Source organism: Benincasa hispida, chromosome 1 (genome assembly GCF_009727055.1).
Source record: "Benincasa hispida cultivar B227 chromosome 1, ASM972705v1, whole genome shotgun sequence".
Lineage (NCBI taxonomy): Eukaryota > Viridiplantae > Streptophyta > Magnoliopsida > Cucurbitales > Cucurbitaceae > Benincasa > Benincasa hispida.
In genome coordinates, this window is record NC_052349.1 from 64,905,807 (window position 1) to 64,977,895 (window position 72,089).

The 72,089-nt window shown below is 32.6% G+C and overlaps 2 protein-coding genes across 4 annotated transcripts; one reads left to right on the forward strand and one right to left on the reverse strand.

Annotated features, from left to right (window-relative positions):
- The first annotated feature begins 20,660 nt into the window (after positions 1-20,660).
- On the forward strand, positions 20,661-37,688 carry LOC120086911 (ATP-dependent DNA helicase 2 subunit KU70). Of its 3 annotated transcripts, XM_039043723.1 has the most exons (20): positions 20,661-20,880; positions 20,976-21,053; positions 22,232-22,348; positions 24,004-24,118; positions 25,340-25,445; positions 25,623-25,740; positions 25,829-25,912; positions 26,002-26,060; positions 29,918-30,051; positions 30,146-30,189; positions 32,259-32,335; positions 32,712-32,859; positions 33,188-33,249; positions 34,794-34,854; positions 35,568-35,660; positions 35,737-35,854; positions 36,287-36,389; positions 36,785-36,962; positions 37,072-37,198; positions 37,297-37,688. In XM_039043723.1, exons 1-20 carry the CDS (start codon positions 20,815-20,817, stop codon positions 37,344-37,346), a joined length of 1,938 nt encoding a protein of 645 aa, XP_038899651.1. In that variant the 5' UTR covers positions 20,661-20,814; the 3' UTR covers positions 37,347-37,688. The 3 variants fall into 3 exon arrangements, with proteins under 3 accessions (XP_038899651.1, XP_038899663.1, XP_038899658.1); XM_039043730.1 differs by lacking the exon at positions 37,072-37,198 and having other exon boundaries at positions 20,664-20,880; XM_039043735.1 differs by lacking the exons at positions 36,785-36,962; positions 37,072-37,198 and having other exon boundaries at positions 20,662-20,880.
- A 2,947-nt stretch (positions 37,689-40,635) lies between these two features.
- Positions 40,636-45,333, reverse strand: LOC120068706 (protein FAR1-RELATED SEQUENCE 6-like). Its single transcript, XM_039020427.1, has 3 exons — positions 45,166-45,333; positions 44,007-44,563; positions 40,636-41,104 (listed from the first exon to the last, which is right to left on the reverse strand). The coding sequence occupies exons 1-3, from the start codon at positions 45,194-45,196 to the stop codon at positions 40,910-40,912; spliced, it is 783 nt and encodes a 260-aa protein (XP_038876355.1). The 5' UTR covers positions 45,197-45,333; the 3' UTR covers positions 40,636-40,909.
- Between the last annotated feature and the right edge of the window lie 26,756 nt (positions 45,334-72,089).

Here is a 72,089-nt window from a genome sequence, read left to right on the forward strand (position 1 = left end):
GTGCACACCTTACTAGTGCGTACAAGTTCTCTTAAGCTAGATCCAAGTATAAATCTAACCTAAGTGTCCTGATAAGCCCAAGTCGAACGTAGGGACTTTAAAGTATACTAACGCAGGGTTGACCTTTGAATTTATTTCAGAGGTTTCCTAATTATTTGATAGGCATTTGGATATTTACACTAACTACTGGTACACATGCAAGACGATATAGGAGTTCAGAGAGGGAAAAAGGGTTCGTGGATGAATGCCTTAAGTGTGGATGGTATAGTGTTGATTTCCTAGTGAAGGAACCATTAAAGATCCTCGAACGGAAAACGGGATCGGACCCAAACCCAAAAACTTACATAATTAAATTTTACAACAAACAAAACATACGTATTATGCATTTAAAATTAATTTATAGCATGCTTGAGAAGATTGCAGAAGAATAAAAGTGGGTTTTGAAACCCTTACCTTTGAAGACCGATTTTTCAAGAAGAAAACCCTTGAATCAAACGAATGCCATCATAATGGAAACCTCTGTATTCTTTGAGTGAGAGTCTAGGAGGTGTGGGCGCTGATTATTTTGGAAGAGATGGAAAAATAGAAAGATGGGAGAAAGAAATTGGGGAAGCTTGAGAGACTTACAGAATCTTTTTGTAATTTTTCTTCCGGAAGAAGAAGATGAATAACCAGCAAAACAAAACTGAAAACCCACTCTCACATTCTAGAGAGAAAAAAATGGAGGGAGTTACAATTCCCTCCCAAAAATTATTGTTGTTTTTTTTTAAAAAAAAAATTATAATTAATCAAACAAATTAATTTTAATAAAAACTTTAATATATATTTATATGATAAAAACTTTATCATATATAATATATATTAAACTATATGTTATATCAAATATAACATATAACCTATAGTTTAATATTATATCTAATACAATATAACCTATAGTTTAATTCTCTCAACAACAATATTTAATAAATCCCATTTATATTAAATTTAATTATATAAATCCAATTCACATAACTAATATTTGAATCATATTCAAATATTTAATTTCTCTCAAATAAACTTTATATTATATGTATCAAATACATTATAGTAATTATATCATATATAATTAAATTAAAATAATTATATCACATATAATTAATTCCCTTAATCAATTTGAACAATTCAAATTAATGCAAAATTTGATTCTCACTACTTCTCATTGAGCTACAAAGGGGACCTTTTGGATCTATAGCTTGAAGCTCCAACAATACGTGAATGATTAATTAAACTCTTTTAATTAAAGTATTCACTATCTATTAATTGTCGGACACTCCACTAAAGACCGACAGCTGCACTCTTTGCACTATATATATTTTTCTGTGTCCATTGGATATAACGAGTCAATAGTACAATAACCCTTCACAAATTGCTCGTAAGTACAGCTGGGCCAAAATTACCGTTTTGCCCCTGTAGTTACATCTAACTCCTTGAGTACCAATGATCCCTCTAATGAAAAATAAACCATAGTCCAACTATGCTAAAACTCTCTTGAACCAGGAGAAGGTGTGGTGCCATATTGTTCAAGCCCCAGAATAGTCCTTAAGGGAACAATTTATTTACTTACCCCAACGTCGGGGAATGAATGAATTCCTTCTTGTGTAGTTGTGTTCCCAGCTCCCTAATAAGACGAATCCCCAAAATGGTAGGCTTGTTGAGTAGGTGATCTGGTCATTCTCACCCATACAAACCAAAAGATCACCTTCATAGGTAGGAGTTCACAACTCATTCAAGATTCAGGTCATGTTACCTATGGTCATCCTGGTGAAATGTAAGTCTCTATTATGAACTGTGTTATATAATAAGACTAAACATTTCATGGTCCGGTCTTATACAAACTCCTTTATATATAATATCTTCACTCACATGTGTCCACATGAATGATCAGGATTATATAATTTATAGTAGCACTTTACAACAATTGTAACATTTACAAAGCGGGTCATACTCGAAATGTCACCAAGATAAGATATCCAACCTTATCCATCTACTACAGACCATTTAGATTATCACTTAAACATGATTCACCCGTATGTCTCTACATACATGTTTAAGTTACAAGATAACCTTGGATGTTAGTTTATTGGTTTGTGGGTTTGACGCAACTAAATATCAAATAAAACATCACATATTTTATTAAATAAATAAGATGTTTGTACAATACAATTATAAACTATAGGACCCTACGAGATTTAGGGCTTCAACCCCAACACCTAGTAGAAACAACAAGCCTATATGAGCACAATGATAATGAATATGGAGATGGTACAGATGTCTGCTAAGATCTAAGTGTATGTGTGATGCGTTGGAAATTTGTTCTTTAATTCATGTTCAACATCTCTCGATACAAATGGCACACTTAATCCTATCTCTAGGGTGCATGTGTTAGTAACAAAGAACAGACAAAAGACCTGAACAATTTTATCTCTATACTTCACACCCTAGCTTGATGCGTTCAACAATTAACTATTCTCTCGAGTGACTTAACTGCTTTTTCACTTCAACCAACTGATCAGGTGGATTCAAACACAAACTTTATGCATTCATCGAGCTGTAAAGTTTATAAACATAAATAACTTAGAAAATAAACAGATGGAGATGAGAAGAATAGTCGAAAATGAGATTGAATTAAAGATACAAGTTTTGATACAAACAATCTTAGTTTAATCAGTGGAGTGGTAAATGAGAATGCAAAGAGAAAATAAGAAGTCAAGCCGCAAAGTCCAATTTCTTGTCCTCTTTGGTTTGTTTTTAATGCTTGTTGTGACCAACTCGGTGGAGGAGTTAAAGAAGATGTCTCTTTCGAGCTTCTCTCCGGCAGCACCTCATTATCAACAGTGGAAAATGGAGTTTGTCCCTCCTATTCTTTGCTTGCAGACAGTAGAGGTGAAGAATGACTAACTACTTACTAACTGTCTACTGTCTAACTCTTTGTTTTCCAGGTAGCTTCTTCTTATATAGGCATTCGCTTAGCCACATTGGTGATGTGATTGCATTAAATTACATACCCTGAGACAGCCGATTGCTACTCTGCTTCGATCAGACGTTGTCATTAGTCAGATGCCCATGCCTGTAAGTTGTGATTTGACGTGGATTGCACGAGCCAAATGTATCTTCCATGCATCGAGTAGTTTGGATGCATACCCCTTGCATTGGCCTTGTCTGCAACACTTAGTAGATTTTTTTTCTGATTTCTGCATTGAAGTGCATCAGTGAAGTAGTTTTAACTTAAGAGGATACTTTTGTATGAATTTATCGCATATATAGATTTCATGTGTTTTCCTTTATTAAGAATGTGTTTACATCACTTATAATCCTGATGATTCCAATTTTTAGAGAACAATAACTTGTATTTCTACAAGTTATCATAAGATTCCTACATCTGTATGGGGTCATGCTATTTTGCATGCAACGTCACTTGTACGCATTAGGCCAGTAGCTTATAATAAATACTCACCATTACAATTAGCTCATGGCCACGAGACAAATATTTCCCATCTAAGAATTTTTGGATGTGTAGTTTATGTTTCAATTACTCCACCACAACGCACTAAGATGGGTCCTTAAAGGAGGTTAGGAATATATATATGTTGGATATGATTCCCCATCAATTATTAAATATTTTGAACCCCTGACGAATGATGTATTTACTACACGATTTGTTGATTTTCATTTTAATGAGATAAATTTTCCAACATTAGGGGGGGAATTCAGAAGTTGGAAAAAGAAATTACATAGATTGCATCGTTATTGTCTTATTTAGATCTCCATACAGGTCAATGTGAATGTTGCCATGCTAGATTAATGCGATAAAATGTCTTATGTTGTGCTTTTCAATATGAATATTTCTTAATCTAGATACAATGTTTTCTCTAATTAAATCCATGTGTAAATCTAAGTGTCAAACTTAGGGACATGTGATTAAAATTTGCGATAATGTTTTGCTTGATCTTGACGCAGTGCTTTTATTATAAAGTAGACGAAAGAAATGTATGCATCTAACTATCCTATTTAATCTAGGTGATAGGATGGAAGAAATGGATGCGATGATAATACAATTCAAATTAAAGCAGTATATGACGAGAACGGATGAAATAACAATAGATGAATAGGGTTGAGAAAGATTCACCAACATTTTTTTTCTAAGCAATGCATAAGTTATGTGTTCATGCCAAAAACTCATAATTAACAAACTTCACCTCTTAGTTTTTGATGCCACACTATCTTGTCTCTAGGATGCATGCGATGAGTTTTGATTGCGAAATACTATCTTTATCTCTAAAGTTATTTCTTTCTTTGTTAAACTGGTTCCACAATCTCTTCCTATTTCAAGGCATTGAATGTTTTGTACTTAAATCAATATCTTGATTTAATCTCAGCAATTCAAAAGGCACATGTTAGAATAATTTGAATGCCTACTTATGCATGACTTAGTGAAAAATGTTAACTACTATCCCTCAACTCATAGATAATTTAGCTACCCATGCTTGTGGAAGAAGAAAGAGATGTATGAAACATGTAGGGAATTACATTCATATTAAAAATAGTATTCTTCAATCTCTTTACTTAATAAAAATAAAAAGGAAACAAAAGATGCAATAAATAAAGGAGTAGTCAAGAAGTCAAGTTGTAGGTGACAATCTCTTGCTTCCTAAGGCTATTAGTGGTGATTGTTTTATGCTGACTATAATGATATGGAGGAACTCCCTTTTCACTAAATCAAAAGAAAAAAAGAGTATAAATTTTGAAGTCAAAAAACAACATATGAATAAACAAACTAGTATTTAAAGCCACATGAAATATTAGGTAATCAAAGACAAATAATAAATACTTGATAAATAATGATAAGGATAAAATACCACTTTAATCTCTATATTTGGGAGTTATATATATATATATATATATATATATATATATATTGGTCCATAGAATTTCAAATGTCCAATTTTAATAAAAAAATTAACTTTCATGACTAAATTTATGATTAATTGTATTATATTTAAGATTTTTTGAAAGTAAATGTACTTTATTTGGACAATTGAAAGTACAAAAAAAAAAAAAAATACTAAAGTGGAATGGAATCTAAAATATAGTGATCAAAATGATAATTTTTTTAACTTATGTAGATTACAAAATATTTGTAAGTAAACACAACATGTGCAACCAAAGCGAATATTGTTATTATTTTGAGTAGTTGCAAAACAATGACTTATTTTCAAAATTAAACACTTAAAAAATTAATTCAAACATACCCTAATTCATTTATTAGTTTGTCAACTACTAATAATAACGATAAAATGATCATTACTTATCTTTCAAAAAACAAGGATTTTTGTTTTGAAGTGAAAAATACAAAGATTAAAGGCTTCCCCAGATGGATGACCAAAATATTGGGATTTGTGCCCTAAAGCCTCGTAATTTATTAGTTGACTTATCTAATTTTTAATTATGCAATATTAATTTATCTATTAACTAAAAAAATCCAAGGATGTTACATGAAGTCTTGAACATGTATGTAGTTGATATACGAATGGATCGTGTTCAAAAAATAACCTAAAGGTCTATAGTATATAGATGAGATTAGGTGCTTTATCCTTGTGACACTATGGATATGACCCATTTTGTAATAGTTACAAATGGTTTGATCCAAATCGTTTATATGGAAACATGTGAGTGGGGTATCCTATACAAAGAATTTGTATTGTTGGGTTTTTGTACCCTAAAACTCGTAAATAATAAATTTAAATAATTGATTGTCATCAACAAAGAATTATCAATAAGTGTTATTGGTTGTGGTGTATCCATTTTGTCTTAATAATTCTAAATCCAATAAACTAATATCCTAGGCTGTCTTATGAGTCTTGAATTGTATGTGGAGACATACAGAGTTCAATATTCAACATACAACTTAAAGAGTTTATATTATAGGGATAGAGCTAGATACATTATCCTAGTGACACTATAGATACGACCCACTTTGTATTTGATACAAATTCAATGATCCAACATATTTGTGTAGGTAACATGCAAGTGAAAGTATCCTATGCAATGAGTTTGCAAGGCCGCGAAATAGTAACTAACCACTAGATGTAACATCGTTAACTAGTTAGGTTTCTATTTCAATAGGATAATCTAGGCAACTTAGTCTTAATCATGAGTGTATTATGAACTTTTGTTCACGAGAGATTGTCCTTTGATTTGTATGGATGAGAGTGGCAAGTTTTTCGACTCAATAAGCCTATCATTTTGGAGACAAAATCGGGTGGTGAGCTAAGAACATAATAATACAAGATGGATTTCACTCTTTCCCGAATTTATAGTAAGTAGATGAGGTTCCCTTAAGTAGTGTCTCCGAACTTGAACAAAGAATCCTACCCTCTCACTGGTCCAAGAGGGATTTCTATTTAATGGTTGGACTATAAGCATGTTGTTCATTAGAGGAGCACCGGTACTTAAGGATACAGAGGTAACCTAGGTGTAAAACAATAATTTGACCCCAGTTGGTGTTACAAACATTTATGAAGGACTAACTTACTATCATTAGTCTATATCCGTGGACACAGAAATATATCTGTAGTGAGAAGAGTGCAATTGTGGATCTTTAGTGGAGTGTACCCACAGTTAACGAATGTCGATTAATTTGGCTCATGAGTTTAGCCAATTAATCTTATAACGTTGGAGCTTTCTGATCTGTAGGTTCATGAGGCCTCCTTCCTAGCTCGTAACTAGAGTTGAGGTAACTATGTCTTGAATTGAATTTGAAATATTCAAATTCACTTGGGGAAATAATATAATGTATAATGATGCATTATAATATAAAGTTTATATTTTAATTAAACTTTATAATATTAACTTTTGGATATGATTCAAAATTAATTTATGGGAGAATTAAATATTTGAAGGAGTTCAAATATTAATTTAATGTGAATTGGATTCATATTAAAACTATATGTTAAAATTGATGTATATTTGATGCACATTAAAACTCTAGGTTATGAAAGAAATCCAATTGAATATGATTTAGATGTAGACTATGATATTTAATTTAGTAATTATTTAATTGGAGAATTAAACAACTATTTAATTAAATTTAAATTAACTTAATTTAATTTTATTAAATTAAATTAATTGAATTAAAACTATAGGTTATGTGAAAGATGTTTCATTTAATATGATTTAAATGAAATCATTAATTAAAATTTAATTAATTTAATTAGTTAATCAATTAATTCCCACTAGGGGAGTTATCTGAAATGTGGGTGATCCCACGCTTCTTTCTCTATCTCTCCCTCTACGTTGCTTAAAAGCATTGTCTTTTGATCACAGAGATGTGAGATTCTATAAAAGAGTTTTGGACTTTTGGTTTTCTCTAAAAAAATTCCTCATTTTATTTTTCCTAATTGGTTCCCACAAGTCAAAAGCCCTCAAAGTACCCCTCGAGGATAGGGAGGTAATACTTGTGATGGTATTGATTTCGTTAAATCAATTGGAGAATTGATTTTGTTGGATTATACAAAGGTAAAGGTTTCCTCTCCCTTTCTTTGTAGAATTATTTTTAAACATGCTTAACCTAGGTTCTTATTATACACTAGGCTAATTTTTCGTTTAATTTGGTTTCTTTATTATTTATGACTTGCTCATTGTATGGGTATTTCAGAAATCCCAAGTTATTAACATGTTTGGTTCTATGATTTCTGCTGCGTTAGGACTTTCATCCTTACAATTTGTATCAGAGCCATCTCGTTATATTAATTTAGCTTTTTGAAATTTACACTGGGTTTTTGGTGGGATTAAATTGCATTGTGAATGTTAATTTTTGCGAATGAATATTTACGGTAATCTTTATGGCCATAGATTTTCATGTTTTGATTTAATAAAAAATTGTAAAGGCACCTGCTTTTTTGGACATTTATCATGGAATTCGATATATTTTGTAAGTCTGCATCTAGAATTAGAGTTGTGATTAATGAAGATCGAGAACATTTTTGGTCGAAACGAAGAATAGTCGCAAATTTTGCCCAAAAATGCAACCTGGAGCCGCAGTGTTGCAAAAATGCTAGGGTTGCGTTATGCGCAGTTCAACAACGGTCTAGGGTGTTCGATTCCGTTTTTTCGGTTCAAAGTGATTTGGTCTTGTTTAGCACTGGAATGACTTGGTTCGTGGTTTTGGAGTCCGGTTCGAAGCGATTTAGGTTGGTTCGTGTTGGTTTGGTCCGATTCTGGAGTGACAGAAACTTATTTTAGGATAAAATTAACATTATTTTTGTAATTTATTGCTTTATTTTATCCTAGAGCCCAAAATTACCAGTTCATTTTCTATTTAAATGCTTTATGAATGTCATTTAGATAAATTTTCCATAGGTTAAGCATGATCATGCGTTTTTAATATGTTATAAGTATTATAATGTACGGTTTTAATACATGATTTGGATGTGATTTCATGAGTTATCTAATGTATTATGATATGTTAAATATATGGAATTGTGAAAACATGATGCATGGCATTACTTAGGTAAATATAAAGAGTTATATTTATAATGTCTTGTATATTTTTGGTAGATTTTCATGATTTATTTAATATAAGTGTTATATTAATAAAATTGAAAATCAATTTGCATTAAGCATGACGTATCCATAGTTTAATATAATTGTTATATTAAAGTCATGAAATGCATGTCATATAGTTTCTTGTTAATTAGTTTTTTATTATTACTCAAGTAAACTATAGAGAACATATTTATAGGGCTAGTAATTAATTTTGTAGTTGTTATAAAATTAATATTTATAATCATCAACCTATAATAAAGAGTTGCATACAAACTTAGGATCTTAGGAAATTGGATCTATTTTCAAATTGTTTAAAATTAATATAGACCTTAAATCACATTAATTCTAATAAGATTAAAATTACGTCCTATTTGTCTTAATAGATTTAAAATGTGATTAATAGGACAAACATGACTTTAAGTTATAAGGAAACTAAACCGATGAAGTTTTGTCTAGGTTGGGGATTATTAAGATGACGGTTTACAGAACACCTCCTACCTGGGAATTAGCCCGAAACTTGAGTTGAATTAATCCTGTTAGCATGCAATGTCACTAAGTTAACTAAATGGTTTAATTCACCTAGAACATTAGAGTAAATACCTTATCATAAGAGTTATAATAGGCATAGACTTAGATAGCTTCATTACCCGAAATTTAACTAAGTATAAAAAAAACCCTAAAATAGTATAATACTTTAGTGGGAGAAAAATGGTATATAGAACATATCAATTTTTAGCTCCTATGTCTCTAAGAGTTCACACCTGAGATCCATGTTTGGCTTTGCGTTGTCCTGGGTGCGGCCTCCCTTCAAAAATTGTTTGGATGGGTCAATACTAAGGTGAATAGGGAAAGTGTTCATAGTATGTGGGGAAAAGGACGCATGTCAACGTATCCTATGGTTTCCTCCATTAGGTTGCACCATGAGATTTCTATGGTCCGCTTGCGTGTCGTCTTGGAGCAACCATCCCTTTAGAGGGTCTGATCATAGGATTCAGAACAACGCAAACGTCAGTAATGGATAAGGTTACTTAGGTTAATCTTCAACAATTGTTTTTCCTTACGATAGCCTGTTGAAGCGTACCTTTGAGATCCGAAAATGGGAAGGTCACACTTACAGGATGAATTAAACTAGTTAATAAATCCTTGACCGAAAAAAGGTAGCTAAGAGCTATAGCAAGAGTTATTCTGGTATTAGCAACTAGTTGATATTGTCTCAATTCAGGGGAAGGGTAGCTAATCGCCTTTCGGTGGTTGTTTCTCTAAACCTCTGAAGTATCGTTGCAAAAACTTAATCACTAGTTTAATTAGGGTTCTATGATTGCTTGCTTTTGCTAAATTGACTGGATATTTTTTTTTTTTTTTTTTGTGTGTAATGGGTTAAAACAAATAAATTAATACGATCAATTGTTTGTTATTCATTTCAGCATGTCTTCCACAATAACTTCCTTGCTTAAGAACGAAAAACTAACCAGTGAAAATTATGCGGCCTGAAAATCTAACTTGAATAGATTCTAGTTATAAATTATGTACGGTTCGTCTTAATGGAGAAATGTCCTCCAATTCCTGCTCATAATGCATCCCAAGCAGTTAGGGATGCTTATGACTGTTAGACGAAGGTCAATGATAAGACCTGAGTATATATCTTGGCAAGTTTTTCTGACGTTCTTACCAAGAAACACGAGGCTATGATTACTGTACGTCAGATCATGGAGTCCCTCCAGGAGATGTTTGGACAACTGTCCTCTCAGATCTGGCACGAGGTTCTCAAGTACATTTATAACGCGTGCATGAAGGAAGGCAAATTAGTGAGAAAACATGTTATTGACCCGATGGTCCACTTTAATGTTGCCAAGCTGAACGGTGCGGTCATCGATGAGCAGAGTCAGATGTCTTTTATTCTGGAATCTCTTCTGAAGAGTTTCCTCCAATTTCGTAGCAATGCGATTATGAATAAAATAGAGTGCACCATAACTACCCTCTTGAATGAGTTACAGACTTATTAGTCTCTTATGAAATGTAAAGGACCGATAGAAGAAAAGAAAAATGTTGCCCATTCCAAGAAGTTTCACAAGGGTTCATCCTCTGGAACTAAGTTTGTTCCCTCATCTTCTATTTATAAGAAGATCCAGAAATAGAAAAGAGGGAAGGGAAAGTCTCCCGTTGCTGGGAAAGGCAAGGCCAAGGCCAAAGCCAAAGTGGCCGACCAGGACAAATACTTCCACTGCAATGTGGATGATCACTAGAAACGCAATTGCCCCAAGTACCTAGCCGAGAAGAAGAAAGAGAATGAAGGTAAATATGATTTACTAGTTCTAGAAACTTATTTAGTGGAAAATGACCATAATGCCTGGTTACTCGATTCAGGAGTCACTAATCATGTCTGTACTTTTTTTTACAGGGAATTAATTCCTTCCAGCAAATCGAGGAGGATGAAATTGTTGGGATTGATGTCCTAATTCTCCCCGAGTCTCGTTGTTTTATAAAGATACACATTGTTCAATGAATAAAATAAGTGTTATTTAATTATGACATTTACTCATATCTAATAAACAAAACTCCTTGGTTATCTTATGTGAACTTAAGCATGTATATGTGATATACAAGTGGATCATGCCTTAAGTGATAATCTAAATCGGTCTGTAGTATAAGGATTAAGGTGGGATATCCGATCTTGGTGACACTACGGATACGGCCCGCTTTGTAGAGGTTTGCAAGTATTGTAAACTACTACAGATGGTAGATCCTGACCATTCGTGTGGAGACGTGGAGCGGGGGTGTCCTATACAAAAAGTTTGTATAAGACCTGGACCACGAGATGACTAGACTCTGTATATAACATCGTTGATACTAGAGACTTGCATCTCACCTAAATGACCATAGGTGACACGACTTCAATCCTAAGTGTTTTGTGAACTCCTGCCTTTGAGGGCGGTCCTTTGATTAGTATGAGTGAGAGTGGTCAGATTTCCAACTCAACATGCCTACCTTTTTGGGGACTTGTCTGATCTGGGAATTGAGAACTCAATTCACAATATGGAATTCACTCATTTCTCAAATCAGGGATAGGTGGAGAGATTGCTCCTTTAAGGGCTAATTCTGGGGATTGAACATAGTGGCCACAACTTCTTTTTGGAAGAAAATACTCAGTCATAGTAGGACTATGATTTATGTTCATTAGAGAAATCAGTGGTACTTAAGGAGACAGATGTAACTACAGAGGCATAACTGTTATTGGCCTAGCTGTACTTACGAGCAATCTGGGAAGGGTTGTCGCACTGCTGATTGGTTAAGATGGACACATAATATATCTGTAGTGAGGAGAGTTCAGCTGTCGGTCTTTAGTGGAGTGCCTGACAGTTAACGAACAGTGGATCCCGTGACTAAAGAGTTTAGTCAATTATTCACGTACCGTTGGAGCTTGGGATCTACAGGTCCATGAAATCCCCTTGGTAGCTTAGATTCAGCTGAGGATCAGTTCTTGGTGTTGATTTGAAATGTTCAAATTGACAAGAAGTATTTTGATTATATATGATATAATTGATATGATGTATAAGATACATCTAGTAGAGGATTGATGTAAATGAGATTTACATTAAGTACCATGGAATAAAAAAAGAACTATGGTTTATATGTTTCATGAGATGAAATATTAAAACTATAGGTTATAAATATAGTATGATAAGTTGGTTATCATTTATGTTTATAATAATATTAATTATTAGATAATTAACACGTTTTCTTTTAAATAACCAAAGTAGTGGGTGGTTATTGGATCATGGTAACCGTGAGTTTAAAAGGAAAGTGGTTTTCTATTTTTGAAAAGATGTTTTTACAAACGTTTGAAAAGGTTTTGAGTTTTATCTCGGTGTATAGAAACTCACGGAAGTCGTCAAGTAAATACAGATTTACTAAATGACAGTTGGGCGAGCTAAACAATCATGCAGGTGCGAGCTAAACGATCGTGCAGTATTTACTAAACGATCGCATAGCTTTGCTAGACGATCGTTGGCCCAAAGTAAATGATCGTGTCTGTATGAAATAGACCGAGCTAAACAATAGAGCTAAACGATCGCATAGATTTTGTTAGACGATCGCATAGCTTTATCTAAACGATTGGGCATCGACTTATACGATAGGTCTCTGCCTTCTCCCACTTGCCCAGTCGTGTACGAGATCGTTCTTTCCTCCATTCGTCTACCTCATACCAAGTCCGAACAGAGCCCACCCTCTAGATTCTCACACTGAGAATACCAAAGTCGCTTGTTGGTGGTGTCAGACTTAACTCGACATCGTCGAGGTTTTTTGGAGGCCGTTCGTGGTGCTGTGGAGGCCGTTCGTGTTGCGGAGGAGTTCGTGACCGAGGAGATCGTTGAGGACGAGCGCAAAGTGTTCGTGTGGTGTTGCAGTCGTGTAGATCGAGCGCTCGTGGTTCTGTTGTTCGATCAGAGTTGCGCATCGGAGCGTGGAGACACTTCTGTCGATGTTCGTATAGGGTTTGATCTATGTTCTTCTGTATTGTTCATGTATAATTTCTCTGTATAACTATATAACCGTTTGTTTTGAAGTCGATTGTAAATGTATTGTTGATTTATGATTGTAATTTGGAATAGTCTTGTTCCGTTGCTCATGGAAATCTTGAGTTCTGATTTCCTTCAGAATGACACTCAAGGTTGGAACGGGAGACAATTTCAGTTCGTGCAGTGGGAGTTGCTAAGTTGTTTTTTAGGAATAGATACTTAATTTCAGATAATTTGTGTTCCCAAAATTAAGAGAAATCTTGTATCTACTTCTTATTTAATTGAACAATCATATTTTGTTTCTTTTTCGTTGAATGAAGTGTTCATTATGTAAAAGGTGTGACTATTTGTTCAGCTAAACTATAAAATAATTTATTTGTGTTAAGACCTATTGAATCAAAAGCACTTTTAAATCATGAGATGTCTAAAACTGTGAATACTCAAACAAAAAGGCAAAGAATTTCTCAACGTAACAATAATACATATCTTTGGCATTTGAGATTAGGTCACATAAATCTCGATAGGATCGGGATATTGGTAAAGAATGGACTTCTAAGTGAGTTAGAAGATGATTCATTACCTCTAAAAGATCTTTTAGTGGAAAAGGTTATCGAGTCAAAGAGCCCTTAGAGCTCATACATTTAGATCTTTGTGGTCCAATGAATATAAAAGCTCGAGGAGGATACAAATACTTCATCTCTTTCATAGATGATTATTTGAGGTATGGTTACTTATACCTAATGGAACTTAAGTTTGAAGCCCTTGAAAAGTTCAAGAAGTATAAGGTTGAAGTTGAAAACTTGTTAGGTATAACGATTAAAACACTTCGATTATATCCATGGACACTACTTGTCCTATAGTGCTAAGAATTTAACTATGGGTCTACAGTGATTTGCCCAGTAGTAATGAATGAAAATCAATTTAATTAATTAATCTTGGATCATTGGAGCTTATAATCCGCATGTCCATAAGATCCCCTTGCTAGCTCACCACGGACTAACAAGGATCAAATATGTTCAAAGAAAATTTGGAATGTTCAAATTTATGAGGGAAAATATTAGTCGTATTAGATACAATTAATTGCATGATTTATTATAAAGCTTATTTGAATAAGATTCAAATTATAAATTTATAATATGAAGAATTAATTTAATTGAATATGATTCAAATAATTAATTATTTATTTGGATGAGATACATATAAATAAATAAATTATTTAATCTAAATAAGATTCAAATTAAATAGATATTTAGAAAACTAATTTATGGTTGTTTTTAATATAGAAAAATGAATCAAAATATTTACAAAGTATAACAAAATTTTAGAACTATCAATGATAGACGCTGATAGACACTGATAGACTTCTATCAGTGTCTATCAGTGACATTGATAGACATTGTCACGAATAGACACTGATAGAAGTATATTAATGTCTATCAATGTCTATCATTGATAGTTTTAAAATTTTGTTATATCTTGTAAATATTTTCAACAATTTTATCATTTAAAATAATTTTCCATTAATGTATTTGAATATGATTCAAATAATTATTTATTTAATTTGAATGAGATTTAAACTAAAGATAATATGCGAAAGATAAATATTTAAATATGATTTAAATATTTTAAAATTTTTAATATGTGATATTAAATGAAAAGATATGTTTTTTATTGACTATTTAATTTAAAATATCTCCTAAGAATTCTCCTAATAGGATTAGAAGTGACCCTATAGATATTTATAAATAGGATCCTAGGGAGTTCTCATGGAACACACTTGTACTCTCTACACTCTAGATCATAATCTCTACAACCATTATGCAAAGATTTCTCTCCCAAGAAAATTCTCCCATTTTTTAGAGAAAGACTCCCCAAAAATTCTTCTTCCCCATTCCCTCTCATATTTCAAGAGTGATTCCCACAAGTCAGATTCTTGCCAGAGTCATAGCAACGAAGATCTCGTGTAGTAGGAAGACTTCAAGGAGAAGACTACCAGTTTGAGGCGAAGATTTTGCTGTTGTTGTTGATCAACAAAGGTATGGTGTTGTTCTAGTTTTTGTATTTTTAATTCTTTCAAGAAATCAAAGAACGTGACCATACACTTCCATTGAGATTCAATTCCCTTCTAAAGTAGCATGAGAAGAATGGAGAAGGAGAAAGAAGAAAGGATCGGGGTGATTTTGGTAATTTTGTCCATATTTGACCTAAGCAAAAGACAAAAAAAAAAAATATATATATAATATATATATATATATTTGTTATGGGTATCTTGTGCAAATTTTTTAAACTGTGCATTTTATTTATTTAATTTTTGTTAACTTTTTGTTCCACCATTCAACTACACACCCGTAGACATCCTATTTGCTTTGGCTCAATTTAAACTATGTTTTATTTTATTATTATTATTATTTTGTTTTGTTAATGTTTTTTTAAAGAGGAAATTAAAAGTTAAAAGAAAAAAAAATTCCTTTATTTTTTTCTTCAAAAGATTTTATTATTATTATTAAATTAAAGATAAAAAATGTATTAAAAAGTAGGGGTGGAATCGATTCGGTTCGGTTCGGTTTGATGGCCAAACCGAACCGAACCGTTTTGTATATACATGAAACCAAACCGAACTAGTTCAATTCGTTTTGATTCGGTTTCAAGAATCGGTTTGACCTTTTTTTCTTAGTTATTTACCTCTCTTCGATGAAGAAAGAACAGCGGCAGAAGTGAACTCTAGTGACTGGTTCTACGAAAGAAGAAATGAATGTCGAACGTCGACGAAGAAGAACCAAACGCCCAGATGGTCTGGTCGAGTCGTCAATGAACTGGAAGAAGAACGGCAACGACGAAAAACTAGAAGAAGAACGACGACACGACAGAAACCCTTGTTGCGAAATGGAAATGCCAAATGTTAAAGGTGGAGGGCAGCGCTCGACAGTGCTGAAGAAAGTAAAGTGATTTAAAATAGGTTATTTATTTATTATTAAATAATATTAATTATATAATATATATATTATATAATAAACGGTTCGGTTTGGTAGAAATCGATTTTCAAGTTTTGACCGAACCGAACCATTTAAATTCGGTTTCACCAGCCCAATGAACCCCAACGAACCGAAAAATTCGATTTTACTTATAAATCGGTTCGGTTTTGCAATTCGATTCGGTTTGAGTAGTTTTTTTGTCTACCCCTATTAAAAGTAAAAATAAAAAAATAAAAAAAATAATTTTAGTCTTCCTCATTCTCCTCCTTTGTTCTTCTTCAAACCCTTCCCCATTTTTTTCAACTCGCTTCCCATATTTTCAACAACCTAAATTAATTTGAGCTTTACTAAGGGCTTATAAAAGGAACGAAACACATATATGATGGAAGAAGAAAAAAAGGTGAAGAAGAAGTTGTGAGGTTGAAGAAGAAGATAAAAGAAGGGGGAAATTAAGAAAGAAGAAACGAAAGAGAAAAGAGAAAAGGGTAGTGGAATTTGTAAAGATAAGTTGTGGTTCCACTTAATTTTTTTTTTTTTATTAATTTGTCTATTTTCTTGATTTGTCTATTCTCTATTATTTCTTTTGTTATTTTTTCTTAATTCATTTATTCTCCAAAATCTTGTTTTCAATTCAATTTGAAAATTTTCATATAACTTTATTTGAATTTTTTAACTTTCATATAAGTTCTAAATAAAAATTTCCAATTGATTTTAATTACAAATTGTAAGTGGAATTTCGATTTAGTTTTAATTGAATTTTTTAAACAAATATTAATTTAATTTTTAATTCAGATTTTTTAAATAAAACTTAATTCAATTTTTAATTTTGAAATTTTCAATTAATTTCAACTTTCAATACAAGTTTTTCAAGGGTCATTTTAATTTCAATTTGGAGTTTACTTGTTACTCCAATATCAATTGTGTCAAGCCCTCCACTTTGTTTTAATGAATTTTTTCAAATTTGTTTTAATTTAAAGTTTTAAAAAAAATGAACCTTCTAACATCAACTTTAATTTTATATTTTCATAAATAATTTTTAATCATAATTCAAAATTGTCTATCGAATTTCGATGTTAGTTCAAGTTTAATTTCTAATATATTTTAAATCTGTTTTAATTTGAAGTTTTCTAAATAAAATTCAATTTTGATTTAAATGAATTTTGAATCATTACAATTTAGAAACTTAAAAGCAATAACAATTTGAATTTGATTTTGAATTTTTAATTTGGTTTTAATTCAAAGTTTTCAAATGAATTTCAATTTCATTTATATTTGAATGCTTTTAAGTATAATTTCAATTTGGTTTTCACTCTGACTTATAAAATGAATTACAATCTTCCTTTGAAGGGATTAATAAGTATTAATTCACATGTTCACTTCTCAAATGTGAATTGATTCACATGAGACATTTTCTTAAATATCATGAGTTGGGAACATCAAACTTTCAACAGGATAATAAAGTGACCGATGTTTGTCCACTCACATAATGCAACCCTACTTTATTCTTAAAGTTAGAATGTGATTTAGTGAGATACTATTCAAATTAAGTTTTGATATTTATGTGTTAATCAAATGCTATCTTCTAATTTAGATTATTAAAATAATACAAAGTTTGACAATGAATTTTAAATAAAACCGACTATATGCAATGAGTTCTGTTTAGGCTGAGGTACTTAACTTGGCCGTAAGGGAATACCTCTACCTGGAAACTATTCCTTAGTTGTATTTTGTTTAATTTCATTAATTTTTTTTTTAATGTGTGACTAATTACATCTTAAAATGATTGGTGCTGACCCAAAACCTTTCATGACCTCGGCTGCTCCGCATCGCGACGACGTTGTGACAACACCTATCTTCCCAAAATTTTAACATTCACTCGAGATGTGAACTCAATAAATAAAAATATATTTTACAATTTTCTACATGTAATTATTGCACTTGATCTAGACAATTTATTATTATTTATTTAATTGATTACCCCACAACATACTTTAATAGTTACATGCTCAAAAGAAGGTTTCATCCGCCGCCTATTTACATGATCACAAAAAAAAAAAAAAAAAAACATGCCCACCAATGGGCCGATTTTATGCATAAAAAAATATATTATTAATTTATATAGTCAAGCTAGTTAGTCATACCAGTAGATGCAAATAATACCTTTTCCTAGATTGTGGTGGGATTGTTAACAAGTAGTCGCTCTTCTGAATGTTTGTGACTTTTAAGTCTATAAAGATGACCCGATCATCTTCGGACAATACATCAATATCAAATTACTATTAAAAAAAACACTAAAAAACACTATAAACTAATAATTTCAAATTTGTTTTTAAAAATAATTTTGTCAATTGATTTTTTTTTCTTATAGTATATGATCGATCGTGTTGGTCATTAAAATTAGTAGTTGGAGATGAATGATGGAGTTGGTGGTTAGAGTTGGCTGCTTGAGGTGATCTTCAAAGTTGGTTGCTAGAAGTGGTTGTCGTCGGAGTTGATCATTAGAGGTGGTTTCGCCAGAGCTAGTTGCTTAAGGTGAACATCCATGTTGGTCGTTAGAGGTGGTTGTCTCCAAAATTAGTATAGTCGAAGTTATTGTTCGAGGTGGTTGTCAAAGGTAGTCTTCGTTATAGTTATTGTTAGTGGTGGTTGTCAAAGCTTGGAGTTGATCATGAGAGTTGGTTGCACGAAAGTGATCATTAGAGTTGGTCATTGGAGCATGTCCCTAGAGTATGACAGTGGTAGTTGTTGACAATGGTTGAGGAGTGAGTCATTGAAAATATTGGAGGGAAAGAGAGTTGTGTTGAGTGGTTGTTTTTAATCAACTCAACTCCACCAATGTTTAAAGTTGGCAGATCAAACATTAAGTTGGTAATTTTTATCAACTCAACTCAAGTTGGCGAGCTAAACAATACTAAAGTATTTGAACCAAAATTGAAACTACATGGACCAAAGTATTTAAAGAGTCCTTTAAAAACTAAAGGGAATAATACCTTTTTGGTTCTTAAGTTTAGCTCTAGTTTCTATTTGGTCTCTAGGTTTTAAAATGTTCCATATTTAGTCCTTAAGTTTTGAGTTTTGTTTTAATTTAGTTCATAAGTTTTAATATCAAATTTTTATTAAATACTCACTCTCAATTATTGGCGTCAATTTCTATTAATCAATTAAAAATAATGAAAGTAAAATTTTAAATTTAATTTTAAAAGTCATGAAAATTGTGAAACTTAATTAGTTATAATTCTTTAAAAGATTTTTAATTTATTAATATAAATTAACTCTAAAGACGAAAAATGAGTACTTAGTGAGAGGTTAAAAGTGTAAATATTGAAACATATGAATCAAATTGAAGCAAAACTCAAATGTCAAGGGTAAAATTGTAGTATTTGAAACCAATGGGCTAAATTGAAATAAAATTCAAAACTTAAGGACTAAGGCCACGTTTGCGGCATTGGTCCATCAATCGTAACTTAAAAGGTGAGACTCATTTAATTATGTTTGTTGACGTTTACAGTATTTTATAATCGTAATAAAAAGTGGGTCCTACCATAAAATAGGTAATCAAATATTGTAATCTGGTTGAGGACTAAAAGATGATCAATCATATTACCTTTGAAAATTACGTGGGGCCCACCGTATCTTTAAAATATTTTTCAACAATTTTCATATTTTGTCTCAAGTATTGTGTTTTGGGTTATCGCTAAATTTTATCGGTAAAACCATATTATTGATGTATTTGGTCTATCCATAAAAAAAGTACGAAATAAATCGAAAATTTTGGGATATGATCGATATCGGTAAGACCGGTTAATTTGAAATCATGTTTTTTTTTCGTTCTTTCTTTCTAGGTAAAGAAAATCAAAGCAAAATAAATGGATGATATTTTTTTTTTAAAAAAAAGTTTGTTGAGTGAGAGAATATGAGCCAAATTAGAGGGAGAAATTTTGTTAAGCAGAGAATAGAAACCCTAGTTTATCGATGTTATTTTCCCTATAACAATATCAATAAAAAATAAAAAAAAAATCCAGATTTTAGAATGTTATTTGCTGATAACATATTGAAAAAAGATCCAAAAATAATTAAATAATTTGGGATGTTATTTTATTGATAACGCATCGGTAAAAAAATCCGAAAAAAGCCAAAATTTTAGGATGTTATTTGCTTGATAAAAAGATTTAAAAAATTCGAAATTTTATTGGATACAATAGAAAAATAAAAAAAAAAAAAATCCAGAATTATGGGAGGTTGTTTGTTCGATAATGATATCGATAAAAAAAAGTTAAAAAAATCCATTAGGTTTACACCAATAGTAATGGTTAAATAAACAATACCAATAATAATTAAATTACGTTTACAAAATAGTTAAGTCAACATGTTTAAAAAGTAATCTAATTATTTTACAATTGAGGTCCATTATCATTGATTCATCAATTAAAATTCATTATGCTTATACCATTTTTTTTATTATAATGACGTAAATATACGTAATATTTTAAAATTTAAAGATTAAATAAAAACTAGACCTCAAACGAAGTAAGAAAAATATTTTTCCCAAAAATAAAATTTAAACAAACGAAGTGGAGAAAAATAAAAAATTTTTGACCAAATTTCGATTTCCACCGAGCGGCGATCCAAATTTTGCAAATCCATTTAAACGACCGTTGTCACTTTGTAAGAGACGAAACTTGCAAGAGAAGCAGTAGGCTGCGACGGGAAAGAACTCTTCACCTCTTCTTCTCAAACTCGCCATGGATTTGGACCCAGATGAGGTTTTCAGAGACGACGATGACGATCCCGACAATCCACTCTTTCAGGTTTGTACAATACAATAACATCATGCATGTATTTCTTCTTCTTACTCCATTTCCTTAGTTCCATTCCGTTTTTCTCTACTTAATTTGGTCAACAGGAAAGGGAGTCGACGAAGGAATTGGCGGTTTACTTGGTGGATGCTTCCCCTAAAATGTTCAGCACGACTTGCCCCTCCGTGAGTTCTTTTTCCACTCTTTTTGTTCCTCTTGCTGGCTTCTACTTTGATTTTCTCTTTGTTTCAATCTCCTTGCTGAAGCTTATTGTGATTCTGTAATGGCTGGACACGCTCTTCGGATTTTATCAATTTCTTTAGCTTGAAGTGAGCGTTGTTTTAGGTATTTAGGCGAAAACGACTTGATAGGGTGAAATCCGGTAGTGATGGTTAAAGTCTCTGTTCTATTCTGTAAGTGCATGTTTGGAAGTGAGTTGGAATGAGTTAAAATTACTTTTTTGACATTTTTAAAATGAGTTTGAAATACATGCATCACTCAAAATTAATTTAATTTAATATTTAATTTTACGTTGTTAAATGCAATTTTCATATCATCAAAATGAGTTATGAATGATTGGAAAATATGTTTAAGATTGATTTTGAAAATGACAATTTCTTCTGAATAGTGAGAGGTGACGTTTGGCTAAGAGAGCAAAAAAGGAAAAGGAGTTTTGTTGCTTGATCGTTTCTGAGTACCTCAACTGTTGCGTAGAAAAATTTTCATTACCTCATTCGTGCCGTGCTTAGTGTAATGTTGTCTTCCATGGCGCATATGAAGAATCTTCTTAATATTCTTCATTTTGGATTTTGATAATTGTCTCTTGTTCGTTACACGGTCTAAAGATTTCAAGAATACTATCACAGTAGGATGATAAGTTTAAAAGTCATCTTATGATGTTCCTTTGTGATTATTCCAAGTAAATTTTGTTTTTATGCTTCATTGAGTATGCTGGATTTCTGTTGAGAATGTTAATAGGGAAATATTAGTGATATACTGATATTATTAGGATATTGTGAAGATATGTTTGTCATTAGCTAGGAAGGTTATGAAGAATGATGATGGGTAGAGTGAATTAGGGGGCTAGAGGTTGCAGAGTTTAAATAGTAGTTTTCTGTGAGAGTCCATTTCCAGACCTTTCAATCTGTTTGGGGTATTGTAATTTTTCTTCATAATTTTAACACACTGCGCTGTTATTTTCTTTTTTTGATTTCTAGCTCTTATTAGACTCTTGCTCCATGCTTAAAGTGCTTCATGGTTTCTGAAGAATTATTTATTTTCATATCCAGTATGTGCTATTGATGAATGAAATGTGCATATCCAGTATGTGCTGACTGCTCAATGCTACATTTTTGGCTTCCAGGAAGATCAAAAGCAAGAAACCCATTTTCAAGTTGCTTTGAGCTGCATTTTGCAGTCATTGAAGACGCAGATCATTAACAGAAGCTATGATGAAGTTGCTATATGCTTTTTTAACACAGTATGTTGGCCTAAAACCTGACTTGTTTTTACTTAGATTTCCTTTGTGGATTCAAGAGTATTTGACCTGTTGGAGGTCTACCTTGGTTTTTGGTTAATTTAGCATGAAAAGAAACAATATGGTTATATTGATGGGAAATTAATAATCTCATAGATTATAAGGAATTAGAAAAAAAGTGAGGAGTGAGAGCCAAATCCCAAACCAAGGAAGATAATGGACAACTCTTTCAAACAGTATGAAGATCACATAGGCTGTAACTATTGAATTAGGGATATACTTTTCACCACGATAGGCTTGTTAGGGTGTTAATATAATATTGAATTTACCATGACCGAAGAACTTGAGCTTTTGGGTTGATGGTGATTTAACAAAGCATTAGAAGTTTTGAGTTCGAACCCTGTAAGGTCATTTTCTCTCCAATTAATATTGAATTCCACTTATTAAGCCTTTGACAAATTTCAAGCTGACAAGTGAGGAGAGTGTTAGAGTATTGATATAATATTAAATTTACCACAACCCAACAACTTAAGCTTTTGGGTTGATTGGTGATTTAATAAGGCGAACAAAAAAAAACATTGTCAAGAAAGATATTTACAGCTTTTTCTATATCATCAAAGATTCTATTGTTTCGTTCTAACCAAGATTCGAAAAAGGAAGATTGCATCAATTGTAGGTGGAGTATTCTTCTCCTTTTTGAAAGGGTAATCGACCATGGATGGCTCCACAAAACTTTGATACTTTTTGTGAAAGCCACTTTCTGATGGAGAGTCACTAGGAGGGTCACACAAAACCTGTTAGCAAAGTGGCATCTAAGGAAAACGTGGCCAAGATCTTTAGGACATTCTCTGCAAATAATACAATGGGAAGGGGAAAGGGCTGGGTTGCACAACCTGCGGATTTATTTTTTAAACAAAAAAAGCAGCTTCAATTTTGTCGATAAGAAAAATTATACAAAAAAGGTAAATCTCATAAAACCAAGGGGTCACAAAAGGATATCTTGCTAAGGGGCTTTATTCACCTTTCTCATCCTACCTTAGTTATTTATTTATTTATTATTATTATTATTTAATTTTAATAAGAAATAAATTTCATTGATGTATGAAATTTACAAAAGATGGGCGAAAGTCTCGGGTCAATGGAGTTACAAAAGAATTCTCTAATTGGTCAAGAGGGTAGAGAGATTGTAAGAGTAATAGAAAAATATATATTTGCACCAAGTCATAGCAAGATAGATAATATTTGCAAAAAAACTATAAAAAGTGCTTCCCTTTTCATTAAAAATTCGATTGTTCCATTCCTTCCACGTGGTCCATTAGAATCGTATAAGATGCATCCACACAATACTTACCTCAATCTAGAGTTTTTTTGTTTTTTGTTCCCCCTCCCCCCACTTTTTTTTTGTCTTCCTCTTGTAATTATGCTTTAATTGGGAATTGATTGGAATGTGTGATTCAGTTTATGACATCTAGTGCTTTTACATTCCAATTTGTGCCATCCAGTTTCCTTCCTTTTCTAATTGAAGAAAATATGACCTGCATCTTATGTTCTTGAATGTAGTCATGGTCAAGTATTCCAAAAGTATTCTATTCATGGCATGCCAAAAATTGAAGCCTAATTTATTTATTTATTTTTTTCCTGATTTGAATTCTTTCTAGAGGGAAAAGAAGAATTTGCAGGATCTAAATGGTGTCTTTGTGCTTAATGTCAATGAGCGAGAAGATCTTGATCGACCGACAGCAAGGCTTCTAAAAACCATTGATGGCATAGAGGGTAACTACATAAGTTACTTATGTTGTTGGGGCATAGGGATAACTAGTTGATGTAGTAAGTGAAATAGGAGATTGCTTTGTGACTTTTGTTAATGTTTGTTGTTAATTAGTTTGCCAATCGCTTTCCACTAATTGTTGGATTAGTTATTTTGTTAGTTTGTTAGTTAGTCAGCTCGTTGATATCATCTATATTTAGAGGTATAAGCTCTTATATTTGCAGGGATTTGATATCTAGTAAATAATTAGAGTAACTTCAGCAAAAGGAAAATATGAACAGCAAACTATCAAATTCATGGATATGCTTATATCTACAAAAGAATATAACGAAGTATGGTACCTCCTCTATCAAGGAAAAATATATGTGAAATTTTCTTTTTGCACAAAACTTCGGTTTTGCTGATTTTCCCCATGTGATATAGCCTAAAGGATAAAAAGAGAGAAATCTCCAATAATAAAATGAAAGTCTTTATTATTGAATCGAATGTCATCAATACATGAAGACAATCCCTCTATTTATAGAGAATTGGAATACATACTAATTCTAATCCTAATCAATTAAGAATTTGATCAAGATATCCTAATTTATCCTAAACCTACTACATCAATCTGTACCTTGGAGACGAATTAAGTAGAGTTATTTCATGACTTAAAGCTACAACATGATTTACCCAAAAAAAAAAGACAAAAAAGAAAAAAAAGTAGGATTTGTGTTGTTTGATTACAATTTCTTTTTAGTCTTTTGTTTTCAAAAACTTTGATTGTTTCCTCACAACCTTTTGTCTTTCGTTTTCACATTTCTTAAAAAAACATTTTAGTTCTTTACCCAATTCGAAAAACAAAAACAAGTTATTAAAAACAACTTTTGTTAAGTTTTCAAAACTTGACTCTGTTTTGAAAAAGTAACCAATCAAACAAAGAAACTCATAGGTAGTTGTGCTTAGATGCTTAATTTAAAAAAAAAACAGCCTAAAGTCAAATGGCTATCAAACGAGACTTTTAACTTTCTTGTTTCTTTGCTAATTTTGGAATGGTCAAGTACTGTGAGCATGACTGAGAGAGGAGGATACTGCTTATGGATTTGCCATATTTGGTAGAAATATTCATCATTGTTTACGCTGTTACCGGAGAATGGAGATTACTGTTTTAGATGGTCGATGATTTTCCCTGGATTTTTAATAGAAGTATATCTGATTCTTTAATGCAATCATCAATATCTTTGCAGAAGTATTTATGAAAGAGATTGGAAGTCAGTACGGTATTGTTTCAGGTTCTCGTGAGAACTCTCTTTACAATGCTTTATGGGCAGCGCAAGCACTGCTGCGGAAAGGGTAGTACATTGCTATCACAATTGAAAACTTGTTTATTCTGTATATTTTCTTACTGATCTAGAAAATATAGTACAATTGGTGGAATATCAACCCCAACCCCCTACCTCTTCCTCCACCCATCACTGACACACAAAAGAGAAATGCTATCTTGATGTTTTCACAAACAATTTTTTTCAGATCTGCAAAGACAATTGATAAGCGGATTCTTTTGTTTACAAATGAAGATGATCCGTTTGGAAGTATCAAAGGTGCTACTAAATTTGATTTGATAAGAACTACATTACAGAGGGCTAAGGTAGGTGCATTTGTTTTTAATGCTTGATATTTGTGGGTTTTGGTTGTGGAAGTACATTCACTGAGAGTTATCTGTTTCTCTTTTCCAGGATGCTCAAGATCTCGGCATTTCAATTGAACTTTTCCCGCTGAGTTGCCCTAATGAGCAGTTTAATCTCTCTCTTTTCTATGCTGTATGTGTATCTTCACAGTTGATATCATAAGGATGTAAATGATATTATGTACATCATTTTACCAACTGATTGAATATTTTGGATTCTAGGATTTGATTGGACTAGAAGGGGGGGAGCTTGCTCAATTTTTGCCTTCGGCAGGAGATAGGTATGTTCCGTGCCTATTTCTAATTGGTAGTTGGTATTTTTCTGAACAATTTTGATATTGTGATGAGTACATCATGGGAGAAGATTCTCTTTACTTCTAAATTACAGCAAACGGTCAAATGGTAGATTATTTTGTTTGCGTTGATGCTAGTATGTAATACTATCATTTCCTTTGATCTTCCAGTTTTACAAAGTTGGATGAGTATTTAAGGATAGGGATACCTGTAGAGGACCTAACAACGTCATGAGAAGATGAGGTACCTATAGAATTTTGGATACATATGATAATCCTCAGACTAATTGACTCGAGTATAGTTTCAGTGAGAATGACAAAATCTAAGCATCAAACTTGCACAAGGTATCCTTAACTAAGTTTGGGAACTCGGACCTCTAACATTTGAGAATAATCAGCAAGGACTCTAACCCCTCAATAAAACCTCCTTTTGAGCTTGCTTCTGATCCCTCATAATTGACCAAGCTATAGAAGTTCCTTTGTTCTCTTTTACCCCTGAGTCTCTTCAAATTTGCTCTGCCTTCCTGAGTGTCTTAGTAGGCAGAATGAGAATGAGGGGAAGTTAAGTCACTCAACTGGCTGGCAAAGCTGGTCCAAGATCAGCTAAGGAAGTCCAAACTTCCAACTTATCAAAAACTGCTGTTACCCTTCACTCCCTCCACCAACTTCCTCCTAAGTTTTCCTAGAAAAGGTGACTGATGTAGTAAAGAAGAATTTCGCTAGGGAGAGGGATCTATGAATTTGTAGGACTATCTATGTCTTACTTTTACAACTCTCTTGCCCATCCCTCATTTCTCTAACTCTCTCTATTTACAACTTCTTTACCATCAAGTAGTTACCATTATGCCAGCACCACTTATATCCTATTAACACTCATAATATTTCAATTTGAATATTCCTAACAAAATTCATTCTATAATTGAAGTTTAACAACTCTGTCATTATTTGCGTTCAGTGGTGTAGCCTACCTTTGGTGGCTGGAGTTTTCTCCTCTGCTTTAGTAAATTTATGGGAAAAATATCTTTTTGGTCCCTGTATTTTGAGTTTAGTTTCTATTTGATCCCTAGGTTTCAGAATGTTATACTTTTAGTCCTAAATTTTAAGTTTGATTTCAATTTAGTTCTTAAATTTAAGAATGTTACGATATTCAAAATGATACTTCTAATTGTGCATAGAATCGGTATCAGATATAGGTACGTCCAGAAACGTGACAGGCACGTGATTTGGAGTATCTGATTTTTTATTTTTATTTTTTAGTTTTCAAATACGCATATCTGCTACTAGATACGTGAAGGGATACATTGGGTCATTTTTTTTTCAAATTTAAGCCTAACCACTTAAAAAACCTAACCCACAACCCATTTCATTTAAAAGTCCACTTAAATCTAGCAATCCAAAACTAAAATGATAAAAACAATAAAGAATAAAAATATAAAAAAATTAAAAGAAAAAATCCGAAACGTAATTAAATCTTCATTCCTCTCTTCTCTCACTATCTAAATCATGATTCACTCCCTTTTCATCCTCAACTTCATTCTCAACCACCACTCGATGCTGTCGGATTTTTTTTTTTCAATTTTCACTCTCTTCTTAAATCTTAATAAATATTATAACAATTATTGGGCTTCATCATATATATAAAGTAACGTCTCTTCAACATATTTGTATCTTAATATTTTAGTAACTGTATGTATGTCTGTGCTTCTTATTATCCTTAAGTTGAGATTTGAGTTTTGTTTCAATTTGGTCTCTAGGTTGCTAGATTTACACTTTTTAACTTTGAATTTTCACTAAATACTCATTTTCAGTCTTTAGTATTAATGAATATTAATTAATTGAAAGAAAAAATTATGAAGTGGTATTTTAAATTTAATTTTAATAGCGTTTAAAACTAGGGAAACTTAATTAATTATAAATTGTTTTTAAAAAATTTCATTAAATTTAATTTTCAGTCCTAAACGTTAATGCCTATTAATTAATTTAAAATTATTATGGGGGACTAAACTTGTAATTTTACTTTTCAAACCAACAAATACACCAATATAAAAAATCTTTGATTTATTAATAATAAAAATAACAGGGTACATTAATTTCTTTTGTTTAATACGAAAAATAAATCATAATTATTGGTCGAATTTGAAAAACCATTCACATAATTATTGATATCCTCATGTGTTAGGTAAATATTCCAAAAATGATGTTCTATATTATGTGCAATGCACATCAGCCTCATCAACGGGCTCGAGCCTAAAGGCCAGCCCAAAGTCAACATTTGACCGGCCCAACCAAGCGTAGCCCAACCCAGCTTGTTTATTCCTTGCATTGGGTATGGATCACCATTTTGATAATCGGATTGGCCCATGGGTCGGCCCGTTTGAGCCATATTTGGATCGGCCTATTGAGCCAACCCAATGAGATTATCATTGAACCAACTCAAATATGTATACATATGTATGATATTGGTTGAATCATAATTATTGGTCGAATTTGAAAAACCATTCACATAAATCATGATTATTAGTTGAATTTGAAAACCAACCCAAATAAATTATTGGTCGAATTTGAAAAACCATTCACATAATTATTGATTAACACAAATATTCTAGAAATGATGTTCTATATTATGTGCAATGCACATCAGCCTCATCAACGGGCCCAAGCTCAAAGGTTGGCCCAATGTCAATGTTAGCCTAGCCTAGCCCAACCTGTTTATTTCTTGGATTGGATATGGACCACCATTTTGATAATCAGGTTGGCCCATGGGTCGACCAGTTTGAGCCATATTTGGATCGGTCCATAGGGCCAGCTCAATTAGCTTATCATTAGACCAACTCTGTATACATATGTAGAAATTTTCATATATTATATTATATATATTAAAAATGTAAATTTTTAAAATTCTTTTTTAAATACACTTAATTATATTGTAGTTTTTAGTTAACATTAATTTTTTAAAGTGTTAAAAACTAATAAAACTTCTCAAGACAATTAAATACTAAATAAAACCTTATAATATCAATAATTTTATCTAAAAAATGTAATAAAAATATGAAATAAATTAAATAAAATACAAATTTAATAAATTTTAATAATGTTTCTTTAAGAAAATCTAAAATATACATATATTTCTTAATAATTAAATAATTAATATTTAATGGGCTAATCCAGTGGGTTGGCCCACGCTCAACCCAAACTCGGCCCAAACTTTGATCCAAAGAGCCAAGCCGAAGGGTTTGGTCATGGGCTTGGTTATTGAAGATTGGGCTGGTCCGATCCAAGCCTAAACAATGCTTTAGGCCCTTGGGCTTGGACTTGGGTCAAGCTTGGGCCTTCACTTTTTAGGGCCGGCCCGGCCCAATGATGAGGGTGAAATGCATATTTGTCAATTTACTATTTTATTAACAATATAGTGGCAATAATGCGTGATGTACCTTTGTAATTTTTTTTTTTTTCTATTTGGTCCCTAAATGATATATTTCGCCCTCCCCCCCCCCCCCCCCCCCCGAAGTTTCCTATACTCAGACCGTGGTTTGTGTGTTTTTGGTGCATGGGGCATAGTTTATTTATTTATTTATATTTTTATGCTACAGTTCTTTTGGTTCTTTCTTGGTGTAACTGTTCTCCCCTTCATCACAATTGCTATTATACTCTCTTTTCTGATTGGAGTATTTGTAATTTCATACTGTCTATAAAATTGTTTCTTATCCAAAAAAGATAGTCTCTGTGCTGTGAGATTAATATGGATGCCTCTTATGGTATACTTGCCTTCATCTCTTGTAAAATTCACATCCTTTAACTGTCTCACGTGTCTCTCCCACTTGTTTTCTTATCAACCATAAAATCAGATTACAAGATATGAAGGATCAACTGAAGAAACGAATGTTCAAGAAACGTATAGTCAGGAGACTCAAATTGTCTATCACCAATAAATTGTCAATTGATGTTAATAGTTATGCATTGATTCGTCCCACCCTTCCTGGTACCAGCATTCTGCTATATTTTGGTTGGAACATTTTCTTATGCATGTTTGTGGCTTTAATACTTGAGATTTCTTCCCTTGTCTTGATTTATAGGAGCAATCACTTGGCTTGATTCTATCTCAAATCGTCCACTGAAGGTAACAATATCCTATTTAATTTTCACTATTCTGTTGTACAGGTGCGAGTTGGTCATCTATTCAAAAAAAAAAAAAAAAGAAAAAAGAAAAAAGGAGAATATTAAAAAAAAGTTGGTCATCATTGTATTTTATCATACCTTGAGACAAAAGGATCAATTTAAAATTTTCTCAATGGCTTTTGAGAATAGATTGAATCTGATCTTGCTTCTAAATCCTTCTTACTTCCTCAGTAGTGAACTATGCACTTTTTTGGCACTCAATTATACCTTAGGTGTTTTTTATGTTTCAGCATGGAGGACTTGTAAGAATCATCTCATCTGTATGCCTACACCTCTCAAAGTATATTATGACTTATGAGGGATCAATTGTGGAATATAAGATTGATTAAAAATCTTGGAAATACATTGCCAAGGGAGGTTTTGGTAGCTCTGGCCTCTCCAGTTACCAGTACTCACAAAATGCTAAAATATAAAGGAAGGCTTTGACAAGAAAGAGAGGAAGGTTTGGTAATAGCATTTCATGCTAGTGAACTTGCTCTTTGTTGGCTGACAGGTCTCAGGTGACCTATCACAAGCAAACACACAAAATATAAGAACCAAGCTCTTTAATAGGCTTGGAATTATACCTCCTAGGATAAGTTCTATGCCAAAATGCCCAAACTAATTGAATGGCCATGCAAGGGATCCCCCGTTCAAAATACACCCTCCCCACAAACAGACGATTTCAAACTGCTACTTAATTGAGGCCCACAAGCACACACCTCCCTCCTTGCATAGGTGAATCGTACTTGAGGCTTTGTATCCATTTCAATAACTTTTTTGAAACTCAACCTCTGCTCCGGAACAACCAGAACTAGAGAAGATTCAGCTTTCAAAACCCATAAATTCAGAGTACGTTAAGAGCTATCAAATTAGTTGTTGTTTTCTCAAGTGACTGTTATTAGAGAAGATGACAAGGACCAATCTAATAAAGTTCTGACATGGATGTGTCTTCAAGAAGGGGATTGCTGTAGGATTTTGTTTTCATAGAAGTATGACCATGTGTAATTTGTAAAGAAACCGAAAGTTTGGCCTGCGTTTCAAAGTTTTTTTGATGTTGCAGTTCTGCAGCGGAATTATCTAATTGAAACCATGCAAGTGCTATATCAAGGTTGAGATGAATAACTTTTTGATGTTGCCTCCATTGAAGTATTACACTAGGTCCCTGAAAAAATGAATAATGTCTTTTTCCATACATTTCCCCTCTTAGTTTTGGGATAAAACTGCTATCCCATCATTTTCTCTAATACTTGGGCAGGTTAGTCATGCCTCGTAATAGTAACGATGAAAGCTACTCTCTTTGAAATTAGAAGGATATACTTCTATAGGAGTTCTGCACTAGTACCAAAATTAAGGTTTAGCTGTTTAAAAATGTGACTTGCTGTAAAATTAATGCTATTCCTGCTATATTCTCTGCCTCTCAATAAATAGATTGCTTTCAGTTTTTTTGCTAGCCTGACTTTTTTAATGCTGGTGATGCTGAGTGTCACAATCGCTCTTTCAGAAGCTTCTCTTAGCGATTGTGCGGCACTTGTTCCCGCTCACGAACAAGCTAGCCAACTCGAATACGGACTGCCGATGGCACACCGAGTGCCTCTTGCAACCTCTACCCCCGTTTGAGGGAAAACGGTTTTAGAAAACGGGTTTAGAGAAAAGGTTTTCGTAAGAAGATTTGTGAGTGTGAATAAAGAAAGAAAGATTGTAGTAGACTAGAAAGCAACAAGCAACAACAACGGCTTTATAGAGTACTACTCCGGGTATGAGGAAGTGATGGTTAGTCTTATCCCCATATAGTGCATTCTGAACAAAAAGCCAACTGGCGCCCTTGCATATGCAAAAGGGCGAGTGGTCACTTACAATGAAAATGTAAAGAAAGCAAGCTAACTAAACTAATACAATACAGGATATGAAAGTATGCTAGAAGGGGATTGGATTGGGCATGCGGCCATGGGCAACAGGCCCTGGACAAGCATGACCGTTACACTGAGCACTATTAACAAGTCAAATTTTGTTTTTGTTGGAATTATGCAGACAGAGATGTCATTCATTTGTGCGGATACAGGTGCATTATTTCTGGAACCTTCAAAGCGATTTCAGCTTTATAGAAAGTAAGTCTTATATACATTAGCCTTCCTTATTATTAAACATAAAGTTTCTTCCGGAAATTAATTCTCTCATTGCTAATTATTTTTTTTCCTTTGATTTGATCGAAGTAAGAAATATAATTATTGGCAAATTATCTTGCATATATATAAGCAAAATGAAAAAAATAAAATAAAATGAGAGAAGCTTTTTGTAGAAATTGCTAATTATTGGCAAATTATATTGCATGTTACTTTAAAGGGGTTGGGACTATGCAAAATTTCAAATTATTGAAGCAACGACATATATTGAAAGTGGAAAATATTTTTGCTTTTATTGCATGCCCAATACATTGTATATTACTTGGTGAATTTCTGTATAATAATTTTGCTCAATATCTAGTCAGGTAATTAAATTCTCTGGGGAGGAGTTATCTGAAATCAAGAGAGTATCTGCTGGACATCTTCGGCTTCTAGGTTTCAAGCCATTGAGTTGCTTAAAAGATCATCACAATTTACGTCCATCAACATTCTTATATCCTAGTGATGAGGTTACTCTGTCTTTTTCTCTTCCCCTTGCATCACATTTGTTGTGCTTTTATTTATATTCGTAGGTTTTTCAAAACTGTGAATTTAGGTGCTGTCTGCATACCATTCTTGATATTTCTCACATGTTTGTTTCTCTTACAATGAATGCCGTTGGCCACTTTCCTTCCTTATGACAACCACTCACATGCATAAACAATGCAACGGATATTACATGTGATGGTTTCCATGATCCTCAATATTTTTTTATACTGATTGAAAGGTGATCTGTTCAAATGTGCCATATCATCACTACCTAAAAAAATATTTATTTGGAATTTGACGGTAATGTAGGAACTGGGTGGTAGCACTTGCATCTTCATTGCCCTCCACAGGTCCATGGTGAAGCTCAATCGGTTTGTACATATAACCCCATCCTTACCTTATCTAATTGATGCCATACTTTTTCTCCATTGTTCCAAAAATCGTTCTGTCATTCATCTTTTATAGTAGTAAAATTTTTTTTTTTTTTTTTCTTCCTTGTTTTTTCCCTCTCACAGTAATTATAGTTGTATGATTGTCAACACGTACAACATACAAATGTTTTTGTGTGCCTGCAATAGTCCTTTGAGGCTTCAGTGCAAAGCACAAAGAAAAATGAGGGTATTTTATGTTTGAGAAATGCATAGAAAAATGTGAACACTTCTGTAGATATGAAAAAAATAATAATATTATGAATCAGCCCACAAGATAATGTAAATTTTAGAAAATTTATTGTACATAAAATGAGCATTTGTTAAGAGACTTTCATAGTTTATAAATAATGGCTTTCTTTTTAAAAGAAAAATGAAAAAGAGGAGTTTAGGTGCTGAGTACATGTGCATTGAGCATGCTTTTTCAAGACACTACAACATAGATGCGGCAAGATTGCTGTGGCAAACTTGTATGAATTTCTGCACATGTAAGAGTCCAGCACAAAACAGGGAAATGTACTGGATTATTTGAGAGGTCGCGCTGAGGCAAGTTTGATAAGGTTTATACTAATAACAACCAGTTTCATGTTGGATATCATGATTCATGAGGGAAGGCCAGTAGGGACTAGGGATAGAAGATTAATGAAGAAAGTAGTAGCTGCAAAGTCTCAGTTTTGAGAGATTCAAAATTCTTTTGATTCTACATTTCTATCTTGAAGTAAAGAATTGATTTCGCTTTTTGATTCTTTTGATTCTACATTTCTATCATGATTCTACATTTCTATCATGATTCTACATTTCTACATTTCCAGACTGAACACTTAGATAGTAAACAGAATGGATCTTGTTTGTTGAAAACTTTTAGGGCTAAAAAGATGAAATGGCCCGTTACCCTAAGACTCAGAGAAATTGGATGAAACTGTATCCCATGGGTTTACTACTTCCCCCGTGGAGTTAGGTACTTGTACTACGGATGGAAGTTGACCCGGATTATCAATAAGCTTGCAATTTATATTCTCACTTGTAACTCTTCACAAAATCATTCAAAAGTTTTGTTTCCTAGTCAAAGAAAAAAGATCTTCTGTTATGTTCTTCCCGATTGATGAAAGAGTAGTTAATGAGAACAAACCTTTTTAGAACATTGATTCAAGCTATTGCAAGTTTGTATGTGGGTGCAGCTTATTGACATTTTTTTCTCATCTCTTGTTTCTTCTTTATCCTTTATGAATAAATTTTAAGTTTGAAATTCCTTGTAATGTTCCATGCCTAACATTCTCTGGAAAAACTAGGAATGATTTATTTACACATCCATCTGTTGTGATATGTGGTTTGCCATGTATCCAACCAGAGATGTACCTTGTCCATTAAGTGTTGGCTTCTGTCACTGAAGTGAACGTTTAATTCTCATTTGTTATTGATAAATGGCAGATTTTTTAATTTTGTAATTGATGTGGGTCTGTGAAAATTATATCCTTTCTTTTTCCCAGTTTTGCAGTTGCGTTTTTTGGTAGTCCATCTCGCCCCCAGCTAGTTGCTCTTGTGGCCCAAGTAAGATGAAACTATCCTACCTTACTCAAAAGTTCTTACAATGAGGAATGCCTCATATAAAGTGCTGGTCCTTATTATTATGTTTTATATAAAAACTTCATTGATAAGAACATTGGATTACAGGAAATAATAGTTGTGATAATATGTACGATTTTCCTTGGGATGTCAATCACAAAATGACTAGCACTGTCGTAAATAAATGCACTGGGACAGATTGTTGAATTCATGATTTTTAGGACTTTTGTGCACGATATTTTAACAGCTATATTTCATTTTGTAGTAGCGTTTTCTGTAAAGCCGTCAGCAATCTAATGCATCTCTTTCATCTTATGTTACTCTTCTTTCTGCTTGCTCATCTAGGCTACCACTTTTTATTTGTGTTATTGATTTAATGGACGTCAGTCAGATCACTGAAGTTGAGAAGTTGTTTTCAAGCTCCAGAATGGAATTTGTTATTGTTGCATTTTGAAATTTTAGTTTTCACAAGGAAACAATCTCCCCAAGGGAATGGAGGGGGAACCCAAAAGAAACAACAAAACTCCAAAAATTATAAGAGCCTAGAAACCATTCAACTATTTAGAGGAACTAACTATCCAACCAACGGCAGAAGCTGCACCAAACTTAATGGAAAAAAGATTGAATATTCGGTATTATCAATTGTCTCTTGTTCTAACTTCTCAGTTCAATGCCCTTGTCTACTTGAAACATCACAGGATGAGATCATTACTGCTGGGGGACAGGTTGAGCCACCAGGAATGAACATGTTATATCTGCCTTATGCTGATGACATCCGACATGTTGAGGAGGCAAGAAAAATGTTTTAGTTAGAGTAGTTTTCTTGAAGTTGCTGCTATGCTAATTATATACTGTAATATGCTGCAGCTTCATCCGGATCCAGACATTGCACCTAGAGCGACTGATGATCAAGTAAAAAAGGCTGCTGCTTTAATGAAACGCATCGACTTGAAAGACTTTTCAGTTTGCCAGTTTGCCAATCCTGGTATGGTTACAGATGAATCTTGTAATTTCATACGAACCAGAAATTGAACTGGAAATGGATAGAAAATATTATTAATGTGAAAAAAAAGGGGAAATTTTCAAGTTTCTCAAGCACTTAGCTAAATATTATAAATTATGATAATCATATTCTCCTTTTCTTATAGAGGCGACAATAATTAATTTCAATTTTTATTGATGGAATTTATCCTTCCCTACCAAACAGGGAAGGTAGAATTTTATGTTGTCATGCTGCAACATAACTCTTATAGAATGCATGGTCCCCTAATTTAAATGCTTTTTTACCCCTTTCAAAATTTGGATTCTCGTTGCTTGAAGGTATCGCCAGTTTAGTCCAGGCCTAGTGAAATTGGTTTTGATGTTAGCCTTTTCGCTTTTATGTTGCGAGACATCTTTAATGGAAGACAACTTTCAGCCTTGCAGAGACATTATGCAGTATTGCAGGCTTTAGCCCTGGAAGAAGATGAGATGCCTGAGGTTAATGACGAAACAGTCCCTGATGAAGAAGGAATGTCTAGGTATGATGTATCGGTTTGTCTACCTCTTTTCTTTTAACTACTGCTTAATTGTATAATATATTGCTATTGCTAATCTTATCTGCTTTTAAGGCATTCTGTTTCTGCATGTGTTAGATGATATAATATTACATTTTCCTTCACCCATAGGTTTAAGCTTTTGGATCATTGGTGATTTAACGTAGTATTAGAGCAGGTGGTCCAAGAGGTCCTGTGTTCAACCCCAGAAATGTTATTTCCTCCTCAATTAATATTGATTTCCACTTGGTGGATCTTTAAATATATTTCAAACCCACAAGTGAGGAGAGTGGGGAGAGTGTTAGATGATATAATATTAAACTTGCCTTCATCAATGAGTTTGGGTCAATCAGTGATTTAATAACATGTTTTTGTTGTAGACCTGGGGTGGTAAAGGCATTAGAAGAATTCAAACTATCGGTTTATGGGGAAAATTACGAGGAGGAAGCTGAAAAAGAAAAAGTGAGTGAAGCTTCAAAAAAGAGAAAAGCAGTATCTGAGACTGCTTCTCAAAAGTGTAAGGAATATGACTGGGCTGACCTTGCAGACAATGGAAAGGTGAAACAACTCCATCTCTTCTTCCCCATACCTGTCTTCTTTTCGTCTCTGTAGGAAGGGGAATGGGTAGGGTCCACAGATTTATAACCTTGGAAATTTTTCAATGTAGCCGCCACGCCACGTCGTGGTTGCCTACTGCATGGTTAAACCAGAACTTTTTGTTTCTCTCGTTGCATGGTACAAAACCACCCACCACATTATTTCGACCTCTTTAAATGTTTTCTCCATGACTTCAGGTTTGGTTGAAACTTATATGCATAGTTAGGATGAATGTGATGTTCTCATGATCCTGCAGTATCGACGATATGAAAAAAATGTGGTTTGTGTTTTGCAGTTGAAGGAATTGTCGGTTGTCGAGTTGAAGTATTATTTGACAGCACATGATCTTCCTGTGTCTGGAAAGAAGGAAGCCTTGATAAGCAGGATACTATCACATATGGGAAAGTAATGCAGTTGAGACAAAATCCTTCACAGTCTTCTTCTATGCCTTGTAACATGTAGAATGAAAGAAATTTTTTGCTTCTTCTGGGATGGGGAACAAGATTTGTTTATTATCATTATTTTCTTTATTTTTGGAGAAAAGAAAAAGACTACTCTTAAGTTAGCTTAGGACACTTGCAAAGTACAAACTATCACGTTGCCAAGAAACAGAGGTCTGAACTGGTTTTGGAGCCATTTTAAAAAGTATTATGAGTGAAAAAAAATGGTTTTTATTTATTTTATTTATTTTTTTCTTCTAATTTAAATTGTGTTCATAGTTTCTTTTCTTGAATGACCTATATATATTATTTGGAAATATTAGTGGCTCCCTATTTTAGGGCTGGATTAATCTAAATATGTTTTAGCTCACTGTTTTGGATTTTTGGAGGTAGTCAATCTAATTAACAACTACTCGTCAGATTTTATTGAGGTAAAGATGGTTTGTTTTAACGAGGTGGTTAGGAGATTCTTTTTGCCCTTGTGTTTGTAATCGGGCAACTCACTGTGTAGCGAAATTCATTATGCAGTTGAGTTTTTATCCCATTTAGGTTTTTCTTTTTCCAATTCGAAAGCTCGTGGGAATTCTGTTTCCTTGGTTGGGTTTTAAACGTTATTAATGATGATTTTTCTGTTCTACCCTCCTCTGTGTGGTTGGTTTTTTTATCTGAAAAAATCGATCAACCTAACCCAATCCATGAGGTTTGAGTTGGGTTGGATTAAAAAAAAAATGAAAATTTTATAGGTTGAGTTGGTTCCTGAATTTATTATTAATTTAGTTTTTTTTTTTTTTTTTTTGATTTATAACATAATTATTTATACATAAATTTTATTTAATTTTAATATTTTTTTGAATAATTTATTATTCAATAACTTTTAAAGATAGTTTCTTTGTACTTTAAAAAGAAAATTTTCATTATATAAATTAAAATTGAGTAATTAGTCTTTCTTCTACATATGGAAATAATTAAATTAATTTTTTTTATGTATTTACATTTTGTTTCTTTTTAGAATAAAATTTTAAACAAATGATTCAACTATCCCGAATCAACTCAACCCAAATATTTTATGGTTAGGTTGGGTTGGATTCAATTACAACCTAAATATTTGAGTTTGGTCTAAAAAATCTTTAACTCAATCCATGAACCTCCCTAGGTCGGAGTGTAATGAAATAGTTTTCATTTGTTTTGTTTTTGTTTTTTTTAAAAGGCTTCAATTTCATTTTATAGAATTTTAATGGGTAAAATATTTCCTAATTTTCTTTAAAGAAATTTAGTATACGTATTTTATTAAATCAAAATATGGAGGATTTTTGTATTGTCATTCCTTTAACATCATGGTTGAAAAGATTAATTCGTGGGATAAAATGGATCCTTTTTTTTTTATTTTAAAAAAAAATATTAAATGAGAAGAAACTTCCAACTTTATAGACTAAAATATGTATTTTGAGCGACAATTTGTAACAAGTTGCCAATAACATAGGAATGAAACAAATGGAAATATTGAATTCTTACGTAGCTTTGAAGAATAAATTCGTTAGAGAATAAATTTTATATTGGAAATTGGGACTAAAATAGATTACAGTAATATAAAATGTTGTGACAGTGTTCAAGTTTTTATGATAGATTACTTCCGACACTATTCTAGTTTTTATCTTGTATATTAATTATGCGATCAAAATTCTGCAGAAAAAGGTTGGTATGCTTTGAGAGTTTTAAATTAAAGGTTAAACTATAATTTCCCCTTAACATTACTATTTGTTTCAAAAATATACTTTCAAAAGTTGTAATATTACCTCTCAACTTTTATAAACATTTCAAAACTATTTTTGAAGTATAAATTTCGTTGAATTTTAAATAGAAATTAGAACTTAAAAATATATGGCGACAACCTAAAACGATATGGGGATCTAAATTTTCATTTGATAGCACATTTCATCACATAAAGTGATATTGCGATCTTGGTTAAAAAGGGGAAGAACAACCCAACTAAAGGGCAAACTTTCATGGGATTTACCATTATTCCAAATATTCTAGATAGTAGAATCTTATGAGATAAGAGCAAAATCTCAAAACTCTTGGATCTTAAGCAAGGCATAATTCCTTTTATTCTCAAAGGGTTTGCAGTCATCGTGGAAATTCCATTTTCCCTACGATTAGTATCTTCCTTAAGCAAGCTTTGAATCTACTAAAGTAGATGGATATGACAAAAGTGGATATTTATGAAGGGATGAAATAGAAAGATTTGACTCGAGAATAGGTGACTCTTTAAGAAGAGAAGTAAGAACTCAACGGTGATTATAACTATTCATTTTTAAGATTTATGCTCATTACTAAATTATTTTTCTTTGGACATGGTCTATTGAACTGTTGTGGAATCACTTTCTTTTTTGTTATTTTAGTTCAACGATTGTAGGGACAGAAGATCAAACCATTGACTTTTGAGATATCATCGATATCTTATTTGTATCCATTGAGCTTGCTAGCACGTTTTTTAGTGCTCTAGAATATGCATTTTATCTTTGTAAACACTAAGATTCAAAAGAGCCAAAATAACCTATTCCATTTACCGAAGAGATGTATATTACAAGTGTACAAGGGTTAACTTTAAGTAGGAGAAGGTAAGAAGACAATAAAGAATAATATGATATAAATATTTACAATAATAATACAATTAGCACTGTAACAATCCTAATCAAGTGAGGGATTCTTTTTCATTCTTTTGATGTAATGAAAAAGATAAATACTATATATTATATTTCACTTCTACTGGTCTAACTCTAGTATGACATACTTTGTAAGGATTGGATGTGCAATTTACATTTTTAAAGTGACCAAGAGTAACTAACTCTTATTTTAGAATTAAAGCTACAAAAGGACCTCCTTATCATAACACCATCATATAAAAATCATTCATAAATAACTAATGAACCTTCATAAAGACGAGTATAGGTCCTATCAAAACATCTTACGAGGTTAGATTAAAGACTCGTGTAATGAAATCATCAACATGAGTCAACATCCATATCATTTTGTTGCATTACCTGTCAAATGATTTTGCAGCAAGCAATTTAAAACACGATAAGCTTTTTTTTTCCTTTCATGTCTCATTTCTTGTTTCTTTTCGAAGATAAATGGAAGTGATGTGAATGCCAAAAATCATTTTTCTTCCTATGATGTCTACAAAGACAAGTTCATGAATAACGTGAAAATTATTAAGGGAAAAAAAACTGAGACTAATGAAAATAGGATACAAATTGTTCGAATGCTGTACAAAACATGACATACATTGCGATTTACATGCAATGAATACCATGGGAAATATACTCCATTTTTGTGAAACTGAATTGACATCTAAATGCTGGAACATATCATAATAATTCAGAACTAAATTTCTTCACTCATCCAGCAACTATACCATCATCTTCATTTTGGAATCTGAAACTGGGAGTATAAAAGTATAGCCAAATACTATCTATGATTCTGCTGTTCTATGCTTTCCATCTCCTTCACATTGTCTACTATATGTTGGATCTTTCTCGACAAGTTATCGTTATGCTCCTCAATGTATTCAAATATTACTTCTAGATGCCTTTTATATGTTGCACATCGCTTTTTCTCAATTGCAAGCTGTTGAGACAGTTCGCGTATCTTATCATGTTCATTCTGCAACACAGGGATGGCAAAAGTTGGAGTTAAAGAATAATACAATGTATGCCTGTTGAATGCCATTTACAATTACAATATAGGAGACTGGAAAAAAACCAGTCATATAATTGAGCTATCTAATAACACCCTCTACATGGTGCTTCATGTTAGTCAAGGGAAGTATGCATTGTTTTATGATTTAAAAGCTCTGTTTACTATGAAAAAATGGTTAGAATATAACTAATATTTATTAACAAGAAAAATCAAGTGTGTCATCACGAGCTTAGCACAACGGTTAAGGTATTCCAACTTCCTCTAGGGGGTTCAAGTTTCAAATCCCTCCACTTCCTATTATGCGATATTCTATGAGCCAAAAGCTTAAGCTAAAACAAAGAAACCAAAGCCAAGGATCTCAAATGGGAAGTGGATTCCGAGCAAGGAAGTTGGTTACATCAACCAAGCTCTATCCTCCTCTTGAGTATCACTATTCAAAAGCTCAGTTTCTAGCCATTTTAAACGCACTAGCAAAAATCCCACAGATTAGAATGCACATATGGCATAACACAAGCTAAAGAACTAGTCAGACATAAGATAAGATCAAGAGTGTAATCTTTATGGCAAGACATGCAACAGATATAAGACAACAAATTTTATATATTTTCTTAACTACTACTACTATTATTATTATGATTATTATTAGTTTGATATGAAACAACAGAAATATGGAGTTGATCACAAAAAGGAGGACAAAAACAGTCTGGGGCAGGGGGATGCGGTCCCTCCCAAAGAAAAACTAGTGAAGCACCGCCTTCCAATCCTGAAGGATTAAACCAAGTCTATGGTTACCAAAAATAAAACCTCGTTATCTAAGGCACGGTTATGAAGAAAAGGTGGAAGAACCAACTATGGCCACCACCATTTTCTTTATTAAAAAACTATATGTTCAAATTGAAAGAAAGATGTACAAATCAGCTTCAACAGGGAAGAGACGACATGAACCATACTTTTAGTATATTAATGAGAAATGTGCAACCTAATTGATAATGCTAAGGTCATCATAATAGTTATTACATTAACATAAAAGTTTGCAGAGGAACCACATTCGAATAGAAAATCGTAACCACTTCAAGTTTACTCTTTGACTAGAAAATATCATTCAATCAGAGAAGTAATAGTTATAGCTTTTACATTTTTCAACTCAAGCACCTGAGAAGTCAACTTCAACCTAAATGCCTAGAACTTTTTTTATTTTTTGGGTGATGAAATCCAAAGAGACATTCTAAAATACACATGATGCCAAACCCCACCTGTATATCCCCCATCCCCGCCAAAATCTTCACAAGCTTCCCAATCCCTAAATTTTCAATTCCAACTGTGTGGCAAAGATAAAATTCAATAATAGAGATACTAGGTGTCTCCTTGAGAAATGGACCGTGGCCACTAGCTTACTAAATCTTCTACTTCCAAGAAATTGACAAGCGTTTAAGCATTTCCCTTTATCTCCCAGCATTTCCTTAGATAATATACAAACATAGGATTAAAAAATTCACATGCTTTTCCACCAAATGCACAAATTGGAGGCTCAAGAAGCAATGATTAAAGAGGGAAATAGTTTAAACGTTCTAGAGTAAAATTATCTCCACTATCCACACGAAAACTGGATCATTTTTGAGGATATTGACCTCCAAAGCACCAATGGTTCATTCCCTGAAGGCTTCTTTTCGGAAATATAGTTAGAAAAGTGCAGAACATCATTCCTGGGGATTTATAGAATCCCTGAGTCTTTCTAGATAAGGAACAAGGCTTCTATACAACTCTCACTTCTACTACTTTTCTTTCTCTTGATGTAAATCACGCTCCCGTTATTGTAACTTTAGTTTAACTAATCTTATGGCCAATTGGAGAATTTCTTTTTGTAATCCACGATAGGACCCTCTCTTTGGAGTTTCATCCCATCAATGAAATTTTTGTTTACTATTAAAAAAAAAAATCATCCCTGGGGGATTTATAGAAACTCTGATGGGCCTTAAAAACTATATTTAGGCAGCTTTTTCTTGGTGTCAAATTCATATATCATTTCTCTTATTGTGATTATGATGTCTCTTCAATTCTGTTGATTGGGGAGATTTTTGTAGACCTAATCATCTTTGAGAGTTTCTGTCTCCTTTCTATCATCTTTTCATGAGAGTTTCTGATTACCATTAAAACCTTAACATAGTCAAATCATGATTCATGACTCTAGTTACTCGCAGGCTTGCAACAGATAACTAAACGCCAAACCAGAAAATAATTCCCCTGAAGCTTCCAAATTTAGATTGTGAAATCTTGAGAAGGTCCAAGGAGACTTGAGCAGGCCAGAATAGGGAACAACAAGTCCACTCAACCGCGTCACTAAGTTCTACATTTTTAATAAGAAGTTCTAGATATTTGATAGGAATTAGGATAACAATGATAAAAAGCACAACATTTTTTTTTTTTTTTTTTTAAAAAGGAAACCGTGCCATTGATCTATCATCCATACAAGAGGCGCTATGTGATTTTCGTTCATTATGGTAGACCAATTTCTGGAACTAAGAGTCCTGCCTCTCCGAATTCTATTTAATGAAATACTTCAAATCTTATAAAATGCGACACACTAAGTTTTTCTTTATCTGTGTCGACACCTCTATGGAGGATGGGGGAGTTGAAGATGGAGGATAGAGGATGTCTGGTAACTATACCTGCCTCAGGTAAAGTAACAATGATAAACAAAATACTGGTTTCAAATAGCTGCATTGACCATTTTACTTCTATTTTCACTTAACAATTACTGAAGAAAGCTTAAATAGTAAATAGCCAGATGATTACGATCAGAACATGTGCCACCGTGTCAAGAAATGAATATGCATTGCAAACGTTGGTATATGGAAGAAGAACTTACCGGATATTGGTCATATATGCAATCTCTTCGACCTTTCCCAGGTGATAAAGGATGAGTATGCTCTTTTACAAATTTAGTGACAACCCATTTACCAGAATTTACTTTTCTCACCAAAATCATTGCCCTGCAACCTACCCTCGTCTCTGCCCTCTGCCTCACAATCTTTTCCCGCTTATCCGGCATTCTATACCCTTCCTTGTTGCAAACTAGTGCACGACCAATAGCTGTCCCATCACGTCTTGATCGGGAGAGCTTGCTAACACGAATTACAAATCCCACGCGTGTAGCATAAGAATTATAAAATGCATGAGCTGCTGCCTCATTTTCAAATTCCTGACCAACATACGGTTCATCTGCTTGAACTACAGGCAATCCAGGAACTGAATCCAAAATTGCATTCCTTCCAGATGAATCTTGTATTATTTTCTCATCCTGGTCCTGATCGAAAATCCTTTCAATAGAACTTACACCTGTTTCATTTTCATCAAGAGGTTTACTATCCTCCACCAGAGTCGAGTTTCCCACCACCTCACTATCACCATCAACCCCAAACTCCACTACAATCAACAATCAAAACCATTTTCAGAAAATGCCATAACCAAATTGAAAATAAAAGAACCAATGAAGACTGATCTTGCAAGAAACAAAAAAGTTACCAAAAAAAAAAACATGTATACAAGCATATTCTGTTCACTCGGGGGTGAGAAGCTAGACATGACACAAGTTAATACGGTAACTAAGACAGTATATGCCCTGTCTAAATGGTTAAACCAAGAAAATATCTCTACTTGATTGATTGATGAGTTTATTCCTCCAATAAATGCCAACAAACTATAAATCCTTAAAAAGTTCAATGCAATCTCCATAAACAAAAGTAACTCAAAAAGGGAAAGCAACAGGACCCAGGTCACCAAATCCAGAAGCGATTCAAATAATTTAAAAAAAAAAAAGAAAAAGAAAAAGAAAAGAAAATTCTCAAACGTCCATAACATTCATTCAATTCCCATCCACGTTTTTCAGCAAAGAGACAATCATTAATTTCAAGAAACAAATTACAAACACATATTCCTTCCATTTAAACAACATCCCTAATTTTTTCCCCCAATCTTCCAAACAAAGAAAGCACACAAAACGGCAACAAAATTTCACGATTACCCACCAAAAAAAAGAAACTCACTCCCAAATCCCATAAACCATCAATCAAACCAAAAAGACCCAAAATCAAAACGAAGACAAAAATGTCGATTGCAAATACAAAAACCCGGTGGAGTTCACAAACGGGAGTTAAAAGTTAATTAATTAATCACTCTAAGATAACAAAACAGAGACTTACTGAAAAGGAAATCAGGAGGGTATTTGATCGAAGTGGCAGAGAGAGAGAAGGAGAGAGGGATTCGAAACGGAGAGGAGGAGGGGAAGAGACGGTGGTGGCCGTGGTCGGGTTCAGGATGTAAAGATGGGGGTTCGGCTTTGAACGACGTGTCATTAGCTGATTGGGTCGGTTTCAAACCAAAAAGTCAACGTTCGGGAATGGACCTATCATATTATGACACGTTATCCGCTTTGGTGGACCTCTTTCGTGGAGTTACTGTTTGGATTTTTCAAGTGGTTTAGTTTCGTTTAGGCCGCGGTTCGGTCCATTCTAATCTTTCAATACACCTAACCAACTCTCTTTCTCTTTCTATTTTTTTTTTTTTTAAATATCACTAGTTTGTAATTACGTACGTTGTTGTGTTATGTGAGGCTTAAATTGAGAATTGAATTATAAGTTTAGATGTAGTTTGATAATTATTTGACCCCATTCGGTAATCTTGTTTTTGTTTTTTAAAATTAAGCATATGAACACTATTAAACTCTCAAATTTCTTCCATCAATGGCTTAAAAAATCAATTCAAATGTTGAGAACTATAAAAAAAAAAAAAAAAGTAAAAAGTTGCTTTTGTTTTTAGAATTTGGCTAAGAATTCAACTCTTATCCTCAAGAAATGTGGACGAAAGCAATAAATCAAATGGTTACCAAACAGGGACTTGGATTTTTGTTTTCATTTTTTTAAAATTAAGCTTATTTCATCCACATTATTATAAGCTAAGCAAACTCTCTATGGTTGTTTTATTCATTCCTTTTATTAGTTCAATGAGCGTTCAATGAGGGACAATTCAGGTCCATTCTCTTGCTTCGGTGTTAGTGGAGCACCAATATCCGGAGGAAGAAATTTGGAAATGGTGTTCATTGGCTTAATTTTTAAAAACAAAAAATAAAATGGATACCAGATAAGCTTTAATAATACAATTTTCATTTATAAATAGGAGAGTTTGAAAAAAAAATAGAAATTCATATGAATGAACGTGATGAATAAAAATGAATAAAAAATTAATCATAAAAAAAATATAAAAATGAAGATTTTAAAATCAAATATAAATTTAAGGAGAAAATCTTTTGAATTGGTTAATATGATGGTTGATAAAATTAAAAAATTGATTTGAAAATTAAAAAAATAAATCTAGAAGTGATTAAAAACAATAGTAATTAATATTTTAAAATCAAAGATAAATTAAATGTGGTTACAAATTATTTAATTGGTATAATAAATAAAATTATGACATATATCTATATATCCACAAAATTTGAAGAAAAATATTTGTACATTATTATATACTAAATAAAATAAATATTTGAATATACAAAAATACTACGTAAGTATCGATAGATTTTTTTTCTATATATAATTTATTGTGAAGCTATAGATGTCACCCAAATAATTAAAATCATGGAGATATTTTTATTTAAATTTTAAAATTATTCAAATTAGGAAATAAATTCAATTATGAGAGATCTGAAGATGATTCATTTTTAGAATTTAAACCTACGAATATAACTCATATCCTATTTTTATTTGAATGATTTCATATAATTTAATTTCAAACTTTTTTATGAACTAATTTAAAAGAATTGTGATCCTTTGCCAAAAAAAAAAAAAAAATCTTGATAAAAAAAATCATTTTATAGATAATTGTCCCTTACTTCATTTATTTGATTATTTTCTTATTTATTTAAACCATTTTTTTTTAATTTCCATAATCCTTTCTTATTTAAAAAACATATATATATTATTAGAGGACTTTTGATTACCCTATTAGATTTAAACCTTAAATGAAACAAAAATATCTTCTCTATCTTGTCAAAAATTTATGATAATTGTCTCTTAGTTGATTAGTTTAGATTTGATTAACTTCTTAATTTTTAAATTTCATTTAAACCAATATTAGAAAAAATCGTGATAATCCTTCTTTATTTAAAAGAAATTATTATATGATTTGATCACACTAATATTTTTCTATATTTTGTTTATTTTGAATTGAATGGTTTGATTATTCTCTTAACAAAATTATTGTTTTCTTTTTCTATTTTTATATAAAAATTTATTCGCTGAAAAAAGATTATAAAAATATTTTTTGATTATGCTCATAGTTTAAGTTTTTTTCAAAATTTAATTTAAACCAAAATATTACTATTCTTTTATGCAAACATTAACATAAACTTATTTTACAATGATTGTGATTTTAAACTATTTCAAAATTATAAAGACACAGAGTTAGTGTATAATTACAACAAAATTTAAAAGCGAAAATTAAATAATAATAATAATAAATTATTATAAACCTTTAAATTCATTGGTGTGAGTTTACAAAATTTAAAAAAAAAAAAAACTAAAAAAAAACATAAAACGTCGTCTCTTTTTTATCCATCAACCTCTTGATTGATTAAAAGCAAGAGTCTTCCCTAAACATCCACCTTATTCAATAGGTGAATCAAACGTGTATAGAAAAAATGATAGAACTTATGTTAATAAAAAAAAAAATATAGATATCTCCCTCTAGACCTAATACTAGAAACAAATTGGAAAAAAAAAATCTTCAACACATAGGAACAATGTCGCTATTAATTAAATTAAAAAATAACGTACCATAATACTGCAAACAAATTTTCTATCACAATAATAATAAAGCAAAACAACAATAATAAAGCAAATAAATTGGAGAGAACGAAAAAAATAATAGTAGAAGAAAAGATAGAGAGTTACCTAATCAATAATGAAAGGTCTAATTTAGTTATTTATAGAGAAAATTTAGATATCAAAACTATAGTTTTTTTTTTTTTTTTTTTTTTTTTTTTTCAAAAACCCTTTTAGGTTTAAATGGTGTTATATACTATATGTATATTCCTTTCAACGTGATGTAGAGTTTGTTTTTTAATTATTTTATTTTATTTTATCGTGATGATATATAGAGTTTGTTATGATTTAGAGTATTTTTTTTAAAAAAAAAATTAAATGTGAATTTTTTTTTTGGAACCCACGTGTATGAGATAACTTTCTTTAATAATAAATTTTGATCTTAAATCAAATTTGAGAGATAACCAAATTTTAAATCAATTAAATTTACATGTAATTTTTATTTTAATGACAAATTTTGGATCTTAAATCAAATTTTAAACCAATAAAATCCATATGAATGATAATTTTTTTGAAATCTAGGTGAATGAGATTAATTTTACGTGAATAATATGTTTTCTTTTAATGATAAATTTTAGAATCAATAAATTTAATTTAGGTGAATTATAAACTATTTTTTAATGATTTTAATGCAAAATTATATTATATAACCTTATAACCAATTACTAAAAGGGGCAAAAGGTGAAATCAAATGTTTCTCCTCTATAGCTCATTTTAGATAGTATAGATTGTTATTATTTTTTTCTACGAATTTGTGCGCATTTTTAGTAATATCACATAATAGTTATAAAAGATTGTTTAAGCCGCAACTTCAAATTGGTAAAATGAATTATTATATATTACTCCATGTGATAAATTGTGGAATATGGGAGTTGATTTTGCTAGATTGTTCTTTTATTTTTTGAAAAATGTTTATAGGTGGATAAGTGGGGCCTAACAATTATACCGTATATTTCGTTTTTACCCCTCCATGTACTCTATACGCACCATATGCCCGATTTATATGGGGAATATATATTTAGATATCCTTTTTTTTTTTCGCTATATATTATTTTTTTTAATGTTGAAAATTGAATATTATTTCTTTTTAATTAATTAATAAAGGAATTAATGAGGGAATCCATATCTAGATCATCTCTGGGTTGAGACATCAAATTATTAAATAAAATTTAATGAATAATTTGATGTTTGGGCAGTTCATATCAATCTCATATTTTTCTCTTTTAAAATTTGGGTCCCAATCTTTTTCTACAATTGTCAATATTATTATTCTTTTTCTCTTTGCATTTTATACGATATTCACCAACAACCACAAAAAAAAATTCATGTGTCAAATATACTGTTCACGGGAACATAATTGATGAGCCTATAGTAAAAATAAATATAAGAAATGAAAGAAGATAAACTTACCACTAGACTAACTAATAATTTTAATACTGTATCAATTATATATATACATATACATATATATGTTATATAAAGAACAAGTTGGAGGAGGGGTTTGAGCCCTCCCTAAGCCTACTAAATTCACCAGTGATCATTATTTTGATTTACTTCTTGTCAGTAGTGAACTTTACACTAGCATCATTAAATCAAAGTTCTTCTATACAAGAACAACACTAATTTGCATACACTAATGTTTATAATTTATTACCTATTCTCTCTCATCCTCACTAACTCATACTAAAATAGGTTGCACGCAAATTATTATAACTTATAGACGGACTATAATAACCAATTCAATATCTCAAATGTCCCCTAAGATTTTAATATCGTGGAGTTTAAATAGTTTACACTTTTACTAGTATGATGACCACTAGATCAATTCGTAGTGGTTTTTATTATGCAAAATGTTTGAATCACCGTCTTTTTATATTTTTTTTGTAATGGTGCTATATGTGTATATATATTCTAATGACTATTAGGTTACCTTATGAAAGTTTGTATGGAATGTTCAAATTTTCACCTTTATATCTATCAAGTATAATTTGAATGGGTTAATGTTGTTGACATTCTACTTCAACTAAAAACAGATAGAGAGAGAGATTGTTGATGTTTTTTATATTACTTCATCAATGTAGGCTATGTAATGTCAAGTTATGATATTTTGGTATTTGTTCAATTTTTAGATTTTTTATAATATAGGTATAATATAGATGCTCATACTTCGTATTCGAGTACCAAATGACATTCTTCCCTTACCTCATGCGTATTAGTGCATATTAATCATATATCGTATGACTACATAAACTTAGCGTCCAAATGTGCCACATATTCGAGAGGTCATTTTGTGGATTTGGTAGAGATGTGTATAATGATGGATCTACAACTTTATCTAAGGGGTACAAGTTTCTATACATTAAATTTTAGATGCATTGATATAATATTCAAATCATATAATACTGCCAAAGTGAGCATAACTAAGACAAACCAACAATAACATATCTAAAATTTCATGTTAGGATGCACAACTTTAAATAAAATTTTAGCCCATTTAACTTCTAAATTTGTGTCGTATATAGTTCTTGAACTTGAAAAAATATATATAAATCATTAAAATCTTGATTTATGTATCTAATAAGTAGTACCTACTTTTTTTTTTTAGAAAAAAAAAGAATGTAACTATTGGCTACAAAATTGAAAATTTGAGGTTCAATTTCAGACAAAATTTTGTCTTATGTCTAATACGATGATTAATTTTAAGCATTTTTAATATTTTATGAAATTTTTAGATACTAAATTGAAAATTTATATATATATTAAACATTTTTAAGAAACTTGTTAGAGATAAAATTGAAAGTTTAGATATTTATTAGTCGTAATTTTTAAGACTTAAGGATTAAACTATATAATTTTAAAATAATGTTAAAGAAATGAAAAAAAATTATAAATAAATGGTCATAAATGGTATGTACGCATAATAGCAAAAAAACAGGAGGAGGCCTCCTCCTCAATAATTTCTTTTCTTCTTCAATCGATCAAAATATAATCAGTTTTGAATAACTCGTCTTCTTCTTCTTCTTCTTCTTCTTTTTCCTCTTCTTCTGTATTCCTTTTTGTTCTTTTATGATCTTCTTCTTCTTCTTTTTAATTACTTGATCTTCTTCCTCTTCTTTAATCGGTAAGAATTCGATTTGTTTCATCTCAATTCAATTAATTGGATTGATAAAAATTTGGCTTATTGTAATTCAAATTGGAGAGATCGAAATGGCTGATTCAAATTCAAATGGAATAGACCTATCACCGTCTATCAGAAGAATAATTCTAGATAGTAATAGAATTCTTCTTCTTTCCAGTTGAAATTCCAATAGGATAGACAATGATGGAGCTCTATCATTGTCTATCCCCGATAGGCACCGATAGAATTATTCTTCTTTCTTATTGGAATTCCAATCGGATAGGCTGTGATAAAATTCTATCACTATCTATCACTAATAGACAGTGAGAAAATTCTATCAATTGTTGGAATTAAAATTGGATAGTATGTGATAGAGTTCTATTACTTTCTTTCATTGATAGACAGTGATAAAACTCTTCTTCTTATTTTTTTTTCCTTTTTTGTTGTGGTTTGAAGACTCAATAAGATTGAAAAGCAAGAAGAGTTCTATCACTGTCTAATTCTAATAGATATTGATAGAGCTCTATCACTATATATGGCTAATAGACTATGGTAGAGTTCTATCATTGTCTATCAACCATAGACAGTGATATAAGTTAAAGATAGACCTTGTATGTTAATTTGTACCATGGATTTATTGTGTGTGTGTGTTTTTTTTTTAAATTTCTATTTTAGGTTTGTTTGTATTGTTTGTGTTTATGTTTGTATAATGTTCTCGTTCTTCTTCCTATTGATTAAATTTATTTACAATATTCTTCATAACAACTTTATCTTTGTCTATGAGTGATAGACAAAGATAAAAGTCTTATCACTGTCTACTAGTGGTAAAGTTCTATCTCTGTCTATCAGTGATAGACAGTGATAGGCTTTTATCTCTTTCTATCTGTGATTGATATTTTTACTATTAATTTCTTATACAATATTTTTCCATTTTGCAGTATTTTTGTTCAACTTGTTGGAATTCATTCAGATTGGAAGGTTGTAGATGACCAAATTAAAACATTACCTCCTATCATTAAACGTCAAGTTGGACGATCAAGAAAATAAAGTATCCTATCTATAGTTGAATCTAAAAGTTCATCAAGAGGTAGTCAATGTAATCGAAAAAGTCACAATTGTAGGACTTCAAAACTTGCCAATTAATCAATGATGTAATCATGTTTGTTGCTTTTTTACTTATATTTGTTAAATGGATCGATATTGGAGATTATCAAAGTTATTTTTTGATTTAGTTTCTTCTTGAATTGTAAACAAATGGAACAATATCTTTAAATCAATACAATACTTGAATATCTTTGTTTATATTCATCTTTTATTTAAATTAGAAGAAGCACAACGAAGTAACTACCAGTGATAGGCACTTGATAGAAAACTCCATCAATGAATATAAAAATTCTCATAGATCACTGATAGAAGTCTATCAATGTCTATCACTGATTGAAAGTGATAGTATCCTATCAGTGATAGACATCAATAAATATCTACCAGTATGTATCGTGATAGACAATGATAGACTCGTTTAGTTATAGCATTGGTACATGTTGATCTACCTGCATGCAAGAAGAGTAAGAATGGTGGGAAAGCTACCCAAGCAACAACTATAGACTATATCAATCACTTATATACTAGTATATTATCCACTATGTATCAACAATAAAGGTAAAAGACTCTATCTGATAGAAATTCTAGCTATGTATATCAGATATAAATCTATCTATGTCTATCGTTGATAGACGCTGATAAAAGTCTATCTGTGTCTATCAATGATAAACACTGATAGAAATCTATCTGTTTCCATCATTGATAAACACTAATAGAACTCTATCAGTGTCTATCACGACATATATAAAACAAATTCGTAAATTCTATCAGTGTGCCATACAAATTCATAATAGAAACTGATTGAAGTCTATCCTTTTCTATCACAACGTGTACAAAAATTCTACACCTGTGGCCAAGAACTTCACACTTGATAGATTTCATGCATCCAAAAATTCTATACACGTGCCCAAAAAACTTCATTAGTGAAACTCTAACTACACCTAAAAACTTAAAAACTATGCATGATAGATTTCTATCTGTATTTATCATTGATAGATTTTTTTTTTTTTTTTTCAAATGGATAGATCAAATGTTATAGGAACAAAATACCAACAATTTAACTTTCAAGAATCCTTTCTAAATTTTTAAAAAAAAGAAAATTTACAACAACAAGTCATTGTTTGAACAAGTGAACAAGTACCTTTCTACATTCAATTTACAACCAATGATATAAAAAGTAATCCTAAATCAAAGAAAAATAATTCTACAGTCAAGATTCAGATTGAGATTTAAGTTGATATATTTTTTTTAAATACTACTATTAACGCCTCAAGAGCTAAAATTAGTACATTTATCTTTCCTAGCCAATTTAATGATATGAGGAGGGAAATCGTCCAAACAAACACCACAACAAAGTCCATCTCTTGTGTTTTTTGTTAAACATCTGCAATCCTATTACAATCTCTAGGAATATGAGAAAATTTTATGCATTCAAAAGCATTTACGAGAGATTTAATTACTTCGACCTAGCTTCTTAATTCGTTTAGGGCGGGATTTTTTCCATTGATTAGCAAAATGGTTCGAAGACAATCTGATTGAACGTGAATACGAGATATCTGCAATGATAAAGCTAACTTCATCCCTTCAAGAATGACAAGAGTTTCAACTAATGGAAAAGGGAAATCAATATTGAGCTGAGAGGCAGAAATGACGATGATTAAACCATTAGAATCTCTAATGATAGAAGCCAATCCTATTGATGCTAGACAAGATAACCATGCAACATCTGCATTAAAAAAAAAAAAAAAAAAAACCCAGAGGAGGAGGAGAAGACCAATTCTTTTTTTCTAAACCTAATTTACTAAGATTTAACGAGGTATTAAATTTTATTTTTGAAGCATAACTATTGATTTCCTTCACATAATTGATAATCCATTTGCTTTTTATTGGAGGAGGAAGAATGTTCTTCCCATTAATAACAGAATTTGATCGTTTGTGACCAACAAGTGATGGATATAATTTCAAGTTTCTCTGGTGAATAGATTTCCATGAGTGAATACCATCTGTCAACAAAGTTGCCATTAAAAATCAACTGATAATAGAGGATCAATTAACAACTGGTTCCATACATCTCTTGCTCTATTACAAGTGAACAGAATATGATCCGTATTCTCCACAAGCGAAGCACATACAGGGTAAACAGTGTAAGGTTGAAGAATAAAGAGCAGGTAAACGATCGTAGTCAAAGACCAAACGATCATGAGAGGTGAAGGCTAAACGATCGTTGGAAGAAAGACTAGACGATCGTGGAGAGAAAAGCTAAACGATCGTGGTGAAGAAGGCTAAATGATCGTGGTCAAATATCTAGAAGATCGTTGAGAAAATAGTGGACGATAGAACAAGCGTCTACAGGATAAGGGAAAGCGTGTAGACGATAGGTAGAAAACTGCACGATTAGGTTGATCATGTAGGCGACAGAAAGTACACGATTGAAAGTAGACGATTGGGTTGAAATGTACACGAAGGAGAGTACACGATAGGACTTTGACGATAGAGGAAAATTACTACACGATTGGTAGAGAGCATAAACGACAGAAGAATTTGAGTAAGATGATCGGCCTTCACGATTGATAACGATCGTCGTGTAGCGATATTTATTAGCATAACAGTGCCACATGGCAGAGTATTAATGGTTTACAATAACAACCATGAAAGAGAAATTGCATATTAGTGGAACATGAAGCAGAGAAAGAAAAATGCAGAAAAACTGAATAAAATCTGTTATATTCCTTCATTGACAATGCATTCATTTATCAAAGAGGTACTTGCTTTAAGTCTTGTTCCATAGATTGACCCTTGTTGGAATAATGTTTTCAATGGCTCTCCATAAAAAATATTTAATTTTTGAAGGGAGTGACCAATTTCATACATTTTTCTAGATCTTTTCCATATAATTTTCACTTGATGAACTTGAATAAAGATGAAAATGTTAAAACCATTTGTACCCCAATTTTACAGAGTAATCACCATACTTATCAAAATGCCAAATCAACTTATCCTTCATGCTGAAATTTATTGGAATCCTTTTCATAATTTTAATAACTTCTGATGAGGTAACTCTTTTTTAGGGGATTGATACTCCATGTGTCTTCCTCTATTATAAAATCTGCTAGAAAACAATTTAGACAACTGTTATCAGTACAAGTTGGTTTGAAAGAGATCTTTTTAGGAAGCCTTGGATCTAGAAACCTTTTAATAGATTTCCCATCAACCACTCTATTTCTTAGACCTTCTTTAAGAAGAGAACTACCTCAGACCAAGCTATACCACAAACAGGAAGCTTTTCTATTTATCCCAACATCCAGTAAACTACAATTATTATAGTAGATACTTTTAAAAAATTTAGCCTTCAAAGAATTTGGTTATGAGATGAGATTCCGAACTTGTTTTGCCACCAATGCTTGGTTGAATCCTTCAAGATCTCGAAAATTGAGACCTCCCAATACTTTAGAAAGACACAAACCAACCTGCTTGATCCAATGTATTTTTTTTTTTTAGAAAAAGAAGAGCCCCACCATAATCTTGAGAAAATCCTAGTTAATTCAACACAAAGTTGTTTCGGAAACTTAAATAAACTCATTCCATAAGTTGGTATATCTTGCCCGACACTCTTGATTAAAATTTCCTTTCCTCCAAACGAAAAAAATGAGGATTTCCAGCCTTACATCACCCTCAAAATTTTTCAACAATGAATATGAAATCTTTACTTTTGCTTCTGGAATGAAAGAAGAAAAACCAAGGTAATGGTGTAGATCTTCCACTTTTTGAATGCCAAGAATATTACTGAGAAAATTGCCTCTGTCATGATTCACATTAGGTGAAAATAAAATTGCAGATTTTGAAAAGCTAATTTTGGCTCCGGAAGCATCTTGAAAGCACTTGAGAATATATTTTAAAAATAAACATTCCTACTTCGAAGCTTTACAGAAGATAAGACTATCATCGGCAAAAAGTAGGAAGGGGATCACAGGGTTTGAAGGTTTTAGATAAAGACTTGAAAGATAACCCAAAGGATGATGAGATTGTAGAAAAAATGCTAAACCTTTTATGAATAAAAGATAAAAGTAAGAAGAAAGAGGATCCTCCTGACGGATACCCCTATTTGGATAAAAGAAACCTGTTGAATCAACATTTATGATTAGAAAATTTAGCAGAGGAAATACAATTACATATTAGAGATACAAAGTTTGAATAAAACCCAAGCTTAATCATAATATCTTTTAAGAAGAACAATTCAACCCTATCATAAGCTTTACTAAAATCAAGTTTAATAGCTGCAATTCATATATTTCCTTTTTTCTTATTCTTAAGAAAGTGAAAACATTCATGTCCAATCATTATGTTACCAATGTGTTGGGAATAGTGTCCTAAATCTTCTTGTAATCTCGTAGTATAAACATATTGTTGTTAATAAAATAAGTGTTATTTTATAAGCATATACTCAATCCAATAAACTAAGATCTGAGGTTATTTCATGTAATTTAAACAAGTATGTAGAGACATATAAATGGATCTTGTTTAAATGATATCCTAAATGGTCTGTACTATATGAATAAGGTTGAGTACCTTATCCTTGTGAAACTACGAATACAACCTGCTTTGTAGATGTTACAAGTGTTGTAAAGTGCTACAAATGATCTGAACCTAGTCATTTCATGTGGAGACATGCGAGCGGGGGCAGTATAAAGAGTTTCTATAAGACTGGACCACGAAATGATTAGTCCCTTTATATAACACCGTTAATAATAAAGACTTACATTTCACTAGGATGACCATAGGTGACATGACCTTAATCTTGAGTGAGTTGTGAACTCCTGCTCATGAAGGCGGTCCTTTGATTTGTATGGGTGAGAGTGGCCAGATTGCCAACTTAACAAGCTTACCATTTTGGGGATTCATCTGACTGGGGAGCTGGGAACTTAGCTACACAAGACGGAATTCACTCCTTCCCTAATGCAGGGGCAAGTAGATAAATTGCTCCCTTAAGGGCTGATTCTGGTTCTTGAACATAGTGGCCACACCTTCTCCTGGCCCGAGAGGACTTGGACATAGTGGGACCATGACTTATTGTTCATTAGAGGAACTAGTGGTACATAAGAAGTTAGATGTAACTACAGGGGCAAAACGGTATTTTGGTCCAGCTGTACTTACGAGCAATTTGTGAAAGGTCATCGCATTGTTGATTGGTTATATCCAATGGACACATAAATATATTTGTAGTACGAACAATGCAGCTGTCGACCTTTAGTGGAGTGACTGACAATTAATGGATGTTGGGTACTTTAATTAAAAAGTTTAATTAATTATCCGAGTATCAGTGGAGCTTCAATCTACAAGTCCATAAAGTCCCCCTCTGTTACTCAACAGAGATTTAATTTTTGGATTAATTTGAAGTGTTCAAATTAATTAAGGAAATTAATTATATATGATATAATTAATTATAATGTATTTGATACATTATAAGAAGAATTTGAATATGATTCAAATACCAATTATATAAATGAGATTCATGTAATCAAATATAAATATGATTTATATTGAGAGGAATTAAAATATTTGGATATAATCCAAATATCATTTATATGGATGAGATTCATATAAATGGATTTAATGTAAATGTGATTTATATTAAATGTCATGTATAGTTGAGAGAGAATAAATTCTATATTTATGCAATATAAAACTATAGGTCATATATTATATTTGATATAACATATAGTGTATATATAATAAAGTAGTTATTATATATTCTATGTTATTAATTTATTTGAAATAATAAAAGGGAAGGAGTTATAACTCCCTCCCATTATTCTCTCAATAACTAACTTGGGATAAAAGAAGTTGAGATATCATCTTCTTCTAGAGGAATTAACATACAAAGAAGTTTTATCTGAAAGAGAAAGGTTATCTGAAGAAAACTTCCCTCTCATCCTCTCCTTCCCTTCCCTCTTCCAAGGATTCAAGCAAAGCCCACAACTCCTACTTGAATCCTTTAATCTAAAAAAAGAATACAGAGGTTCTCATTTGGTAGTGTTCGCTTCTGAAGAAGGAGATTCACGAAGAAGAAGTTCTGTTCATGGCTAGTACGAGGGATTACTTGAAGAAAAGTTCTTCAAATGTGAGATTTCTTGAAACCTTTTTTTCCTTGTAAAAATATGTTGTAATTTAACCTTGAATGCATGTATACTTGTATATTTACTGTAAATTTTGTATTCAATAATCAATAAAATTTGGACGATCCGCTTCCGTTCAAGGATCATTTCATGTCGAGATTCCTTCAATTTGTATCAGAGCAGGGTAGTTGGTTTCTGATTCCAAATTCCATTCTTGTATTTAAATCGTTTACAGTTCTAGTGGGTTTTATAATCTGCATTGCGTTTATGTGATAAATGTTTGTGGATGTATTATTGATGGATGTTATAGGATAGAAGTCTCAGTTTTAAGGCTTTCTTTAAATTTTACAAAGTTAATTTGTAAGGGCCCCTGCATTTTTGGGCATGAAACGGAGGGTGTATCGTGTAGCTAAAGCTAAATGATCGTTTAGATTTTGTTATGTGATCATGTAGAGTTTATTGCATGATTGTGTAGCATTTGCTAAACGATTGTATTGCGTTGGCTGCATGATCGCGTAGGCGCTCACTTGCTAGACGATCACGCGGTATTGGATACTTGACACATCCTTGCGTGCTAAACGATAGTGTAGACTATCATGCTCATCGCATAGTCATTAGCTACATGATCGCGTAGTATATGATACTCGTCGCATGGATCTTTGCTACACGATCATGTAGACTATCATGCTCATCGCATAGTCATTAGTTACACGATCGCATAGTATATGATACTCGATGCATTGATGTTCACTACACGATCACGTAGACTTTCATGCTCATCACATAGTCCTAAGCTACGCGATCGCATATAAACGATAGTCTACTTGCTACTCGAAGATCAGGCGTTTGCTACACGATCAACTGCATGGGTTCTTAGTGGAGTAGTTCGAGGCGAGCGGTTCAAGACCCAGTTCATTTTGTTCCGAACTGGTGGACTCATATTTGTAATAGATTAGCCTTTTATTTCCATTTTAGAGATATTCTATCCCGATCCATCTGAAGGAAATTTAAACAAAGATCCTTTGAGTAGCGGAAGTGGATCGTTCCAAATCTCATTGAGAATGAACACAAACATTTACAGTCTATCGTATATCGTATAGACGATATACTCGACCGTTTAAAAGATGAAGCTTATTGTATAGACTTTGTTTCTCAATTGTGTAGCAACGATCAAACGAGTAACTATCGTATAGTAATTCGTAGCTCGATCGTGTATGCTCTCAATGTTATCACTTAGTAAAACATTTTTATTTGATAAATTTTTTCGTGAGATTATTCCGAATGAATCATCTACTAATTTTGGAAAACAGTTTCCTTTTATCTCACAGTTACCATAAAACTTCCAATAACCTCCCACTCAATTCGGTTATTAGAGAAAAAGAATAATTAATTATCATATAATTAATATGTTATAAATAAATATCGTAACCAACTTATCATATTATATTTATAACCTATAGTTTTAATATTTCATCATATGAAACATATAAACCATAGTTCTTTTTCTATTTTTGGTATTTAATATAAATCATATTTATATTAAATCCTCCAATTAATGTATCTAATACATCATATCAATTATATAACATATAATTGAATTTCCTCTAGTTAATTTGAACACTTCAAATTAACCCAAAATCTGATTCTCAACTTGAACCAATTGAGCTACCAAGGGGTCCTCATAGACCTGTAGCTTAAAGCTCCAACGGTACGTGAATAACTGATTAAACTCTTTAATCACGAGATCCACCACCCTTTAACTGTTGGTCACTCCACTAAAGACCGACAGTTGCACTCTTCGCACTATAGATATATTTCTGTGTCCATATGACCAATCAATAGTGCGATGACCCTTCACAAATCGCTCGTAAGTATAGTTGTGCCAATTTATCGTTTTGCCCCTATAGTTACATCTAACTCCTTAATTACCATTGATTCCTCTAACGAACAATAAGTCATAGTCCTACTATGACTAAGTCTTGTCTTCCAAAGAGAATGTGTGACCACTATATTCAAGACCCAAAATCAGCTCTTAAGGGAGCAATTTATCTGCTTACCCTTTCTTCGGGGAAGGAGTGAATTCCGTCTTGTGTAGCTGAGTTCCCAGCTCCCTAATCAGATGAATCCCCAAAAAGGTAGGCTTGTTGAGTTGACAATCTGGCTACTCTCACCCATACTAATCAAAGAACCGCCGTCATAGGCATGAGTTTCCAACTCACTCAGGATTAAGATCATGTCACCTATGGTCATTTTAGTAAAATGTAATATCAATTATCAACAGCGTTATATAAAGAGACTAATCATCTCGTGGTCTGGTCTTATACAAACTCTTTGTATAGGATACCCCCGTTTGCATGTTTCCATATGAATGGTCAGGATCAGACCATTTGTAGCATTTTACAACACTTGTATCATCTATAAAGAGGTCCATATCCATAGTGTCAACAGAATAGCTTGGGTTGTTCTGAATCCTATGTTTCAACCCTCCGTAGGGATCGTTGCGGTTAACGACTAGCTAGTGCCGCATAAAAACGACAGCAGGCGCAACATAGGAATCTCACAGTTTAAACTAATAGAGGAGACCGTAGGATAATGTTGACACATTTCCTTCACCCACTTACTATGAACCACTTCCCTCATTCACCTTGTTATTGACCCATGCAAACAATTTCTGTCTGAAGCGGTCAAGGTAAAATCGACAAGAAGCTGAGCATAAATCTCACGGTGTGAACTTTTGAGGACATGAGAGCTAATAACTATATATCAAATATATTGTTAATCTCCCACTGAAGTGTTCTAAATGATAGGGTAATTTTGCTTAGGCATGACGGCTAATTTCATACAACCTAAGTCTAAGTGGTTTATCCAAATATAACTCTTATAAGTGGATTTAACCTACAATGTCTAGGTGATAAACCATTTTATTACCTCATATCACTCACGCAAGCTCATAAAATTAGTTAACAACTCTCAATTGTTCGGTCATAATCCCCAGGTAAGAGGTGTTCCATAAACTGTCAACTTAAGTACCCCTAGCTTTAGACAGGTTTATGAATCGATATGAGTTTGTGACCGTATTTTATAAGGCAACAATCTATTTTAACGATTAAAATTAGTTGTTAACCTAATTGAGCATGTAGCTGTTCTTTGTTATGGATTTTAAACGTCTAACCAATTTTCTAACAACATATAAAATTTAGACATGCTTAACATCCACAACATTCAACAAAGGTATCTAATATAACTATTATATTAAACATAACCCTAGCATGCATACTATATATTATAAAAATTATAACATAATGTCAATGCATGTAACATGCTTCCTATAGTGGTGTTTTAAATCTACATGGCATATTGTATGCATATACATGAATTTATTTAATTATCACATACATCTCATGCATAAACAATTAAATACTAACTATTATGGTTTTTGTTTTGGCATAAACAAGCAAACAAATAGTTAACTATTACAAAAAGCTTCATAACCATCTTGGAACTGATCGAACTACTCTAAACTAAACCCAAAACAACTTGAACCGGGCTTGACGAATCTGAACCGGACCAACCACAACCATTTGAGGCTGAACTGGATTGAACCTTGAGTAAATCGATCGAACTGGTTGCTCTCAATCCAACCTCAATATGCTACTAAGGCCGATCGTATAACACCTGGATGTAATCGTCTACTATCATCGCCTGGGGTTGAGAGGAAGTACATGATCGCATAGTGTTTCTTGAAACCTGAACGATCGTTTAGCTCTATCGCATAGGACTAGACGATCGTTTAGTTCCATCGCAGTGCAATCACTTAGCTCCATCCCATATAACTAAACGATCGCATAACACCATCGCCTAGCACATTCAAGTCATTGTTTAGTATCCGCCGCAGCTAAACGATCGCATAGCTCCATTGTATAGAACATCATCGCGTCGTATAGCATTTATTTACACGATTGCTTAGCTCCGCGACCAAACGAACGCTCAGTACTATCACATAGCACTTCATTGCACCGTTTAACGTGCATTGTTGCTAAACGATCATATAGCGCCATCGTTTAGTAAAATCAACATATCGTCTAGTTCCCACGAAAAAACTAAACGATCGCGTAATTCTATCGTATAGCAAATGAACGCATCGCTTAGCTCCCACAGGTACACGATCGTTTAGCGTTCAATATCACAACGACCAGCGCATATTACTAAACGATCGTCTAGCTTTTCTTCTCATTGTGTAATGTCTGGAGTTAAACAATCGTTTAACAACTGGACCTCAACAACAAATTTAAGCATAAGCTAAAAAATCTCGAACAGCAGCTCTACCTTCTTCGCTTGTTTCTTTAATTACATCTAAATTTCAACTCTAATGACTCCAAATAAATTACACTCTTGCTAACACATAAATGCTCATCAAACAAGAGCCAATTACAAATTTAATTGAGAAACTAAAGAGAATTAAAATGACAAAACAGATAAAACTATAACAGTGCATCAGTTTCATATATCTCATGAAAAAACACCTACCTTGCCAAAATTAAACCGAATTGAAAGCTTAAAAGATGCTCTGATACCAATTGAAAGAGTTAAACAATATGCAGCGGAAGTATCAAGGATCCATAAGCATTCTAATTCACTAATTTTGGAAAAAACTAAAGCATGTTCTTCTCAAAAAGTGGATTTTCAGAACATACCTTTGATGAACTCTCCAAGAAAACGTTTGTTCAGCTGCTGTCTTCACTTGTTATCAACGTGAACCATCTCAAAGCCTTCCTTACTATGCTCTTGGAGCTTTAGGTAGAGTTGTGGGACTCAAGAACAGCTTGAAGATGTGAATAAATAAAAAAATACTCATAGCGGCCCAACTGAAGAAGACAACTTCTTATTCAGAAAATTTTCTCTTAAATTCCGTACTCTCTTTTTTCCAACAACTCCACTCTTCTTTATATAAAAAGGATGAACATGTAAAGAGATAGAGTGCATGGCTTGCAGCTCATGCTTAGAGAATCATAGTAGAGAAGATAATGCATTTTGTGTTAGCATAAAGATGATGGTAATGGAGAAAACCCATTTTCCATTTTTGTGCAACATGCAAACGAATTTCCATTTTCTTTTTAAAACATAAAATGATTTAAAATCATTTTAATTCAAAAATTGATTTTCTTAAATTAATTTCATAAATTAATTTTAAAAATTAATTAATTTAATATCAAATATTAAATTAATTTTTGCACAATAATCACCTTTATTTATTTAGATCATATTTAAATATTTATTCTCTTGTTCCGTTTAATTTGAACATTTTAAATTAATTTCTCAAGCTACCCTAAAGCTTATCCATTTACGAGCTAGTAGGGGGACCTCGCGGACCTACAGATCATGGGCTCCAACGATTCGAGATTAATCGGCTAAACTCATTAATCCAATCTAACCCCTATAAGTTAACTAATGAGACACTCCACTATAGCCCATACTTGAACTCCCCTCATTGTAGATATATTATGTCCACTTAATAACCATAACCAGTAAGTCGATCCTTCACAGGTTGTTCGTAATCATAGCTAGGTCAAAAGTACCGTTTTACCCCTGTGACTACATCTTGTTCTTTAAGTTCCTACTGATCCTCTAATGAACAATTTTGATTCATAATCTCTATGAATCAAATCCTTTCTCTATCATGAGAAGGCGGGGCCCCGATTGTTCAAGACCTGGAGTCAGTACTTAAGAGAACAACCTATCAGGTAACCCTAAATAGGGTAGGAGTGAATTCCATCTTGCAAGGCTATGTTCCTAGCTATTCATCCGGTCTTATCCCTAAAATGGTAAGATTATTGAGCAGTGTTGTTGGACTACTCTCACCGTTTGCAGATCAAAGGATAGTCCCGAACAAACAGAAGTTCATAGCTAGCTTAGGATTAAGATCGAGTTAACTTAGGTTATATAATAAATGAAATAGTCAGTCTTAATAGTAAACGATCATTATAAAGAAAAGTGACTATTTTCTTGGTCCAGTCTATATGCAAACTCATTGCATAAGATGCTCTCACTCTCATGACTCAACATGAACGATTTGTGGATCACATCATTTGTAGCACTTTACAACTTCTTGTAACAACTACAGAGTGGGTCGCATCCAATAGTGTTACCAGGATGAGATACCCAATTTCATTCATATACTTATTAGACCATTTAGGCTATATACTGTCAACTTGATCCTATTTATGTCACTACATAAAGTTACAGCATTCAGTCTATAGCTGAGGATGCGTTTATTGGATTTTCATAATAAGATGCAAAATTAACAAGTCATTGTTATTGATAAAAATATAATGTTTAACACGAACTGCGAGTTCTAAGACATTCCCAATAATGTTTTAGGCTTCAGTCAAACCCATATAGCGTTCTGGTGTGTTTGCAACCCTTCTAATATGTCGAAGCAGTCTCAACTTTTGAGATGGTTGACTAGATGAACTGACATCAACAACTCTTATTAATCTGTCAGTCTGTTCAACAACTCTTGTTGAACTCTCAATAGTCTCATTAGAAATCTCATTTAAAACAAGCTTACTTCGTGGTTTGTGATCCCTTATGTGGTCTTCTTCCAAGAAGATAACATTTGTCAATACAAACACCTTGTTCTCACTTGGATCATAGAAGTATCCACCCCTCATTTATTTAGGGTAGCTTACAAAGAGGCAAAATCTCGAATGCGATTTGAACTTTTTAGGGTTAGCCACAAGCACGTGGATCGGACATCCCTAAATCTTGAAGTGGCGTAAACTACCTTTACGGTTTCTTCATAGCTCAAAAGATGTTTCAGAAACATTGTTTGAGGGAACATTGTTTAAAATGTAACATGTAGTCTCCACTGCAAATCCCCAAGACAAGTCTGGAAGATGAGCATAACTCATCATGGACCGAACCATGTCCAATAGGGTTCTATTTCTCCTTTCTGATACGCCATTCTGCTGAGGTGTACTTGGGCCGAGAGTTGAGATGTGATTCCATGTTCTATCGTATAGTTCTGGAACTCTAAGTCCATATACTATCCACCACGATCAGATCGTAGTATTTTTATCTTCTTTCCTAACAAGTTTTTAACTTCTGCCTTATACTCCTTGAACTTTTAAAGAGCATTAGACTTATGTTACATTAGGTATAAATACCCGTATCTTGAATAATCATCTATGAAAGAGATGAAATATTCATACCCACCTTGTGCTTTAACACTCATCAAACCACAAAGGTCTAAATGTATAAGCTCCAAGGTTTCCTTGTCTCTATAACCTTTTCCAGTAAAAGGTCGTTTGGTCATTTTACCTTCAATGCATGATTCACATACCGACAAGGATTTTTCTTCTAAACCATTTAGAAGTCTGCATTTCACCAACTTCTCAATCCTATTAAGGTTGATGTGACCTAACCTTAGAAGCCAAAGATGGGCGTTTTCCTTAGGAGAAACCTTTGGTCTTTTTGCAGTTGTCGCTGTTTTAAACATTTCAATATTAAGCAAAGCTTTTATGACTAACAATCTTAGTACATGCAAGTTATTTTCCATTGAACTAAAACCAATCTTCATACCATTCTTGAAAATAAACACTTATTCTCAGAAAAGGAGACGGTATAACCTTGTTCAATTAGACAAGAAACTGATATTAAGTTCCTTTTGATATGAGGAACTACATAAACATTATCCTAGATAACGTTTCTTGTCCAAAAATAACTTCAATCTGCCTACAGCAACAACTGAAATAACCTCACTAGTACCGACTCGAAGAGTCAACTCCCCATCTTCCAACTTTTTCCAGGAACTAAATCCTTGGTAAGAAGAACTTACGTGATTAGTAGCACCTGAATCAAGTATCCATGCAGAATCATCATTCTCTACCAAACACGTCTCCAAGAAAAATAAATCACATCAACTGTCTTTAGACTTCAACCTCTTCTGGAGAGTAGTGGGATCAGTATTAGAACCTAAATAAGCTCCAAGTTCCATTTCAGAGAACAATTCTCGTCGATGAACTTTTTCAGAGTCAGCAATAATTGCTTTCTCCTTTAGTCCCTTGACATTCAAGAAAGACTGTAGATTATCTTGGGATCTGACACTACTGGTTTCTTTATCATCCATCCCTTTTTGCTCAAAAAGTGAGAACTGACGTTCAAACAATTCTTGTAACGAGTTCATGATCTTACGTGTAATGACCATGTTCTCAACCCTTGTGGCTAATGCATCAGATATGTTAGCCAAAATGTGAAGTCGGGCCATCGAATAATCCTTCATCCACACCTCATATGCATTATGAAAATTTCGTGGTGCATCAAGGGTTGGGACTTGAGGACACTCCTCAACCACGACAAAATCGAGGTTGTTTACCACGAAATATGTTTTAAGAGACTCTTTCCAATGTATGTAATTGGTCAAAATAAAATAGGCAACAAATGAAAAATCATGTTGCTGAAAAACAAACACATTGATCTATATTAGATTTTAGCAAATACTCATGAAAAAAAATCCAATCTGGTTTAGCAAAATCTAAATGAACCCCATATGACATCTAATTTTGCAATGATGCTTCAATGGTTTAGGACAAAAGCCACTGAAGGGTAGTCAATTTATCCCTCCTCTGAATTGAGACACTCTCAACCACTCATTAACACTAGAACTCTTGTTCCTATAACGACTAGCCATCATTGATTTGGTCAAGAAATTATTAACTTGCTTTACAATTTTTCGTAAGTGTTGACCCTTCATTTTAGATCCTAGAGTTCCGCCCCAAGCAGCCAACCCGAAGGGAAAAAAATCGATTGGGGCAAAAACTAAAGCGACCCTATCCATCTATGGAGTTCACCTTGATATTGACCAACCATACAAACCATCCGAAGGGGGACACTCCCAGGGCACCACGAGGCCGTGCAAGAATATCTCACGGTGAAAACCAATGAAGGACCGCATGACATGTTGACACACATTCTTCACCCACTTACTATAAATACTCTCTCCATCCACCTTGATATTAACTCATGCAAATACCATCCGAAGGGGGATGCTCTCAGGGCACCACGAGGCCAAGCATGAATCTCACAGTATGAACATTTAGGGAGAAACGTGAGTGGAATTGACATATCATAAATATCTTTTCCTCCCACTGAGTATTTTAAAACCTAGGATTTAGTTTACTTAGAAAAAAAGCACGGCTAATGATTTTAACTAAGTGACTTTTTAGGTTTGCCCAAAAGTAACTCTTACTTGGGAAAGTTAAACAACTTTTGATCATCATTCATTAAACACTTTAATGAAGTCTTTGATCAACTGTTGCATGCTTGTAGTAAATCTATCTAATTCACCTTTTTAGGTAGGTTCTCAGGTAGCGGTGTTCCATTTCTGTCAGCTTAAATACCCCAGCCTAGCCAGAACCAGCCTTAGACAAAAGGTCCCTTATAGATAGATTTAATACAAATTTGTTCTTTTATGGAAATAAATTTAATCCTATTAAATCGATTTAAAAGATTAAACTTAGGTTTCTAATCTCATTAGAACCATGAACTTAGGTCTATCTCAATCAAATTTTAAAACCCTATATATTTAATCCTATTGTTTTATATAACTCTTATATAACAAAGTAATGAAACAAGCATACATGCTCTCATACACCCTTATACTATAACTCTTATAATATAAAGATGGTGCATGAATATGCTTAATGCACGCATAAATATAACTCTTATATTTTATGATGCATAAGCATGCTTTCTTGTAATTTCATCATGTCATTTACTATATTATAACACTTATAATATATGATGCATGATTAAAATGCATAACCTAAGGTGGGTTTTAAATCTATATGTCATACACTATGGCATATAAACAAACATACATCTCATGTATATTAGATAAAAGTTGATGAACCGGGATAATTAGCCTCAAATCCTAAAAAACTAAAGCTAACTATTACAAAGAGCATTGAGTCCACCGGTTCAAACAGGAAAACCGGGTCTTAAATCGTTCGAGTGAAGTTGCGTCTCCCTGATCGTGTAATAGCTCCTTGTGATCGTCTAGCAATGTTATGTGAGCGTAAACGATCATTTAGCTACGATTGAGTACATTTGACTATGCAATGAAGCATGAAGGTCACGCGATCGTGCAACGCACATCGTGTAACACATGCCTTAAACGATCAAGTAGACGACAACTATGCGGTAAAGCATGATTGTCTGAACGATCGCTGAGCAAGCGTTAAGTGTCGTATACCGGGTGATCATGTAGTCAGTGACTATGCAATGAAGCATGTAGAACTACACGAACGTTTAGTGCGCACGTCTTCTAAACGACGAGTGTCAACAACTCTAAGCGTTGTTTACCCCAAGCGTCCACGCGATTGAGCAGCCAACACTACACGATAGAGTAAACTCTTTACTCAATAATGTAGAATCATCTATATGATCGTTTAGTAAATACTACACGATCGGGTAGAACTTTTCGACGTGATCATTTGACCAAATCTGAACATTAGCCTGGGCTACACGATGCGACCAACCTTTGGCCTTTTTCCTCGATGAGAACAACATCTCCATGCTTCGAAACTCCATCACGAAAGACTCAAAAAACTTCAAACACTTTGAATACACACTCGATTTCTTGTTAACTATGCCCAAAAACACAGGGGCCCTTACAAATTAACACTTTGTAAACTTGAAGAAAGCTTTAAACCAAGGCAATCATCCCCTAAACATCCATCAACACATCCACAAACACATTTAATTCTTAAACGCATTGTAGAAAACTTAAAACCCACTAAGACTGTAAAAGAAGTTCAATACAGCAATGGAATTTGGAATATCAGAACAACCTGGCTCTGATACCAATTGAAGGAAATCTAAATAGAGATCTTTTGAGCAGTGGAAGTGGATCGTTCCAAATTTCATTGAGAATGAACACAAACATTTAGAATCTAAACAGAAACAAACAAATTATACATAATTAGAAATTACAGCATGCTACTTATAAAGGAAATACAAAGGATGGAGTATGCAAACCTTTGAAGAACCTTTCTTTAAGGATCCCTCGATCAATTTCCAATGCGTTCATAAAAGCACTCGAACGCAACGAACAGAACACGGTCTCAACGAACATCTGAATGAGCCTTAATCCCAATTGAGTCCAACTCGATACACGAACGGATTTAGAACACCACCAAAATGGTTACCTTGGTATTCTCAATGTGAGAATCCAGGAGTTGTGGGCTCTGTATGATCTTGGATTGAAGAAAACAGGAGGTAGACGATTGAGTAAGTGGGAGATAAATATTGTCTATCGTATAGATGATATACTCGACCGTTTAAAAGATGAAGCTTATCGTATAGACTTTGCTACTCGATTGTGTAGCAACGATCAAGCGCGTAACTATCGTATAGTCAACTTGTAGCTCGATCGTGTATGCTTTCAATGTTATCGCTTAGTAAAACCTTTTTACTTTATAGATTTTTAAATGAGATTATTCCGAATAAATCATCTACTAATTTTGGAAAACAGTTTCCTTTTATCTCACAGTTACCATAAAACTTCCAATATCCTCCCACTCAATTCGGTTATTAGAGAAAAAGAATAATTAATATGTTATAAATAAATATAATTAGCAACTTATCATATTATATTTATAACCTATAGTTTTATTATTTCATCATATGAAACATATAAATCATAGTTCTTTTTCTATTTTATGGGATCATATTTATATTGAATTTCCTCTAGTTAATTTGAACACTTCAAATTAACCCAAAATCTGATTCTCAACTTGAACCAATTGAGCTACCAAGGGGACCTCATAGACCTGTAGTTTAAAGCTCCAATAGTACGTGAATAACTGATTAAACTCTTTAAACACGAGATCCACCATACGTTAACTGTTGGTCACTCCACTAAAGACCGACAGTTGCACTCTTCGCACTACAGATATATTTCTATGTCATATGACCAATCAATAGTGCGATGACTCTTCACAAATCGCTCGTAAGTATAGTTGGGCCAATTTACCGTTTTGCCTCTATAGTTACTTCTAACTCCTTAAATACCATTGATTCCTCTAACAAACAATAAGTCATAGTCCTACTATGACTAAGTCCTCTCTTCCAACGAGAAGGTGTGACCACTATGTTCAAGACCTAAAATCAGCCCTTAAGGGAGCAATTTATCTGCTTACCCCAAAAAGGTAGGCTTGTTGAGTTGGCAATCTGGCCACTCACACCCATACTAATCAAAGGACCACTGTCATAGGCAGAAGTTTCCAAGTCTCTCAGGATTAAGGTCATGTCACTTATGGACATTTTAGTGAAATGTAATATCAATTATCAACAGCGTTATATAAAGAGACTAATCATCTCGTGGTTTGGTCTTATACAAACTCTTTGTATAGGATACCCCCACTTGCATATCTCCATATGAATGGTTAAGATCAAACCATTTGTAGCACTTTACAACACTTGTATCATCTACAAAGCGGGCCATATCCATAGTATCACCAAAATAAGGTATCCCTCCTTTATCCATCTACTACAGACCATTTAGTTTATTACTTAAAGCATGATCCACTTGTATGTCTCACACACATGCTTAAGTTACATGAAATAACCACGGATCTTAGTTTATTGGATTTGAGTAAATGCTTACAAAATAACATTTATTTTATTGATAACAATGTGTGTACAAAATATTTACAAACTACGAGACTACCAGGAGAATTAGGACACCAATCCCAAAAATCATCAACTTTAATATTAATATACATGTGATGTATGTTTATATTATATGTCATATAGCTTTATAACTCACCATAGGTTATGCATTTATTTTCATGCATCATTTTATATTATAAGTATTATAATATACTAGTATGCATGATTTAAATTACATAAAGCATGCTCATGCATCATATAATATAAGAGTTATAGTATATGTATGCATGCATTATAGCATATCCATGCATCATTTATATTATAAATGTTATTGTTACATCCCAAATTTTTATTATTTATGTAAATTTAGTAATTATTATTAATTGAGGGCATTTTTGGAATTTTTAGACTTAAGTGTAATTACAGGAATTTAACTATTGACGTAGAATTATTCAATTTGGAAATTAATGGCAGGAATTAATTTCGTTTTGGAAGGGGGTTATATCACACAAATATAGTTTTAAATTAATGTCAATAATTAATTTCATTTTGGAAGAGGGTTAGTTAAATTCTTTGTGAATTGAAAATTTTAAGGGAGAAAGGGATTAAAAGTTGAAATCAGGGTCTAATTGAAGGAAGAATTTGGAGATTGGAATCTTGAGGGTGGTTGTTGCTCAGGCTTCATTGGGGAATTGAATTCAAAGATTTATTATTGAAGACTGCCGCTTGGATCGATATCTGAATCTAGTATCGAGGTAAGTAATCTTACTACAGGAACTGCCCTAGTGCCAGGCAATGATAATTATGATTTATTGAGGATATATTGATAGTTTGATGTTTATGTATGCCTTGCTGACATGAGGGTTTAAAAGACTAGTTGCGCACAGAGATGTTTGAATACTAGTATGATTTGAGTATATTATTGTTATTGGAGATCCTGCTGAATTTGAGGATGATGAGATGCATATGTATGTTATAGAGCTATGATGAAGAAATTCATATGTGTGTTATAGAACCATGATGATGAGATGCATATGTGTGTTATAGAGCTATGATGAAGAAATTTA

What these genes read in the sequence shown, in the direction of transcription:
- LOC120086911 (XM_039043723.1), top strand. Translation starts at nt 20,815, where the DNA reads ATGGATTTGGACCCAGATGAGGTTTTCAGAGACGACGATGACGATCCC. An exon ending in TCTTATATCCTAGTGATGAG is followed by an intron (nt 32,860 to 33,187) that starts GTTACTCTGTCT and finishes ACGGTAATGTAG; the next exon opens with GAACTGGGTGGTAGCACTTG. An exon ending in ACATCCGACATGTTGAGGAG is followed by an intron (nt 35,661 to 35,736) that starts GCAAGAAAAATG and finishes AATATGCTGCAG; the next exon opens with CTTCATCCGGATCCAGACAT.
- LOC120068706 (XM_039020427.1), bottom strand. Translation starts at nt 45,196, where the DNA reads ATGGGATTTGGGAGTGAGTTTCTTTTTTTTG. An exon ending in GAGTGAGTTTCTTTTTTTTG is followed by an intron (nt 44,564 to 45,165) that starts GTGGGTAATCGT and finishes TGTTGATTGTAG; the next exon opens with TGGAGTTTGGGGTTGATGGT. An exon ending in GCATATATGACCAATATCCG is followed by an intron (nt 41,105 to 44,006) that starts GTAAGTTCTTCT and finishes CCTGTGTTGCAG; the next exon opens with AATGAACATGATAAGATACG.